Source organism: Gymnodraco acuticeps, unplaced genomic scaffold, assembly GCF_902827175.1.
Source record: "Gymnodraco acuticeps unplaced genomic scaffold, fGymAcu1.1, whole genome shotgun sequence".
NCBI classification, from domain to species: Eukaryota; Metazoa; Chordata; class Actinopteri; order Perciformes; family Bathydraconidae; genus Gymnodraco; species Gymnodraco acuticeps.
In genome coordinates, this window is record NW_022990510.1 from 1,584,661 (window position 1) to 1,656,749 (window position 72,089).

Consider the following 72,089-nt stretch of genomic DNA (forward strand, 5'->3'; position numbering starts at 1 on the left):
TCTGTTTTATGGCAGAAACATTGGAGCATTTAGTCGTGTCCTGTCCCCGATTGGCTGGTCTTAAAAAAATGTTACAGGGGTGGGTGGAAGGGTTCGGGGAGGTTTTCTCCATACCACTTTTTGTCCATGGCCCCAAATACATCCTGAAAAAGAAAGAAACCCTACTATTGATGAATTTCTTGTTTGCTAATGCAAAATGAGCAATCTGGAAAAGTAGGAAGAACCAACTTGCTGGAGTGGGATGGACGGATGCAGTGCTCTGTCTGAGGGGGTTGGTGGCAGCGCGTCTGAGGGTGGAGCATGCATACTATACGCTGATCAATCATCTGCAGGGGTTTCTGGATGTGTGGGCTGTTGGGCAGGTTCTGTGCTCGCTGGGGGAGAATGACTCTAATATTGAAGTTTTAAAGGATAGGTGTAGTTTTTGTTTTTAAAGTGTGTAAAAGAGGATGTTTTTAAATGGGTAAAACGCTTTCAAATGGGATTTTCAAATGATATTTATTTGGTAGTCATGAAAATCTGTTTATTTATTTATTTGATTGTGTAATGTATTAGTTTTGTTCCGACTCTTTTGCAGGGTGGGTGTATGTTTAAAACAAATGCAAATAAAATTTGTTTTAAAAATCAAATCTTCTTCTTCTTCTTCTGTGGTGGAGGTGTGTTTTTGAAGAGGGAAGAGGGATTTTCACTTGTATTTCGTTTGTTTCTGTTTCAATCGTTTCTTTAACTGTATGATCTTCAGTGGGGATATTTGTACTCTTTGCAAGTACGGTTAATACTTTTTCGTGAGTGTTTTTCCGTGCCTCGTGGCGGGGATGGCGTCCTTCGGGGCGCCGCCGGTGTCTCTGAGACACGGAGTGCGTTTGGTGGCTCAGGCCGCAAGCACAGTGGAGCAGGTGCTGCTGGCTGTGGGGGAGCAGGTCGGTCATGTAAACATCTCCTATGCTTCCCGCATGAACAAAGCGGTCGTGGTCTTTTTGAAAGACCAGAAATATGTGACGGAATTTATTGAGAGCGGATTAATGGTAAACGAGGAATATATTCAAGTTTCGCCGTTGGCAACACCGTCCACGCGGATCACTGTGTCTGGCGTTCCTCCATTCATCCCGAATGAGGCGCTGGAACGGGAGCTGAAGCGTTTCGGTAAGTTTGCTAGTACTCTCCGCACTGTTGCTCTGGGGTGTAAGGAGGAAAAGCTAAAACATGTCCAATCTCTGCGGAGACAGGTGTTCATGTTTCTGAATTGTCCCACTCAGACACTAGATGTGTCTTTCCGGGTGAGGCACGAAGAGGGTTTTTATATGGTGTATGCGAGCTCAGGGAACGTAAAGTGTTTTGAGTGCGGAGAGTCGGGTCACAAACGTGTTGCATGTCCACAGAGACGGCACGCCGCTCCGCCGGGTGCGGCTGAGCCCGGGGCGGCTGAGTCCGGGGCCGCCGGGGCCGCTGAGCCCGATGCCGCCGAGCCCGGGGCCGCGGAGCCCGAGGCCGCCGAGCCCGGGGCCGCTGAGCCCGAGGCCGCCGAGCCCGGGGCCGCTGAGCCCGAGGCCGCCGAGCCCGGGGCAGCCGAGCCGGCCGCTGGGTCGGCGGCCGCGGAGGCCGGTGTCGCGGGGGCTGCTGTTGCACCCGCCGGGGCCCCAGGGGCTGCGGAAGAAGTAGGGATGAATATCGTGAGAGATTAAACAGGGATTGTAGAGAGTGTGGTGAGTGTGAGAGGAAAAAATGTGGAAACAGGTAAACGGGTGGGAGATGATCTAGTAGGACAGGTGAGGACCGGGGCTGTGGGACAGGTGGAGGCTGTTGGCACACAGCAGGAGCTGCCGTCTGGTTCTGGGAGGCAAAAGAGCTTCAACAGGCTGCAGACAATAATGAGGTGACAGAGATGGACACAGACGGTGAGGGGGATTCTGACTGTGTTTCAGTTGCAGATAGTCTCTCTCAGAACACAGAGATATATTCTTTAGAAGAGATTAATGTCTTTTTAGATGAGTCCTTTGGCAAGGCAGTGGAAGTGAGAGACTTTTTCCCTGACACTAACAAGTTTCTTCATACAGTGAGCACTCTTCAGAAAGTTGTAGGGTTAGACCTGCTGGATGAAAAGAGACGCTATCGTCTCAGGAAGCATGTAACTACTATGAAAAAAGTTACGAAAGGAAGTAAAAAAGGGGGGAAACTGAAAAGGTCTAAATAGTTTCAAAATGATCATGCAACACTGGGTGTCTCCTCTCTGCTGTGTGTACCTGTCTGTTCTTTTTCTCTGTCTCCTTCCTCTAATGCAGGCTTTAAGGGTTGCTTCTTTAAACATTAACGGGGGTAGAAGTGCACATACAAGAGCTTTAGTGTTGGAGGTCTTTAATCAGAAAAAATTAGATGTGATATTTCTGCAGGAAACGCACAGTGATAGCCTGAATGAGACGGACTGGGGAATGTGGTGGGGGGGTCAGTATGTACTCAGTCATGGCTCAAACCTTAGTGCTGGAGTAGCTGTTTTTTTCTCCCCCTCTCTAAATGTTAAGATTTTATCCAGCACAGAGATAGTGGCAGGTAGAGCCTTGATGGTGAAAGTAGAACTGTTAGAGTTCTTTTTCACTTTTATTAATGTTTATGCACCCAATCAGGGCCCTGCACGTGTATCTGTGTTTCAGTTATTAAAAGACGAGCTAGACACTAGTGTACAGGGGGAGTGTGTTATACTGGGGGGGGACTGGAACGCTTGCACTAATGTCACTTTAGACAGAATAGGACAGGAGCCGCATCCTCAGTCGTCCCTTTTACTGTCACAGGTGATAAGAGAGGCTGACTTAGTGGATGTGTGGAGGATGAAGCACCCCTCTGTTAAACAATACACCTGGATGAGAATGCTAGATGGGGGCGTCAGTGCAGCCAGGCTAGACAGATTTTACATGTCTGCTTCTTCTATTACTCGTGCAGTGAACTGTCACATCCAACCTGTTGGTTTTACAGACCATCAGCTAGTTTCTTTAGATTTGGTTTTATCCAACACAGAGAAACCTAGATCGTTCTGGCAGTTTAATGTTACAATTTTACAAGATTTGACTTTTTGTGAGAATTTTAAATTATTTTGGATCAACTGGAAATCAAAGAAAGAATCTTTTCCCTCCCTGAGTCAGTGGTGGGAGGTAGGAAAGGCTCAGATTAGAGTGTTCTGCCAACAGTATACAGCCTACTCCACTGCAAACATTAGGAGAGCTATAGAGCAGTTAGAGAGGGAGATCAGAGAGTTAGATAGTGTGTCTGCTCGAAATATAGAACAGTCCCTCCTAAAACAACAACAGCTTAACTGTTTTCTTCAGGAGAAGGCCAAGGGAGCTCTGATCAGAGCCCGTTTTACTTCCATGAGAGACATTGATGCACCAACCACCTTTTTCTTCAACCTGGAGAGGTCTGTGGGCCAAAGGAAGCAGATGGTATGTCTGCGTCTCCCCGATGGACAGGTAACCTCTGAACCTGCTGAGATGAGGAGGCATGCAGTGTCCTTCTACACAGACCTGTTCAAAGCCGAAGGTTGTGACGTGGAAGCTGCTGATGAACTTCTTCAGGGTCTTCCACAGCTGAGTCCAGCCGAAAGTGACACCCTGGGCTCTGACATTACGCTGGAGGAATTGACCTCTGCGGTGACACAGATGGCCTCCGGCAAGGCTCCGGGCATAGACGGTTTACCTGCAGACTTTTTATAACATTTCTGGAGTATTCTGGGACATGACTTGCTGGAAGTATTGATGGAGTCCTTTGGGAAAGGGACTCTTCCAGCTTCCTGTAGGCGTGCAGTGATTTCACTGTTGCCTAAGAAAGGAGATCTAACCCTGCTTAAGAACTGGAGACCTGTGGCTCTCTTATGTACAAGTATGTATATGTATAAGATACTGTCAAAGGTCTTAGCAAACAGACTGAAGTGTTTTATTGAACTTCTTATCGGTACTGATCAGACATATTGTATCCCTGGCAGATCAATTGTGGACAATTTGTTTTTGATGAGAGACACTTTTGATGTTTGCAAACTGTATAATATAAATGTTGGTATCATTTCTATTGACCAGGAGAAGGCGTTTGATCGTGTGGATCACACGTTTCTGGCTGCCACATTGCAGGCTTTTGGTGTTGGGGAGCATTTTTTGTCCTGGGTGAAGTGTTTGTACAGTGATCCATGTTGTGTTGTGAAGGAGGGCTGAGCAGACCTGTACCAGTTAAAAGAGGGATCAGGCAGGGCTGCCCTATCTCAGGCCTATTATATAGTATTGCCATCGAGCCGCTTTTGTGCAGACTTAGAAACCGGCTGAGGGGCCTGTGTCTGCCAGAGTCAGCTCAGGCCCCCCCAGTGGTTGTATCAGCTTATGCTGATGATGTCAGTGTTTTTGTCCAGGGTCAGTGAGATATCCAGGAGCTACAGGACAGTTTAGATTTGTATAGGAAGGCTGCTTCAGCCAAAGTTAATTGGGAGAAGAGTGAGGCAGTTTTGGTAGGTCGGTGGAGTCTAGAAAATAGGCCCAGTCTTCCTGGTAACCTTAGCTGGGGAAACAAGGGTTTAAAGGTCCTGGGAGTTTGGTTGGGGTCTGAGGACATGGTGGCACAGAACTGGGAGGGATTGCTGGGAAAGGTGCAAGCAAAATTAGCCAAATGGAAATGGCTGCTACCCCAGCTGTCCTACAGGGGAAGAGTTCTTGTAGCCAACAATCTGGTTGCCTCGTCTCTGTGGCACAGACTCCAGGTGTTAACCCCACCGCCGGGCCTCATGAAACAACTGCAGCGGCTCCTCGTGGATTTCTTCTGGTCGGGTCATCACTGGGTGCCAGCATCGGTCCTGTACCTGCCTGTGGCGGAGGGGGGCCAGGGCCTCGTGGACATTACTGCAAGGACTGCTGCTTTTAGACTGCAGGCAGCTCAGCGGCTGCTGTATGGTGCCTCTCCCTGCTGGCTGGCTATGGCCCGGCTGTTGCTCTGGAGGGCAGGGGGCTTTGGTTTTGATAAACACCTGTTTCTGCTGAAGGCCCCTGCGTACAAGATAACTGGACTTACACCTTTTTACTGCTCAGTCATCAATGCCTGGAAGATTCTGAGTTTTACCAGACCACCTGACCCCCGGCCTGGGATGTGGCTGTTTGAGGAACCACTGTTTGACACTGGTTTTCTTTCTGGAACCCTTTTCTCTTCAGCCACCCTAAAAAATGCGTTCATTGAAGCGGGAGTGGTAAAACTTGGCCATTTGACGGGGGTCTCCACAGAAAAACTGGCTGAGGTGACGGGCATTCGATCAACCCGAGTTCTGGAGAACTTGGTAGATGAGGTGTGGCAGTCGCTGTCGCCATCCCACCGGACTTTTGCTCTGGATGCAGATCTGGCTGACCAGTGGAGAAAGGGACATGATTATGTTTTTCCTGCCTTGAGTGTGGGTCCTGCGGTGGGGGAATGGAGAGAGGAGGATGGTCTCCTGCTATCACTGGGGACTCTAACACCTGCAATGTTCACCTCCTGCAATGGGAAGAAGCTATACCTTAGCTGTGTAAAGGTGTTAAACCTCAGCTCGCTCGCAGGCGTCAGAGAGTCGAGGTGGACGGATGTGTTTGGCTTGGGCTCTTCCCCTCAGGGCAGCTGGCGGATCCTGTATAAATCTCCGGTTGAGAAAAGGATGGCTGACATCCAATGGAGAATTATACACGGTGCAATAGCCACAAACAAATACAGAGCTCATTTTGACCCAGGCACAAGGGGAGGCTGTCCGTTCTGTTTTATGGCAGAAACATTGGAGCATTTAGTCGTGTCCTGTCCCCGATTGGCTGGTCTTAAAAAAATGTTACAGGGGTGGGTGGAAGGGTTCGGGGAGGTTTTCTCCATACCACTTTTTGTCCATGGCCCCAAATACATCCTGAAAAAGAAAGAAACCCTACTATTGATGAATTTCTTGTTTGCTAATGCAAAATGAGCAATCTGGAAAAGTAGGAAGAACCAACTTGCTGGAGTGGGATGGACGGATGCAGTGCTCTGTCTGAGGGGGGTTGGTGGCAGCGCGTCTGAGGGTGGAGCATGCATACTATACGCTGATCAATCATCTGCAGGGGTTTCTGGATGTGTGGGCTGTTGGGCAGGTTCTGTGCTCGCTGGGGGAGAATGACTCTAATATTGAAGTTTTAAAGGATAGGTGTAGTTTTTGTTTTTAAAGTGTGTAAAAGAGGATGTTTTTAAATGGGTAAAACGCTTTCAAATGGGATTTTCAAATGATATTTATTTGGTAGTCATGAAAATCTGTTTATTTATTTATTTGATTGTGTAATGTATTAGTTTTGTTCCGACTCTTTTGCAGGGTGGGTGTATGTTTAAAACAAATGCAAATAAAATTTGTTTTAAAAATCAAATCTTCTTCTTCTTCTTCTGTGGTGGAGGTGTGTTTTTGAAGAGGGAAGAGGGATTTTCACTTGTATTTCGTTTGTTTCTGTTTCAATCGTTTCTTTAACTGTATGATCTTCAGTGGGGATATTTGTACTCTTTGCAAGTACGGTTAATACTTTTTCGTGAGTGTTTTTCCGTGCCTCGTGGCGGGGATGGCGTCCTTCGGGGCGCCGCCGGTGTCTCTGAGACACGGAGTGCGTTTGGTGGCTCAGGCCGCAAGCACAGTGGAGCAGGTGCTGCTGGCTGTGGGGGAGCAGGTCGGTCATGTAAACATCTCCTATGCTTCCCGCATGAACAAAGCGGTCGTGGTCTTTTTGAAAGACCAGAAATATGTGACGGAATTTATTGAGAGCGGATTAATGGTAAACGAGGAATATATTCAAGTTTCGCCGTTGGCAACACCGTCCACGCGGATCACTGTGTCTGGCGTTCCTCCATTCATCCCGAATGAGGCGCTGGAACGGGAGCTGAAGCGTTTCGGTAAGTTTGCTAGTACTCTCCGCACTGTTGCTCTGGGGTGTAAGGAGGAAAAGCTAAAACATGTCCAATCTCTGCGGAGACAGGTGTTCATGTTTCTGAATTGTCCCACTCAGACACTAGATGTGTCTTTCCGGGTGAGGCACGAAGAGGGTTTTTATATGGTGTATGCGAGCTCAGGGAACGTAAAGTGTTTTGAGTGCGGAGAGTCGGGTCACAAACGTGTTGCATGTCCACAGAGACGGCACGCCGCTCCGCCGGGTGCGGCTGAGCCCGGGGCGGCTGAGTCCGGGGCCGCCGGGGCCGCTGAGCCCGATGCCGCCGAGCCCGGGGCCGCGGAGCCCGAGGCCGCCGAGCCCGGGGCCGCTGAGCCCGAGGCCGCCGAGCCCGGGGCCGCTGAGCCCGAGGCCGCCGAGCCCGGGGCAGCCGAGCCGGCCGCTGGGTCGGCGGCCGCGGAGGCCGGTGTCGCGGGGGCTGCTGTTGCACCCGCCGGGGCCCCAGGGGCTGCGGAAGAAGTAGGGATGAATATCGTGAGAGATTAAACAGGGATTGTGGTGAGTGTGAGAGGAAAAAATGTGGAAACAGGTAAACGGGTGGGAGATGATCTAGTAGGACAGGTGAGGACCGGGGCTGTGGGACAGGTGGAGGCTGTTGGCACACAGCAGGAGCTGCCGTCTGGTTCTGGGAGGCAAAAAGAGCTTCAACAGGCTGCAGACAATAATGAGGTGACAGAGATGGACACAGACGGTGAGGGGGATTCTGACTGTGTTTCAGTTGCAGATAGTCTCTCTCAGAACACAGAGATATATTCTTTAGAAGAGATTAATGTCTTTTTAGATGAGTCCTTTGGCAAGGCAGTGGAAGTGAGAGACTTTTTCCCTGACACTAACAAGTTTCTTCATACAGTGAGCACTCTTCAGAAAGTTGTAGGGTTAGACCTGCTGGATGAAAAGAGACGCTATCGTCTCAGGAAGCATGTAACTACTATGAAAAAAGTTACGAAAGGAAGTAAAAAAGGGGGGGAAACTGAAAAGGTCTAAATAGTTTCAAAATGATCATGCAACACTGGGTGTCTCCTCTCTGCTGTGTGTACCTGTCTGTTCTTTTTCTCGGTCTCCTTCCTCTAATGCAGGCTTTAAGGGTTGCTTCTTTAAACATTAACGGGGGTAGAAGTGCACATACAAGAGCTTTAGTGTTGGAGGTCTTTAATCAGAAAAAATTAGATGTGATATTTCTGCAGGAAACGCACAGTGATAGCCTGAATGAGACGGACTGGGGAATGTGGTGGGGGGGGTCAGTATGTACTCAGTCATGGCTCAAACCTTAGTGCTGGAGTAGCTGTTTTTTTCTCCCCCTCTCTAAATGTTAAGATTTTATCCAGCACAGAGATAGTGGCAGGTAGAGCCTTGATGGTGAAAGTAGAACTGTTAGAGTTCTTTTTCACTTTTATTAATGTTTATGCACCCAATCAGGGCCCTGCACGTGTATCTGTGTTTCAGTTATTAAAAGACGAGCTAGACACTAGTGTACAGGGGGAGTGTGTTATACTGGGGGGGGACTGGAACGCTTGCACTAATGTCACTTTAGACAGAATAGGACAGGAGCCGCATCCTCAGTCGTCCCTTTTACTGTCACAGGTGATAAGAGAGGCTGACTTAGTGGATGTGTGGAGGATGAAGCACCCCTCTGTTAAACAATACACCTGGATGAGAATGCTAGATGGGGGCGTCAGTGCAGCCAGGCTAGACAGATTTTACATGTCTGCTTCTTCTATTACTCGTGCAGTGAACTGTCACATCCAACCTGTTGGTTTTACAGACCATCAGCTAGTTTCTTTAGATTTGGTTTTATCCAACACAGAGAAACCTAGATCGTTCTGGCAGTTTAATGTTACAATTTTACAAGATTTGACTTTTTGTGAGAATTTTAAATTATTTTGGATCAACTGGAAATCAAAGAAAGAATCTTTTCCCTCCCTGAGTCAGTGGTGGGAGGTAGGAAAGGCTCAGATTAGAGTGTTCTGCCAACAGTATACAGCCTACTCCACTGCAAACATTAGGAGAGCTATAGAGCAGTTAGAGAGGGAGATCAGAGAGTTAGATAGTGTGTCTGCTCGAAATATAGAACAGTCCCTCCTAAAACAACAACAGCTTAACTGTTTTCTTCAGGAGAAGGCCAAGGGAGCTCTGATCAGAGCCCGTTTTACTTCCATGAGAGACATTGATGCACCAACCACCTTTTTCTTCAACCTGGAGAGGTCTGTGGGCCAAAGGAAGCAGATGGTATGTCTGCGTCTCCCCGATGGACAGGTAACCTCTGAACCTGCTGAGATGAGGAGGCATGCAGTGTCCTTCTACACAGACCTGTTCAAAGCCGAAGGTTGTGACGTGGAAGCTGCTGATGAACTTCTTCAGGGTCTTCCACAGCTGAGTCCAGCCGAAAGTGACACCCTGGGCTCTGACATTACGCTGGAGGAATTGACCTCTGCGGTGACACAGATGGCCTCCGGCAAGGCTCCGGGCATAGACGGTTTACCTGCAGACTTTTTATAACATTTCTGGAGTATTCTGGGACATGACTTGCTGGAAGTATTGATGGAGTCCTTTGGGAAAGGGACTCTTCCAGCTTCCTGTAGGCGTGCAGTGATTTCACTGTTGCCTAAGAAAGGAGATCTAACCCTGCTTAAGAACTGGAGACCTGTGGCTCTCTTATGTACAAGTATGTATATGTATAAGATACTGTCAAAGGTCTTAGCAAACAGACTGAAGTGTTTTATTGAACTTCTTATCGGTACTGATCAGACATATTGTATCCCTGGCAGATCAATTGTGGACAATTTGTTTTTGATGAGAGACACTTTTGATGTTTGCAAACTGTATAATATAAATGTTGGTATCATTTCTATTGACCAGGAGAAGGCGTTTGATCGTGTGGATCACACGTTTCTGGCTGCCACATTGCAGGCTTTTGGTGTTGGGGAGCATTTTTTGTCCTGGGTGAAGTGTTTGTACAGTGATCCATGTTGTGTTGTGAAGGAGGGCTGAGCAGACCTGTACCAGTTAAAAGAGGGATCAGGCAGGGCTGCCCTATCTCAGGCCTATTATATAGTATTGCCATCGAGCCGCTTTTGTGCAGACTTAGAAACCGGCTGAGGGGCCTGTGTCTGCCAGAGTCAGCTCAGGCCCCCCCAGTGGTTGTATCAGCTTATGCTGATGATGTCAGTGTTTTTGTCCAGGGTCAGTGAGATATCCAGGAGCTACAGGACAGTTTAGATTTGTATAGGAAGGCTGCTTCAGCCAAAGTTAATTGGGAGAAGAGTGAGGCAGTTTTGGTAGGTCGGTGGAGTCTAGAAAATAGGCCCAGTCTTCCTGGTAACCTTAGCTGGGGAAACAAGGGTTTAAAGGTCCTGGGAGTTTGGTTGGGGTCTGAGGACATGGTGGCACAGAACTGGGAGGGATTGCTGGGAAAGGTGCAAGCAAAATTAGCCAAATGGAAATGGCTGCTACCCCAGCTGTCCTACAGGGGAAGAGTTCTTGTAGCCAACAATCTGGTTGCCTCGTCTCTGTGGCACAGACTCCAGGTGTTAACCCCACCGCCGGGCCTCATGAAACAACTGCAGCGGCTCCTCGTGGATTTCTTCTGGTCGGGTCGTCACTGGGTGCCAGCATCGGTCCTGTACCTGCCTGTGGCGGAGGGGGGCCAGGGCCTCGTGGACATTACTGCAAGGACTGCTGCTTTTAGACTGCAGGCAGCTCAGCGGCTGCTGTATGGTGCCTCTCCCTGCTGGCTGGCTATGGCCCGGCTGTTGCTCTGGAGGGCAGGGGGCTTTGGTTTTGATAAACACCTGTTTCTGCTGAAGGCCCCTGCGTACAAGATAACTGGACTTACACCTTTTTACTGCTCAGTCATCAATGCCTGGAAGATTCTGAGTTTTACCAGACCACCTGACCCCCGGCCTGGGATGTGGCTGTTTGAGGAACCACTGTTTGACACTGGTTTTCTTTCTGGAACCCTTTTCTCTTCAGCCACCCTAAAAAATGCGTTCATTGAAGCGGGAGTGGTAAAACTTGGCCATTTGACGGGGGTCTCCACAGAAAAACTGGCTGAGGTGACGGGCATTCGATCAACCCGAGTTCTGGAGAACTTGGTAGATGAGGTGTGGCAGTCGCTGTCGCCATCCCACCGGACTTTTGCTCTGGATGCAGATCTGGCTGACCAGTGGAGAAAGGGACATGATTATGTTTTTTCCTGCCTTGAGTGTGGGTCCTGCGGTGGGGGAATGGAGAGAGGAGGATGGTCTCCTGCTATCACTGGGGACTCTAACACCTGCAATGTTCACCTCCTGCAATGGGAAGAAGCTATACCTTAGCTGTGTAAAGGTGTTAAACCTCAGCTCGCTCGCAGGCGTCAGAGAGTCGAGGTGGACGGATGTGTTTGGCTTGGGCTCTTCCCCTCAGGGCAGCTGGCGGATCCTGTATAAATCTCCGGTTGAGAAAAGGATGGCTGACATCCAATGGAGAATTATACACGGTGCAATAGCCACAAACAAATACAGAGCTCATTTTGACCCAGGCACAAGGGGAGGCTGTCCGTTCTGTTTTATGGCAGAAACATTGGAGCATTTAGTCGTGTCCTGTCCCCGATTGGCTGGTCTTAAAAAAATGTTACAGGGGTGGGTGGAAGGGTTCGGGGAGGTTTTCTCCATACCACTTTTTGTCCATGGCCCCAAATACATCCTGAAAAAGAAAGAAACCCTACTATTGATGAATTTCTTGTTTGCTAATGCAAAATGAGCAATCTGGAAAAGTAGGAAGAACCAACTTGCTGGAGTGGGATGGACGGATGCAGTGCTCTGTCTGAGGGGGTTGGTGGCAGCGCGTCTGAGGGTGGAGCATGCATACTATACGCTGATCAATCATCTGCAGGGGTTTCTGGATGTGTGGGCTGTTGGGCAGGTTCTGTGCTCGCTGGGGGAGAATGACTCTAATATTGAAGTTTTAAAGGATAGGTGTAGTTTTTGTTTTTAAAGTGTGTAAAAGAGGATGTTTTTAAATGGGTAAAACGCTTTCAAATGGGATTTTCAAATGATATTTATTTGGGTATGTCATGAAAATCTGTTTATTTATTTATTTGATTGTGTAATGTATTAGTTTTGTTCCGACTCTTTTGCAGGGTGGGTGTATGTTTAAAACAAATGCAAATAAAATTTGTTTTAAAAATCAAAATCTTCTTCTTCTTCTTTCTGTGGTGGAGGTGTGTTTTGAAGAGGGAAGAGGGATTTTTACTTGTATTTCGTTTGTTTCTGTTTCAATCGTTTCTTTAACTGTATGATCTTCAGTGGGGATTTTTGTACTCTTTGCAAGTACGGTTAATACTTTTTCGTGAGTGTTTTTCCGTGCCTCGTGGCGGGGATGGCGTCCTTCGGGGCGCCGCCGGTGTCCTCTGAGACACGGAGTGCGTTTGGTGGCTCAGGCCGCAAGCACAGTGGGAGCAGGTGCTGCTGGCTGTGGGGGAGCAGGTCGGTCATGTAAACATCTCCTATGCTTCCCCACAGTAAACACTGAAAAGTGTTTCTCTCCGTCTGTCAGTCCTAAAAGAAACAGTTTTCCATTTTTGTGGAATTTTTAGGAATCCTCTCGTTTCCCTTGGAGCTCCAAAATAATATGTTAGTCCAAAAACATGCATGGTTAGTTATTGTTTTAGAATCATGCAGTTACACTGATCACATGCTGGCATTCATTCACACTCACACTGTCAGGTTTGGTCAGGTACACCCCAGAGTCAGTCATTGACAGTGCTTTTGCCACACTTTCAGTCAGGGTCAAAGGTCATTTGGTCTCGGTCTTTTGGCCATGTCATGCTCTGCAGAGTCTTTTCAGAGGTAATTCAGCAGAGGCGCGTACCCTTTATCTACAAAAATATGTCATATGCGGAGCGCCATTCCTTATTCATTCACGATTACAAATATAATTTTCAAGATGGTTCTAACTTTTCATTGGGACATCTGCTTCCCATATTTCCTGAAACCTAGTACAACATTCACTTCATTATAGTACTACTACTACTGCAGTTTATTTACACCTAATTTGTATTAAAAATGTCTAATAGATCTATTTCAGAAACTTGTGTACATAACTATTATCTTGAATCAAAACATTATTAGGATCTGTGTAGCTCTGCTATGTATTTCATAACTCATTAATCTTCAATTCTGGTCCACTTAAAGAACAATGTAAAACCCTTCAACACTGTGTGGAACCTTGGGTGTCCGAACATGTAACAATTACTCCCTCCTTTATCAAGGACTTAGAACAGAAGTAATTTCATCAATGGTTTGTAGTTGAATTTAGGAATGTTCACTTATGGCAGGTATGTTTTTACTTTAAATAACATCTCAACATTTTTACACATGTTTTACTCCCAATTATATTGCTTTTTCAATATTACATTAGCAATCTCTCTTTGCCCAGTGTCTTTTTAAAACTCTACATATTAGACTAAAAACAACAGTTATTTCCACTTAAAGCCCTCCTATGGTAATAACTATGCTACAATGGTGAAATCAATACTGTCATGATTCTTGTGTTGTGTCACGTTTTTAGTTTTGTGTGTCTGGTAGTGGGTGTTTTGCTTTTCTCCTTGTCATGTTTTCCTCCCTGTGTATTGTCTGGTCTTTTCCCCTGTGTTTTCATGTATGTCGTTAGTTTCCCTGGTGTGTCTAATTTCCTGATTGTTTTCACCTGTCACCCCTTCTGTGTCTCCTGTGCTCATCAGTGTCAGCCCCGCCCCTGATTGTTCCCACCTGTGTCTTGTTACCCTGTGTTTAAATTCCCCTGTCTCCCAGTGTTCAGTGTCAGTTCGTTTTTGTCTTTTGCCATGGAAGGTCTTGTGTCTTGCCACAGTCAGGTCTATGCTCTCTTCGTGCTATTGTAAAGTGTTGTTCCTCACCACGTGAGCGATTTTCATTTTGTTCTTATTTTTTTGTCATCTCAGCTAGAGATTCGAAAGTGACAATTTTTTGCTCATCTTGCTTTTTGTTTTGGAAAATAAAGTATCTTACCAATACTTTACCTCTGTCTCCCAGGTCGTGCAATTGGGTCCTACCTCCTAAGTGCCTGAGTTCTTAACAGAACGAACATTTGGACCCAGCCGACCCAAGAACACTTCACGCCACTCTGTCAGCACACGGCGTGAACGTTTTTCAACACGAGGAACAGCTGGGTATGGCCACCCAGAGAATACAAGAGCAGAGACGACGCCAGGCAGAGATTCAGGAAGACATCTCTACACAGCTGCAACAGCTGGCTGAAAAGATTAATCGTTTGATCCCTCACCTGCGGACTGCTCCAGTGCCGGCCCCAGCAGCCATGGTTCCGGCTTCACTACCGGCCCCAGTAGCCATGGTCCCGACTCCAGTTTTGGCTCCAGTACTGGCTCTTCGGCCGATGCCAGCTTCCTGTGCCCTGTCGGCTTACTGACCATCTCGAGTCTCCTCTCGAGTCCCCTGTCAAGGTCTTTTTCAAATTCCCTCTCCAGTCATCTCTCCAGTTCCCTCTCAAGTCTCCTCAAGTCACCTCTCAAGTTCCCTCTCAAATTCCCTCTCCAGTCATCTCTCCAGTTCCCTCTCAAGTCTCCTCTCAAGTTCCCTCTCAAGTCCCCTGTCAAGTTCCCTCTCCAGTCCCCTGTCAAGTCTCCTCTCAAGTCACCTCTCAAGTTCCCTCTCAAGTCCCCTGTCAAGTTCCCTCTCCAGTCCCCTGTCAAGTTCCCTCTCCAGTCCCCTCTCAAGTCACCTCTCGAGTCCCCTTTCAAGTCACCTCTCGATTCCCCTCTCGAGTCTCCTCTTGAGTTCCCTCTCAAGCCACCTCTCAGTTTCCCCCTCAAGTCCCCGCTCAAGTTCCCTCTCGAGTCCCCTGTCAAGGTCCTTTTCAAGTTCCCTCTTCAGTCCCCTGTCAAGGTCCTTTTCAAGTTCCCTCTCCAGTCCCCTCTCGAGTCTCCTCTCAAGTCCCCTCTCGAGTCTCCTCTCGAGTCCCCTGTCAAGGTCTTTTTCAAATTCCCTCTCCAGTCATCTCTCCAGTTCCCTCTCAAGTCTCCTCAAGTCACCTCTCAAGTTCCCTCTCAAATTCCCTCTCCAGTCATCTCTCCAGTTCCCTCTCAAGTCTCCTCTCAAGTCACCTCTCAAGTTCCCTCTCAAGTCCCCTGTCAAGTTCCCTCTCGAGTCCCCTGTCAAGTCTCCTCTCAAGTCACCTCTCAAGTTCCCTCTCAAGTCCCCTGTCAAGTTCCCTCTCCAGTCCCCTGTCAAGTTCCCTCTCCAGTCCCCTCTCAAGTCACCTCTCAAGTCTCCTCTCAAGTCACCTCTCAAGTCACCTCTCAAGTCTCCTCTTGAGTTCCCTCTCAAGCCACCTCTCAGTTTCCCCCTCAAGTCCCCGCTCAAGTTCCCTCTCGAGTCCCCTGTCAAGGTCCTTTTCAAGTTCCCTCTTCAGTCCCCTGTCAAGGTCCTTTTCAAGTTCCCTCTCCAGTCCCCTCTCGAGTCTCCTCTCAAGTCCCCTCTCGAGTTCCCTCTCAAGCCACCTCTCAGTTTCCCCCTCGAGTCCCCGCTCAAGTTCCCTCTCGAGTCCCCCCCTCGAGTCCCCGCTCAAGTTCCCTCTCGAGTCCCCTCTCAAGTCACCTCTCGAGTTCTCTCTCGAGTCCCCGCTCAAGTTCCCTCTCGAGTCACCTCTCGAGTCTCCTCTCGAGTTCCATCTCGAGTTCCTACCCTATGTCCTGTGCCGTTGGAGGCCCCAACGACTACTGTTCTGCCGGGGGTCCTGCCAACCCGATGTCCTGTGCCGTTGGAGGCCCCGACGACTACTGTTCTGCCGGGGGTCCTGCCAATTATATGTTCTGTGCCGTTGGAGATCCCGCCGACTACTCTTCTGCTGGGGGTCCTGCCAACCCTATGTCCTGTGCCATTGGAGGTCCAGCCGACACCTGTTTCGTCGGGGGTCCTGCCAACACTGTGTCCTGTCCTGTTTCGTGGCCCATCAACACCAGCCCTTGCTCCGTCGTGGGTCCCACTGACACCAGCCCAGGTTCCGTCCAGGGTCTCGTCTACGCCTGAACCGCCAGGGGTTCGACCAGCTCCTGCCCGTCCTTGTGCCCGGCCTCCTGAGTTCCCAGCGGCTTTCGCCCTAGAGCCCGGTCTCCTGAGTTCCCCAGCCGAGGACTTCACCATGAACTCTGCCTTGCCCCCGGACCGTCCGCCCGAGGACTCAACCATGAACTCTGCCTTGCCCCCGGGCCGTCCGCTCGAGAACTCCATCATGGGCTCTGCCTTGCTCCTGGGTCGTCCGCCCGAGACACCCATCATGGACTCTGCCTTGCCCCTGGGTCGTCCGCCCGAGACACCCATCATGGACTGTGCTTTGCCTCTGGGTTGTCGTCCCGGACCCGTCCTCCGGACCCCCTTCACCCACCCTTTTTGGATTTTTTTTTTTTGTACGTCTGGAATCCGTCCCTTGAGGCGGGGGGGTTCTGTCACGATTCTTGTGTTGTGTCACGTTTTTAGTTTTGTGTGTCTGGTAGTGGGTGTTTTGCTTTTCTCCTTGTCATGTTTTCCTCCCTGTGTATTGTCTGGTCTTTTCCCCTGTGTTTTCATGTCTGTCGTTAGTTTCCCTGGTGTGTCTAATTTACTGATTGTTTTCACCTCTCACCCCTTCGTGTCTCCTGTGCTCATCAGTGTCAGCCCCGCCCCTGATTGTTCCCACCTGTGTCTTGTTACCTTTTGTTTAAATTCCCCTGTCTCCCAGTGTTCAGTGTCAGTTCGTTTTTGTCTTTTGCCATGGAAGGTCTTGTCTGTTGCCACAGTCAGGTCTATGCTCTCTTCGTGCTATTGTAAAGTTTTGTTCCTCACCACGTGAGCGATTTTCATTTTATTATTTTTTTGTCATCTCAGCTAGAGATTCGAAAGTGACAATTTTTTGCCCATCTTGCTTTTTGTTTTGGAACTTACCAATACTTTACCTCTGTCTCCCGGGTCGTGCAATTGGGTCCTACCTCCTAAGGGCCTGAGTTCTTAAAAAATACTTTAGATTGGAACACTATATTTGGTTTGGTACTAGCTCTCCCTTTAACATTATCCATACAAATAAAGATATGTCTGATCTTATAGAGCAGGGGTATTCAACTAAAATTCAACGAGGTCCAGTTAGAGAAAATCTCCCCATGCAAAGGTCCGGAACTTCAAAATGTCTAAGTTATGAATTAGTGTGATATATATTGAAGTAGCTGTAGCTTTATCAACGTCTGCATCAAATAAAGAAAGTACAATTCAAAAACAACAATTTATTGTCAATTAACATTGAACTATACAGATATACAGTAAATACTGTGGATATGTGTAATGTTCCTCTCGGGCTAAATTTCAAAATAAAATAGAGAAAATAAATAAAATAGCTTTTGAAAATATGTGCATCTTAAAAGTGCTTAATTTTAGATAAATAAAATAAAGTGTAGCAGCAGCTTGAGTTTCCCTTTTTCTTTGTTAACCGTTTCACATCATGACTTAACAGTTTCAGCCGATTATAGAACAATATCAGTCTTTACACATCATAACAATTGAACAGTTTTAAAGTTTCTCTTTCTTTCCCTCTTATATTGCAGTCCCTCATTCAGTGCGAGAGTTGAGCTGGAGCTTGTCCTGCCAGGAGTTTAGATCTGGGCTGAAATGGAGTCAGGGCCATTCTCACACATGCAGGTGCTCATTGGTTAGCCTTGGTTAGCCTGCCCTGGAACCATATTTCGTTTTAATGTTGATCCTGGTGGACTGATCATATTGGGCTCTGAGACTGCTTATTTGACCTCAGTTCTGACTTGAGAGGGAATGTTTAGTCAAACACTTTGTGTTTTGTCTCATAGTGGCGTTTTGGCACTTTTAATGAGCGCCACGGTCTCTGAACAAATGCTCCCAGTGGGCAGGAGGAACATGAATGATTCCACTCAGGGTTAAAAGCTCTGTTCTCACTGTCCACTTTCCTCTTCTTGGAGAGCGCCATGTGTAATTATTTGTCTCTCCCTGTCTGCCGCTAACACGCCTGTTCACTCTCCTCTCCGCTTCTCTCCCTGTATCGCAAATTATTCTCTTCACTCACTTTCGTCTCCGCTTCTCTCTGCCGCTCTCTCATCTCTTCTTCTGTGTTTCTCTCCCTGTATCGCTCTCTCGTCTCTTCTTCTGTGTTTCTCTCCCTGTATCGCTCTCTCATCTCTTCTTCTGTGTTTCTCTCCCTGTATCGCTCTCTCGTCTCTTCTTCTGTGTTTCTCTCCCTGTATCGCTCACTCGTCTCTTCTTCTGTGTTTCTCTCCCTGTAACGCTCTCTCGTCTCTTCTTCTGTGTTTCTCTCCCTGTATCGCTCACTCGTCTCTTCTTCTGTTTCTCTCCCTGTATCGCTCTCTCATCTCTTCTTCTGTGTTTCTCTCCCTGTATCGCTCTCTCGTCTCTTCTTCTGTGTTTCTCTCCCTGTATCGCTCTCTCGTCTCTTCTTCTGTGTTTCTCTCCCTGTATCGCTCTCTCATCTCTTCTTCTGTGTTTCTCTCCCTGTATCGCTCTCTCGTCTCTTCTTCTGTGTTTCTCTCCCTGTATCGCTCTCTCATCTCTTCTTCTGTGTTTCTCTCCCTGTATCGCTCACTCGTCTCTTCTTCTGTTTCTCTCCCTGTATCGCTCTCTCATCTCTTTTTCTTTGTTTCTCTCCCTGTATCGCTCTCTCGTCTCTTCTTCTGTGTTTCTCTCCCTATATCGCTCACTCGTCTCATCTTCTGTGTTTCTCTCCCTGTATCGCTCTCTCGTCTCTTATTCTGTGTTTCTCTCCCTGTATTGCTCTCTCATCTCTTCTTCTGTGTTTCTCTCCCTGTATCGCTCACTCGTCTCTTCTTCTGTGTTTATCTCCCTGTATCGCTCTCTCGTCTCTTCTTCTGTGTTTCTCTCCCTGTATCGCTCACTCGTCTCTTCTTCTGTTTCTCTCCCTGTATCGCTCTCTCATCTCTTCTTCTGTGTTTCTCTCCCTGTATCGCTCTCTCATCTCTTCTTCTGTGTTTCTCTCCCTGTATCGCTCTCTCATCTCTTCTTCTGTGTTTCTCTCCCTGTATCGCTCACTCGTCTCTTCTTCTGTTTCTCTCCCTGTATCGCTCACACTTCTCTTCTTCTGTGTTTCTCTCCCTGTATCGCTCTCTCGTCTCTTCTTCTGTGTTTCTCTCCCTGTATCGCTCTCTCATCTCTTCTTCTGTGTTTCTCTCCCTGTATCGCTCACTCGTCTCTTCTTCTGTTTCTCTCCCTGTATCGCTCTCTCGTCTCTTCTTCTGTGTTTCTCTCCCTGTATCGCTCTCTCATCTCTTCTTCTGTGTTTCTCTCCCTGTATCGCTCACTCGTCTCATCTTCTGTGTTTCTCTCCCTGTATCGCTCTCTCTTCTCTTCTTCTGTGTTTCTCTCCCTGTATCGCTCACACCTCTCTTCTTCTGTGTTTCTCTCCCTGTATCGCTCTCTCGTCTCTTCTTCTGTGTTTCTCTCCCTGTATCGCTCTCTCATCTCTTCTTCTGTGTTTCTCTCCCTGTATCGCTCACTCGTCTCTTCTTCTGTTTCTCTCCCTGTATCGCTCTCTCCTCTCTTCTTCTGTGTTTCTCTCCCTGTATCGCTCACTCGTCTCTTCTTCTGTGTTTCTCTCCCCGTATCGCTCTCTCGTCTCTTCTTCTGTGTTTCTCTCCCTGTATCGCTCTCTCGTCTCTTCTTCTGTGTTTCTCTCCCTGTATCGCTCACTCGTCTCTTCTTCTGTGTTTCTCTCCCTGTATCGCTCACTCGTCTCTTCTTCTGTGTTTCTCTCCCTGTATCGCTCACTCGTCTCTTTCGCCCCCTGTCGGCAGCGGTTAAAAAAGAATCGCCCGTCAAAATTGAAATCCCCTATTAATGTATTGATTATAGTAGGGGTGCACCGAATGGGAAATTCTTGGCCGAAACCGATACCGAAAATAGGAAATAGTTGGCCGAAAACCGAATGCCGAAAGGCCGAATATGATTAATAGAAATATATATATATATAATGTATACATTTTTTACCAATGTTGTTCAGCTACCTGATTATGGAAATAGACATGATTATGGCAAAACTTAACTTAAATAATAATCACTATTATGGGTCCATAAAACATTTATTCAGCACTTTTGAATGCATACAGTACATTTATATATGTCATGTATTATTGCTAAAAAACATTATATCGCAGTCTTAGTGTCGCCAACTCGTTTCTAATATGCAAAGACAACAAATGCGTCTATGATGTATTTTCGATCAGACGAGATCTCTCTCCCCCGTCTGTGTGCGAGGGTGCGGGGCAGTTTACACACACGCAGCTGCTACATGCAGCGGAGCACACTGCGGAGATGGCGGAGAGAACGCGCTCCGAGGTGTGGTTAAACTTTACCCGTCTCGATGTGGAGAATACTTGTTACCATAAGTGCAATAAGAGTTTAGCATGTAAGCACGAGCAATTTGTCTAAACATTTAGCAAAAGTGCACCGCATGCAGACGGAGGAATGTACCGGGTTCGACCGTCTTTCTAGCAGCTCTGTAGCTCCATCACGAGTAACGTTTCCACGTCAGGTGTTATGTATGCTAGCAGCAACACACGGAGTTAACTACATGATACAAACATGGGTTAATGGTTAGAGGAAACTGAGTTATTTAGTTTGTTAAAATTTCAGCTATTCTGTTTACAGTCTGTCATCAGATTATTTAATACGATTTGTTAAAGGCTCAGGGCAATCTCGATGACAAAGGTCAATGTTCCCCCCCCTGTGAGCTAGCCGCGAGCATGGTCGCCGCGTCTTTATTACGTCATCACAACAACACGTTAGGTTACCAACGTAGCCTGTTCTGACATTCGGTGATATTTTTTCGGTGCAAAAACCCTTTCGGCCGAAAGCCGAAAGGGCCTTTTTAACCATTTTCGGCCGATAATTTTCGGTGGCCGAATATTCGGTGCATCCCTAGATTATAGGTCCGGGTCCGTATAGGTCGGCGTCTGGGTCCGGATCCAGACCGCGGTCCGCCTGTTGCCGACCCCTGGTATAGAGTATTAAAACTATCCCTTTAAACTGTAGATCAATATTGTAACAAATTAAATCACTACCAAATTCATTCATGAATAAGAATCTCTTAAAGAATCATTTCTTAACATGATGAAAAGATTGAAGAATATGTTCGACTCTGTACGGTGGCCGGCAGGTGCAAACGCAGAACAACGGCCCAAAACGCACACATTAGCAGGAAACAGCTGCAAATCTTGAAATGAAAAACAAACAAATCCTGAAAACAAATACAACCAAAAAACGCTGCATTTACAGAAATGATGCAAACTAAATACAACACACAAACCCCGAAAACAAACGCAACAAAAAAACGCTGCAAATACCAAAACGATATGCAAATCCCAAAACACATCCAAAAAAAAAACATTCCGGAAGTGCTCCAGGCCTCTAGGGGGTGCGCTACTTGGAACAGATTGATGTCTGACCAGACATAGAGAGAACGACCAAAGAGGCTTCTCAATACTCAAATTTCCCCTCCTCGACTCCCCTCCTCGGTTCCCCTCCTCGAGACTTAGACCCGCCCACAGGAGATGCGAGCGGAGGACCGAGGAGGGGAACCGAGGAGAGAGGAGGGGAAGCAGCAGACGTTTAAAGAAATGAGAACTGCATCAGCTGTCGAGTGTTTTGTCATAGCACTGTATTTTATAATCTCTGTTAGATCAGCTGAACATTGTTCCCCCACATATTTACTTTGAATTCATTGAGAGTGCGGTATACCGTATAATGAGACAATAACAGGCACAGATGCGGACACACACACACAAATATATTTATATAAATATATACAATTTAAAGTATGAGAGCTCAGCACTCTCATAATAACGTAACACAATCAGAGACTGGATATATCCCACCCCCCCTCTCTTTGGTCGCTGAAATGGGGAATTGAAATTACGGGCCAAAAGTTGTATTTACAAGTATTAACTTGTAATAATAATAAGCCACTTACAATTTTCCGTGAGATCAGGGAGCAGATATAAGATGGAAGTTTCCCTAACATACAAAGCCATGTTAGGGAAACTTCCATCTTATATCTGCTCCCTGATCTCACGGAGAATTGTAAGTGTCTACTGCCTGAGATCGCATGCTGTGGTTTTATTAAATGTGCCAACTGCTAGGACTGTCTTAGGGAAGACAGCTTTTAGATGCGCAGCTCCTCTGTCTTGGAATAGTCTGCAAATTAAATGGAAACTGAACAATCTGGTGCCACTAAATGTTTTTAAAGCTCGGTTGGATGCTACTCAATCGGAAGCTATAGGTACCTGTTTATGTGGATCATTATGTAAATGATGCTGTATGATGTCCTTTTGTTGTTCTATTTATGTTTTTATGTTTCTTTTCGCCGACATCTCTTCACCTGCACTAGTGGCCGTATCAAAGCCGTGATTGGTCAGATGTCGATTCATTGCAACGGTGTCGGGTTACAGACGTGCTCCCCTTGTCACCTCTGACTCTCACTCCTGCGTGATTGGCCTGTAGGGAGGGGCGGCCCTGTGTATAGACCTGTAATAGTCAACTGCGTGAGGAGTTGGAAAGGTAGTTCAGTAAATAATATCTTTAAAAACTACAAAAAAAACCTTTCTATCAGCTGTGCACCGTTATCGTGTAAATATAGATGTAATATATTTATGATCCACGTCACATATTCAGTTTTGGCGGCATTTTTTACAGTTTGTCAAAAGGTCTTCTGATCAGGGCTCTATAAATAAATATCTACGGCAGATATGTAATATTTAATGCAGTCGAACCGTGTATTACAATGCCGTTATGTGATGACTTCCAAAGAGAAAAGCAAGAACACTCGGAATAAAGTATTTTATTTAAAAAAAATGTTTTTCCGATTTCATATCATATAAAAACCATATCCCAACCATATCAAAACATCTGAAAGAAGAAAGGTGTCTCTCAGAATCGAAAGAGAAAAACCTATGGGAAAAACACAAAAGCATTGTACACAATTTAAACCAATACATGTCGTATAATTAACAAGGATAAACTGATGTGTTTTAGTTAAATCATTTGATCATTGGTTTTATTATGAAAACGTCGAGACCGGAAATACTGTTTTCAACCCGTAACTTTACATGGAGGCTGCCGCATACCTCAAATCATCTTCGTAATATCTATCAAACTATAGATCCTACATATTGACTGGACGTGGATTCTAAAAGTACAATATACACTTCTCGCTAGAAATCTAATCAAAAAGCATTTTAATGGCCAAACTATCCTACAATTTAGGATTTTACAGAGAGGGTTATTTGTGAATAAACGACCATCTGTAACGTTAGCATTCAACGGGTGCACTAGAGGTAAAACTTTAAACTGTAATTATAGGACATATTAAGCGCTTGAACAAACAACATATTTAGTCGTAATAAGGGCCTGAACAATCGGCCCATTTGGTCGTATGAGTTGGAGGACTTGTTGGCAGCCCACATCATGCCACTGTTCTTGTACTGCTTTGCATTTCATCTCCTCCTTTACAGTCTCTTCGCTGTTTTTATGGAGGGCGGATTCTGCTCTCATGTCCCACACTTTGCTCTTGTGCCAAATCTCGTGGCTCAGCTTGGAACTTCATGCCCTGTCTGAGGGACTGATGAGAGTATATCTCTGTAAGTCAGCATGCTGTTTGGTTCTGGCTGCCACAGGTGGAGATAGTTCTGGATGCAGTTCTGGATGCAGTCTTGTTGCTGGTTCAGCTCTGGATCTCTGTCTGTTCGATGGAGAAGGAGGAGTCTCCTGCTAGAGGAGGTTAGGTCCCCCCCCACTTAAATAATATCCACATGGATAGGAAACTAAATACATTTGCCCACATCTTGTGTCCATATATTTCTGTTGTGGTGGTCATGCCACAACCGTGCACGTGCATGCATACGCGAGTCATGGTAAGATATCTGGATTAAGAGGTTGCTTTTTCTTTGCGCAGCATGAAAGAAAGGCCAAATGAATGGGCTGTGATGTTAGTATTTTTAAGCAGAGGTCAATCATTTGTACGGCCCTCGGAGGATGATGAAAAAATTGAAATGGCCCTTGAGAGGAAAAAGGTTCCCCACCCCTGATTTAAGTGTCACATGATAAAAATGACGGCTCACAGAGTCCAAAAGGTACTGTAAATGCTGTATCAGTTGACAAATGGATTGCACCAATCCTAGTAAATGGGACAATTGTGCCATTTCAGATTGACACTGGGGCTAAAGCTAATTTAATTAATGTGAATGAACTCAAGGCACTTAGAGAGAAACCTAGAAGTATCTCAGAAAAGAACAAACCACTGAAGGCATACAACGGGCAGCCAATTGAGACAAAAGGGCAATGCCAACTCAAGTTGACAGTGAAAGGCAAACAGTACAGCCTGTTGTTTGTCATTGTGCCTAATGGGCATGAATCACTCCTGGGAGACAAAGCTTCAGAGAACCTAGGACTGGTTAAGAGGATCTATCAAATCAACAGTGGGGACAGAGTAATGGACAAACAATGCAGAAATACAAACCACACACAGTTTGCTGAAACAGTTGACATTGTAAAGGAATGTTCTGGTGACTTAAGAGTCTGCCTTGATCCAAAGGATCTGAATGAGAATATCAAAAGAGAACACTACCGTGGAAGTGAATGGACTATGTCATGGGAATGACACCACTTTACCAGTGTTGCAAAATAATGGAAAAGGGTATGCTAACTCACAGCTAGTTAGCAGCTACAAGGATTCCAAGGAACAGGAGGGCTGTGTACTGGGTAATAAATCTACAAGTGGTAGTCCTCCCTGGAACTCTCTGGGTGCAAAGCCGAAGAGTAAATCATTTCCATGGGATTTGGGAGGACGGATAACAGACAGAGCCCAGCGCTCTGAAATCTGTGATCGACCGGCTGGCCTGCATTGTTATCACCCAGGAAGAGCGCCTCTTCAACCCCTATTCATACTAGGAAACAGCCGTGGACAGCTGCTAAAGGGAGAACTACAAACAATCCTCCTAAACCACCAAGTGTGCCAATCCAGAACAGATACGCTCCACTAACCGAGAACCGGAGATCTCTTTCTGATGACCTGGATAACCTGTCCTCTTCACACAGCAGGGTAAGGACCAATAGCTACTCCAAAAGTAAAAGGCTAGAGGGAAAGCTAACGACTGGGCCTGAAACTCTGATTGTGGGTGACTCTGCTGTAAGAGATGTAAAAGGTCTGTGTAGTAAGAACAACACCAAAGTACTCTGTTTTCCCAAGGATGTGGTCTCGACTTTGCTGAGAAGATCCTGCATATTGGGGCTGAACATCCGACTGTGAAGAATGTGGTACTACATATTGGAACAAATGATGTTGTGAAACAACAGTCAGAAGTGCTGAAAGAAGACTTTAAATGTCTGTTGGAAACGGTCAGCTCTCTAAATGCAGAGGGGTTCATCAGTGGCCCTCTACCGCCAGTCAGAAGAGGAGTGGAGAGATTCAGCAGATTGTTTGCACTGAACACGTGGCTTTCAACTGTCTGTACTGACCATTCTGTCCATTTTATTGATAATTTTAACTTTTTCTGGGATCGCAGACATCTTTTCAAGGCAAATGGAGTTTGCCTGAACAAGTCAGGAGTGAAATTGTTTATCTCTAACATATTCAACTGCCTGCGTCATCAATCTGTTCCCTCTGCCAAGGACAAGCGGCAAGAGGAATCAAAACAGGAGAAAGACACAACACATCGCTCAGAAAACCCTGAAGAAGTATCACTGCACCCGCCTGAGGAATGTTCTGATTATGGGAGACCTATGACACACATGGAGGAGTCTCCACTGCCCGTCACCCCCCCTGTCAACGCCTTTGAGGATACTCTTCATTCATCCCCCAGCTCTCTCTACTCTCCGCTCACCCTTTCACCCTCGCCCACTCCCCTGGAGTTCGATGACCGCATGAAGGCGACACGCAGGGTTGGCAGCATGTCCTTTACCCCCGCCCCTCAACGACGCCCACCAAAATCACCGAAGCAGAGATGCGCACCATCTCCCCCGGCTTCATCACCATGCCTACCACAATCATCCAAACCAAAACAATACAAGGAAGATGGAAGCAGATTTCCAAACCCCCCTTTCTACAGTGTAGCCCTCACCCTGCCCTCCTATGATGAGAGGAGCAGGGTGGTGGGTCCTCCCTCCCCTTCAAAGCCTGATAGGGATGTGTGTGTACAAAACGCTGCAAACTGATATCTGCTGGGTCCAGGCTCAAGGGCGTATGGCACTCTTTCCAGGACATGCCGGGGCCCTGCCTGCCTGTAGCTTTGCCGATATCTGTGTTGATAGGTAATAGATTAAGAGCGGTGAATCATCTTAGATACAGGAAGCGCTCAACTGTTTGTGTGAGTTTATAAAAAAAAAAAAACTATTGACAAATATTTGTATTGGTATTTCGTTTTTTCAGCATAAGACATTGTACAAGTATACTGTATATCCCATAAAGGAAAAACAAAATAATACAAGAAAATACAAGAAAGAAAGAAAAAATAATAAAAAGAACGACATATATACACACATATATATATATATATATATATATATATATATATATATACAGGGCTGCACATAACTGGTGTGCAGGTGCGCATGCGCACCTCTGCCAAAAAAAGAGCACCGGGTCATTTGAAAAAAGGCGCATTTGCGTACCAACATTGAGAGAGAGAGAGGAGAGAGGGAGAAGAGAAAAGAGAGAAGAGAGGAGAGAGAGAAAGATATTTGCGAGTTGCATATGAACTCAGCACTGGCGTTATAGATGTTCGCCTAGGGCGCCAGATCTGGGGAGGCGCTGCGCTGGCAGCTCTGGGAGGGAAAAAAACATTTTTGACCGTTGGGGCTCATCCTAATTTTCGGCCTTGATGTAACAATATTCATAATTAAGTAAATGTAACACCCTTTTCACCCCGGTTACACGTTTCATTTGCCCTGTACGATGGGCGCTGTAAGTGATGAAAATGGGGGATGTTGGCTTATCTGGCACCCACAGCTCACAGCCAAAATGCGAGTGAGCGTGGGAGGGTGCACCGGTACCAGCGCTGTTGTTATTAGAATCTGGTGCTAGCTGCTCTAACGGAAGAAGAAGATGTTTCTACAATAATGTGGAGGAGAGCTCTCTCCAGTCAGACTGAGAGGCTGATAACTACAGCTCAGTGAGGTAAAGGACTCTGAGTGTTTAGATAATTCACTTTAGTCTAAGTCAGCGGTCTAAGTTATCTCAGTGGGTCTCAAACGGTTTGGTCACAATTTATGTAAACACATATTTCCAAGGCACTCCTTTATAATTATTGGGATAAACAGGTTTGAAATCATTCCAATGTATACTATAGGACAGCAACCAAAAATATCCTTTAAAACTGGAGAGATACAAAAAAATGCATTAAATAAATGTTAAGGTAAAATAAGATATGAACAACAACAATAAAATAAGTTCCATTCATTTGTTATTGGCTATGGTAGGTTATTGGTTATGTTCACATACTTATTTGATTACATCCACTTGTCAATCAGGAGGGTAGTGATGACAGCTTGTAGGATTACTGGTCGTGCTAATGTTGTCTTGTGTTCACCTCTGCATGTGTGTTCTGTGTTCACCTCTGTGTGTTCAGTGCCGTGTGTCTGGCAAATAAAGTCAAGACCCCCTCAAAAGTTACGGTTTATTTCATTTTAAGGATGAACACCAAGCAACATCTCCAGGTGCTCCTTTGAGAACCAGGGCAAAAAAGTTATGTGCACCCCTGTATGTATATATATATATACATACACGTAAGTGGACATGTGGTAAATATTGTAATTTAAACATTGCCAGTTACAAGGCCGGTAGACAAGTAGCCATATCACATCCAACCATTATAGAGGACACGGTCAATTAGGAGGCACATTTATTTCCAGAAACTCCAAGAATTCCCCCCATATTTGATGGAACACTTCAGGCTTTCCCTTTATGGCAAATGTCAATTTTTCTAAGGCTAAACAATGAGAGAGATTTTTTAACCAGTGATTGATCGAGGGGTTTTCTGGGTTTTTCCAAAAGACAGCTATTGTGTGTTTAGCTTGGAGAAGAGAAAAGACTACCAGTCTTTTCTTAGTGATATTAAGTCTGGGAGTTAGAGGGAAAACCCCAAGAATACAGAATTTTGGGCATTCTGGTAATGTGGCGGAAATTATTTTTGATAATGTGCCCAGAACATCTTTCCAAAATTATTTAATATTTGGGCAGTCCCATAAGCAGTGGAACAATGTTCCCTTATCATTATCACACTTTACACATTGATCTGGAATATTTGCATCATAATGGTGTAGTAGGGATGGAGTTATATAGGTACGCATAATCCATTTGTACTGTAGGAGTCTAAACCTTGTGTTAATAGTTTGAACCTGGGCTTTGTGGCATATCTGCCCCCATTCCTCAATTGTTACCTCTGCATTCAAATCAGTAGACCAAGCAAGTCTTTTATTCTCTGAGAACTCTCCTGATTCAGTTTTGCAAAGGTCATAGATCAAAGACACCTGTCCATGACCAGAGGAGTGATGTACTATAATTGTTTCCAGCTTTGACAGAGGTGGACATAATAGTGAGTGATCTTGTGCCTTAGATATATAACTCCTTAGCTGCAGATACTTAAAGAAATGTGTTGAGGGAATATGATGTTTATTTCTTAGCATCTCAAAGGTCATCAGTTTGTTGTCATCATATAGATCACTGATCTTATTGATGCCTCTGTTGGCCCACATTTTAAACCCTGAGTCATATGTTCCTGGTATAAATCTTCTATTACCCCATACAGGAGTAAAAGAGGATATCTGTGACTTTAAACCTAAGTGGCTTTGTACTTTGAACCAGACATCAATTGTGTTCCTGACAAAAGGGTTTTTTGTATTCTTTTTAAGCTGTTTTGGAGAGTCAGAGAACAAATACAAATTCAGTGGTAGTGGAGTTGTTGTATAACGTTCAATTTCAACCCATGGTATGGGGGTTACGTCTAAGAACCAACACATTGCTGCTCTTATTTGGGCTGCCCAGTAATACCAGGACAGATTGGGTACCTGGAGTCCTCCTCTCTCATAAGGTAGATATAAAAGGGATAGCCGTAACCTCTCTGATTGAAACTCTGATTGTTCCAGATAAAATTTGTAAAGATTTTCTTCATTTTGGGAAAAAATGAGGATGGTGGGTGCAATGGCAGGGATTAAAATAGATACAGAAATGTAGGTAGGACATTCATCTTGATAATATTGATGCGTCCGATTAGGGATAGAGGGAGTGATGTCCATCTGTTAATATAATCTATCACAGAAGCTATTATGGGGTCATAGTTTGTTGGAACAAGGTCTTCTATTTCAGGTGTAATCTGTATTCCTAAATATTTAAAGCTTTCCTGGGAATTTTGGAAATCTGTTTGAAGAGGTGGATTAAGTCTTTCAGATTCTTTAAGTAGAAGAATGTTAGATTTCGAACTATTCACCTTATACCCTGAGAACGTACCAAAATCCTTTATCAGTTTATTGAGCGCTGGCAATGACACTGACACATTTTTTATAAATAGAACGATATCATCAGCGTAAAGGGCCAGGCGATTTTCAATGCCCCCAACTGTTATTCCTGTGATATGAGAATGAGTTCTAACCGCAATAGCCAGGGGCTCAATTGCCAGTACAAATAGTAATGGAGATAGAGGGCACCCCTGACGTGTACCTCTTGATAGTGCAAATGGTGCAGACACTATGTTATTGGTTAATACTTCTGCATTTGGGATGCTATACAACATTTGTATCCACCTACAAAAACCCTCCCCGAACCCAAATCGGGATAATATTTCGAATAGATACGGCCATTCCACCCTGTCAAAAGACTTTTCAGCATCCAGGGACATAATGGCTGTATCTGGAGCCCCCCTTTCTGTATGTAAAATATTGATCAACCTCCTAATATTGTGGAAGGCCTGTCTGCCCTTGACAAAGCCATTCTGATCCAGGCCCACCAGTGTAGGCAGGTGATTTTGAAGTCTTAAAGCCAGTGCTTTAGCGGTCAATTTTGTATCTGAATTAAGCAATGATATAGGCCTATAAGAGCCACACCTGGAGGGGTCTTTACCTGGTTTTAGGATAACTGTTATTAATGCACCCTGTAAGGTTGGGGGAAGACAACCCTTTTCGAATATCTCCTCGACCATATTCAGGAGCGGTGGCAGCAGTTTGTTTTTAAAGGCTTTATAGATGTCTATGGGGATCCCATCAGGACCAGCTGCCTTTCCACCCTTCATGTTAGTCATAGCCTCAGACAATTCTAATAGTTGTATTGGTTTATCTAAATTAGCTTTTCGTTCCTCAGACAAACATGGAAAGTGTATCTCGTCCAAAAAAAGAGTCTTTGGGTCGCCAGGGGGCTCAGACTTGTATAGGTGATTATAAAATGTTTTAAATGATTCATTCATTTCTTTAGGATCTGATGTAATATTTCCAGCATTGTTTTGAATCTCGTTTATCGCTCTTTCGCCATGTAATGCCTTAATTCGCCAGGCTAGTAATTTGCCTGCTTTCTCCCCTTGGTCGTAAAATGACTGTTTGAGTCTGTTGATACTTGCCAAGGCTTTATTGGACGATAGTTTATTGTAGTTGGCTCTTTGTAATGTCAATTTGCATTGTAGATCAGATGTGTCGTTAAGGGCTATGTCCCTTTCAAGTTGTTTTATTTCTTTTTCTAAATCAGACATTTGACGACGGAATTTGTTCGATTTAGAGCTTGGGTAGCTAATTATCTGACCTCTAATGTACGCCTTAAATGCCTCCCACCTGACAGAGGGAGAGGTCTGCGTAGTGTTTATTTGAAAGTACATATCTATGTGAGAATCCAGGAAGCTTACAAAACTTGGGTCATGCAGCCACTTTGTATCAAAACGCCATCTCGGTGGACCCTTAAATGGCTTTACTGCAATGTAGTTGCTGGATATTGGCAGGAACTGGAACACGCTGTCGTATACGCCGATCCAGAGCATCCCAAACATATTCAATGGGTGACATGTCCGGTGAGTATGCTGGCCATGCAAGAACTGGGATGTTTTCAGCCTCCAGGAATTGTGTACAGATCCTTGCAACATGGGGCCGTGCATTATCATGCTGCAACATGAGGTGATGGTCGTGGATGAATGGCACAACAATGGGCCTCAGGATCTCGTCACGGTATCTCTGTGCATTCACAATGCCATCAATAAAATGCACCTGTGTTCGTCGTCCATAACATACGCCTGCCCATATCATAACCCCACCACCACCATGGGCCACTCGATTCACAACATTGACATCAGAAAACCGCTCACCCACACGACGCCACACACGCTGTCTGCCATCTGCCCTGAACAGTGAAAACCGGGATTCATTCGTGAAGAGAACACCTCTCCAACGTGCCAGACGCCATCGAATGTGAGCATTTGCCCACTCAAGTCGGTTACGACGACGAACCGGAGTCAGGTCGAGACCCCGATGAGGACGACGAGCATGCAGATGAGCTTCCCTGAGACGGTTTCTGACAGTTTGTGCAGAAATTCTTTGGTTATGCAAACCGATTGTTGCAGCAGCTGTCCGAGTGGCTAGTCTCAGACGATCTTGGAGGTGAACATGCTGGATGTGGAGGTCCTGGGCTGGTGTGGTTACACGTGGTCTGCGGTTGTGAGGCCGGTTGGATGTACTGCCAAATTCTCTGAAACGCCTTTGGAGACGGCTTATGGTAGAGAAATGAACATTCAATTCACGGGCAACAGCTCTGGTGGACATTCCTGCTGTCAGCATGCTTTGCACGCTCCCTAAAAACTTGCGACATCTGTGGCATTGTGCCGTGTGATAAAACTGAACATTTCAGAGTGGCCTTTTATTGTGGCCAGCCTAAGGCACACCTGTGCAATAATCATGCTGTCTAATCAGCATCTTGATATGCCACACCTGTGAGGTGGGATGGATTATCTCGGCAAAGGAGAAGTGCTCACTATCACAGATTTTTTCAGATTTGTGAACAATATTTGAGAGAAATGGTTATTTTGTGTATATAGAAAATGTTTTAGATCTTTGAGTTCATCTCATGAAAAATGGGAGCAAAAACAAAAGTGTTGCATTTATATTTTTGTTCAGTGTACTTGTCTTTCAAATTTGAAGGAGGGTGAGCAAGCATCTTGAGGAACATTCATCCCTCCAAAAAATATAGTTTATTTAATAATAACACTGAATATGTGAATCATAACAGTGATTGACAGCTGAGAGGAATAATATGATTGTTAATGGTATAATATTCATTCAGACAAACATCGATGAGACAGTTAATTCATGTACTTATTGCAGCAGTCTGCATAGATTTGGTACCCCTGCTGGTCTAAGAGTGAAACAAAATCATTCAGTTATATCTCTCACAGGCTCCGCCCTCTACTGGACTCTATGGGTACTACCTTACCCTGCGAGCATTCTCCCACTGAGACTTCTATAGACGTAGCCGGCCTTGGTCGGGCCTACCTGAATGCGCGTGGATCACACCGTATAAAAGGAGGCCTCGCCTCCTGACTATCATCCTTTTCTCTTCAGCAGCGGAAGTGATTCCACGAGAGACTGAGACATTTGAAAGAAGAAGAAGAAGAAAGTGAAAGTTAATGAATTAATGCTTTGACAAGTCTGCAGACAGACGGCAGGCTGGGGCCGAGAGGAACAAGATGGCAGCCTGAGCTGAGAGCTCCGCACAACCTCAGTGATTAATTTGAGTTTTTTACCTCCACTCTATTATTGACTATAGTTAAGAGTTGACATCTAAGGAAAGACTCCTGCTACAAAAAGAAAGAAAAAGAAAGAAGGATGCCAAGAAAAAACCCACTAGGCAACCAAGGCCTACCAGAACCGGAGGATGAGTCTCAAGAGGATGATAGAAATCCTTCGTTTGCTGAGATAATGTCCGAGTTAAAATCTCAACGTTCTGAGATAATTACTCGTCTCGATGGAATTGATAATCGTTTGGAGATTGTGACTAGTCAAGTCTCAACAATGAAAGGGCCTGGTTTGTTGTAGCTAGTGCTTCACTAGCTACAACAAACCAGGCCCTTGAGAATCAACTTCAGCGTATGGACGAAGCTGAACAAAGAATGTGGACATTAGAAGACACCTTACAAGCTACAGCACGGGACCTTCACAGAGCCGACAAGTTGATAAAGACGCTGGCATCTAAGACGGATGATCTCGAAAATAGAGGGAGACGTAAAAACCTTGTTTTACTAGGGCTCCCAGAGAAGTCAGAAGGCAGCCAATTACTACTTCAATATATTCAACAAAAACTATATTCCTGGCTCAAACTCTCCCTCGATCAGAATCTAGAGTTGGAGCGGGTTCACCGCTCTCTACGACCATATCCTGAACCAGGGAAGCCTCCAAGACCAATTATGATCCGCTTTCTACGAGTCAGAGATAAAGAAATGATACTGCAGTCTGCGAAGAAAATGTCAATCCACGAGGGTAATGCTAAACTCACCATTCGCACAAGGAGTTCGACCTGGTGATCAAATGATTCCTCGAAAAAGGCATGTTCAGAGGGTTTGCTTATCCTCATCGGCTCCGTATTCTTCACAAAGAGAAGATTGTGTTTTTTGAAGATCCCAAAGAAGCCGACACCTTTGTCAAGCAGCTGCAGTAAGTCGCTATTTTCTAACCTACCGGAGTGGAGGTAAGATGTACATTATTTTTTCTTTTTTCTCCTCTTCTCTTAATTAACTGTCATTGGGATTGGGGAAACGTGTGGAAATCGTTTTTCGCAAGGACACATTAAGAGGATTTTCCAGGATCTAACTGGTTCATTTGTATTTTGTTATATTTACCAGTGTCTTTGCTTCCGGCAACAAAGAATGACGTAACGGACCACACTAACAAAGAAGGTAGTGGAGGGGGTCTGACAAAACAGTAACATACCATTCTGTTTAAAATACAACCTTCCTCCTCCACTTTTATTTTTGACAGTTAAGATATCACCATGTTCACTCCTCCTCCGATCGTTCTTTTTTGATTTGTCTTGTTTTTTTATGGCAATATATTGTTTGACATGTAAATGACAATTTTCCATCTTAGCGCAGCTGACGTCCAGGGCGTTAGAGGAGGCATTTGCTCCGCTAGAGGCTCCGTGATAGCGGCGTTGCACACTGTTGGTTAGTGCCGTTGTCTGCTCTCTTTAAATCTGCTGCGTAGTTCCCCTGCCTTATCAATTCTCACAGCGGGATATGGCCGGGAATGTCCTCGGATATCAATAGCTGGGTCCAGGAGTGTGAACGTTGCCAAGTGGCAAAAGACTCAGGACATGTACCCCATAGCTTTATGGGCCACTTGCTTGCCTCACGACCCAATTAAATCTTGGCAATAGATTTCACCTTGTTGGAACCCTCTCGGAACAGGCTTGAGAACGTCCTTGTCATGACTGACGTGTTCAGCAAATTCACAGTAGCTGTCCCCACTCGGGACCAACGGGCCTCTACTGTGGCCCAAGTTCTGATTTACGAATGGTTTTATAAGTTTGGCATCCCAAGCCGTCTTCATTCGGACCAAGGAAGGAGCTTCGAGAATTCTTTGATCCAGCAACTTTGCTCTCTGTACGGTGTTGCAAAATCCCGTACTACCCCATACCATCCTCCATAATCTCCTTCGCACCTTACCAACATCTCGCAAACATGATTGGGCATCCTGTTTGCCTCAGGTGCTGTTCTGTTACAACACTACGCCTCATCAGGGCACTGGTGAATCACCGTTCTATCTGATGTTTGGACAGGAACCTCAACTTCCTGTAGACTTTCTCCTGGGTCGAGTGCAGGAGCCGGTACCTGGTGGGGTACAGGATTGGGTGGTCGAACACCAAGCCAGACTCAAAATTGCTTTTGAGGGTGCTCGTGAGCGGTTGTTGGCCGCTGCTGGCCACCGGAAAGAGCGGCATGACCAGCGAGTCCGGGAGGCACATCTCCCAGTTGGCCAAGTGGTTTACCTGAGGGACCATGGGGTTAGAGGGCGACATAAAATCCAGGATCTCTGGAGCTCTGTGGTCCACCAGGTTGTGAAGGCGCCATCTGGTGAAGGAACAGTCGATACTGTTGCCCCAGTGAACGACCCACAACGAGTCCGAAATGTCCACCGGGACATGTTGAAGGCTGTGGTTCGTCCTGAAACTGACGCTTCTCCACCCCGGCCTCCATCTCCACCTGTCTTGACCGCTTTGATAGATGACCCCTCTACAGACAGCGACCTATGGCTTGTGGTTCCTGACAATCACTCTTTTCTACCTGTAGTGGCTCCAGGTGCCACTTGTCCCTCCGTTACAACCGCTTTGCAGGTCAGGCCTATTCAGGAAATGCCTTACCCTGCAGGTTGCTTCTTGCCAGGTCTTTCAGTATCGCCAACCGACCAGCCCAGTACTAGCCATCAGGCTTTGCGTCGAACTATCCGTCCTACGGCTGGCCACCACTCAAACGTGTACCATCTTCCTCGATCTACTGGTCCCCAGGACAATGCACCCGGTATCCAATTCCCAGTTCGCTGTTTTTAGGCCTTGGCGTTAGCTTTAGCCTTCCCGTATCCATCGTCGGGTCGACGATGCAAAAGTGGAGGGTAGATGTGACCGGAGCCAGCGCACCGACTATTTAAGCTGAGGTGCCAAACTGGGTCCCTCCCATTTCCGCTTCTCTTGTGGTGGCTGCAGCTTGGCGTAGTAACGCAAATTGTTTGGCGTGGCGGCATTCATGTCCTACTCTCTACCAGACAGGTAAAGCACTGTGCAGTCATTTATTCATGGTCACAAGATGCACACGGCTGACACTTTCCCATCTTAGCGCAGCTGACGTCCAGGGCGTTAGAGGAGGCATTTGCTCCGTGATAGCGGCGTTGCACTCTGTTGGTGAGTGCCGTTGTCTGCTCTCTTTAAATCTGCTGCGTAGTTCCCCTGCCTTATCAATTATTTATGTCACAGCGGGATTTAGCCGTGGGATTTGCGGGTCTCATTCCCTCCCTTGTCGGCTCTGTGGCTGCGCCTGGCTGCACGGGGTGGTACGTATGAGCCCCTCCCCCATATTATAAATTAAACCGTCACTTTCATACAGATTTTATAGTAATTCCAATCCCCTTTCCAGGGGTGTTCTAACTATTCTTGCTCCCCACCTTTGGCCATCATTCCCGTCCCGTGCTGCTGTTTTGGCTCTCTGTGAGTTTTGGGCTCTCTGTGAGCTTCGCTCCTCGCTGTGGACAGGCCCAGACTGCTTGCTCTGGCCTGTTGCTGGAGCCGTTCTTGGCGTCAGGGAATGGTCCTAATACACGACTATAAGGACATTTATTATTTAATTTGTGTATTCCTTGCTGTCCTTTACATTTACTTTAATTTGATTTAATTTGTTTATTCCTTGCAGTCCTTTTAAATTTGCTTTAATTTGTTTATTCAATTGTTTACATTCATTCAGATTTGGTGTATTTTGTTGTTTTCTTTTGTTTATCCTTTTGTCAGAATTATAACCTTTTATCCTGTGCCGGACAGATGCTGTGAGCCTGAGGCGGCAGACGGTGGTGGTGGCAGTGGTTTTCTTCACATATCCGTTTTGAGTGGTGTGCAGTGTCACGGGTGATTTATTTTGGACCCCTTACTCCCCTTTTTGTTAACTGCCGCCGTGGTAAGCCAAGCCCTGTCCGTTTCCCCAAAGTGGGTATTTTATTCAAATGTATTGTGTGTGGTGTTTTTAGATATTTTGTATGTTATAAATACAACTGTATTCTGACCCTTAAAACTGTCTCTGCCTGTAGTGTAAAACGAACCTGATTGTCCTTAGCAGTATTAGACCTAGTCTTTATAATTTCCTGGGGGGCGAAACTCCCCCAGGAGGCGTTGTCCGCAACCGACTTTAAACACCTACCCTCAGCACTCCGCCACAAATGCATCTAACGTTCCGCTGTTCATTATAATAAAAAAACAGAGCATTAAACAAACCATCATGCTCTTACTTTGAAATCATGCGGAAATGTCGTCATCAGCGGGCCATCACGTGGTTTCCGAAAATAACCGAGTGACACGAGTAGATTTTAGAAGAGACCGGCGGAAAATATGTCTCAAAATTCCGTGTGTGTAAAAAGACGATCCACGAGCAGAAATGTGAGATCCACGAGCAGAGATTTGAGATCCGCAAGCGCATTTTTGGTCAACAAATACAAAATGGATTCACAAATGCCTGATCGAAAGTTGTAAATGTTAAAGAGATATTCACAGATCTTTTTTTTATTTGGGAAAATATTTAGCGTATTTGCTGATCCGTTTTACATTTGCAAATGTATTTGTGAGTTTGCAAATCTTTTAAATGCATTTGTGGATGGTGTTTTAGATTTGCAAATCACATATTTACACACAAATTATTTTTATGTTCACACAAATAATTATGAGACATATATATGCCCATAGATGTCCCTGGGATATCACGCCGCGTGGCACTTTCCAAATAGGATCGTCTTGATCTCCTGGGAGCCCCCGTGTTTACGGAAGGGCTCTATGGATCGATCTCCTTGCTCACAGCAGTAGTCAGTAGTCGCAGCGTGGCTGCTTCTTGCCCATCCCCAGAGGAAGAAACACTGTCCTACACTCCCCGCCCCTGCTGTAAACCCCAGTATAGGGAGCCAGCAGGTGGGCGTGTGCACGTGAGTGGAATAAACCGTGTGCTGTCAAAGCACTGTGCGGGTTATTGCCGGCGTGCTGTTGTCAGAAAACACACCTGGTATAATAGCTCCGATTAATGCATTTCACCGCAATGGGAAATACAGCGTTAATACGTGGGCGCGCGGCCCTCATGAGAGTCGCCGCGGTGCGTTCAGGGACCCCCGCAGGAGAACGGTGGTTTACGTTTGTAAACTCTAGTTCTGGAGTGAGGTGTGTGTGTGGGAAAAATGCATTCAGTAAAGACTATTGTATTTATCCCAGAGTAAGAGTCATTTCTCTCCATAGCCGCGGGAAGTAGGGGTGCTGGGGGTGCTGCAGCACCCCCTGTTGGCGAGTGGTGTACATTTGAAAAACTGAGTGACCACCTAAATAAAAATGATTAAACTACATAAAATAGTTATGATTTTACTTAAAATAAAATTAGCTGTATACAGTAGCATATAATAGTCATAGTATATATTTGTATATATCAGGTGGCTTGAATTTATTTTCCAAATAAGTAAAATCCGAGTCATCTAGGTCGTAGGTCTTGGGAGAGTGACGTAATTGACGCGACACACACACTGCAGAGTGACAACTTTCTAGAATGGCGCAAAAAAGGATTTTGGATTTTTTTTCTCCAACAAACAACCCAATAAAAAGAGTGGACCACCAGCTACTCCTCAGCCCACCACCTCTACAACTAGAGTAATATATATAAATTATCCATTATCTCATTACATTTGCGCATATTTTAACACATTTCAGGAACCGAAATCTGAACTTTGGATAAAGCCAGGTTCAAAATTCTCGTTTCATTTTGTAGTCATATTAGCATCTAAGGCTTTCACCGAAGGGATTTTGGATATCTCTCTTTATCACTCCATAAATCAGAAAATATTGTCAACAGCCCTAAAATATCAATTGTCGCCATGTTTCTAGGTATAACATCTTATATAATTCAGGCTATGAATGATATATGAACAAACTCTTCTGTAAAAGCCTTCATAATATTGATAGGAATATAACTGGAAGGTTTGGTGTATCTACGTGCAGCGTGCTACTGAAGTGGAAATTTCGGACTCAGAGTAGGAGAAAAAACTCATTTTGAGAAAACGAACTTTAAAGATTGCAGTGAGGCGCTAGCTAAACCCTCCTGTTCTCTGGATGACAGCTTGCGCATCGACGCACTCCGTGAAGGTATTTCATGTTCGGGTCATTTTTTTTTGTATAACCTTGCTTCGTGCAAGTGACAATTGTTGTCGTCTTCTCGGTGAACGTTTTTTTCGCCGTTCTTTTGCCATTTTGAGATTTCAATTTCTAGCTGAAAGCTAACCAGGAAGTGTTTTAGCACACCACGTGACGCATCTGAACGAATCACGTTGTCAGAAATTGACACCAGCCAATGAGATTTCGTTTCTTAGTTTAAGACCCCTTTGTGCTTTCACGATTGGTTGCTGATACAAAGGAAATGACCATATTTGGATCCGATGAGATCATTGTGCAGGAGAGACACAGCTTTCCAACGATACCTCTGTTGACATGGTGCACACAGCGGTCGCGGTACTTTATGTTACGTTAGAATGCTAACTTTTGGTGAATTTAGGAGAAATATACAGATGCAAATAGACAAACTATAGTAAAATGAACACTTAAATGTGTATTTTGTACGTTGTCTTTCCAAAAGCCTGAAAGAACATGTTATGGAATCAAAATAGCACAACATCTCAAAATTGACCAGTGCATGAAAAACGATGCCTGCCATGTCTCGCCTTTAACAAACAATTTATGCGGCTCGTATCGCTGACAGCTGGGCCCGGCCCGGCACCGCCTTTTAAAAAAAAATGTAAACGGCTCCATCCCCACTTTTGGCAGCACCCCCTGAGCAAAATGACTTCCCGCGGCTATGTTTCTCTCCACAATTCCACTTTTCCCCATAATATCCGTTTCAAAGAGACGGCATTGTGACGGCGCGCGCGGCCCCCCCTCCCCCGAGGGCGGGCCACGGTGCGTTCAAAGACCTCAGTAGAGAGGTGAGACGAAGGGAGAGGTGCCTGCACGGAGATCCCGTGCCCGTGGCGCCCTCCACCTCTTCGGCCCACCCCGTGGAACCGGCGTGCCGGCACTCACGGGTACGGGCTTTCCGTCTTTACGGATCTGACTGGTGGGGGGAGAAATTCTCTCGGCCCGGGACGAGGGGGCGAATCCCGCCTCCTCCCTGTATAATGCACAGATCACTGAGTCATTCTACAGAAACGCAAACTTTTGGAATAGCAACATGTCTTAAAATGTAGTTAATTTTCCTACATTTAAATGTAAACAATATTGGTTAACCCTTTGACTTTATGAATCCACATAAATGAGAGCTTAATGATTAAAAAAAAAAAATGTACTTTGACTTAAAGCAGTGGTCCCCAAACTAAGGCCCGCGGGCCGGGTACGGCCCGCCTCCACATTTGGCCCGGCCCCCTGAACAATACCAGAGACGCATTATGATTTTTTTAATTTTTTTTTTTTTTAAATTGAAATTATTTTTTTTTCAGTCTGGCCACGCGAATCCTAGACTAGCCCCTGTCAAAATGTTGTGACCTGCTCTATCTAAATCAGTCGCATTGACCCGAAGACACCTTTTGAGTTGTATACACTGTTGGAAAGAGGATATTCCTAGCTTTCTAATGATATCAGGATTGTTTTTGTACTTCAAATATTAAGCGAAATATGTCACATTATATAATGACTGTCACAGAGTCATCATTTTGAGAAATGCCTTCAAAGTTGTCTCTTCTCTGTAATCCATCGATCTGATTGATTATTAGCGGAGCAAATGATCAAAATAGTACCGAGGGAAGATATTTTTGTTTGGATGGGGAAGCTCGCGAGTGTGTGTGTATACGTGTGTGTGTGTGTGTGTGTGTGTGTGTGTGTGTGTGCTTGTGTAATTTTGCGTTTGTGTGTATTGTGTTTGTTTCCTGGGGAAAACAATCACGAGAAACACCGGCTGTTGTTATGCCTGCTGTGACGTCAAGTTACTCCGTTCACCGCTTGTAATTATGCTGAAGCTTCAAAGTTGTATTTATCATCTGAATTTGCCGAAACAAGTTTAATATTCTGAAAGCCAAGACTTTGTTTAATTGAAATCAGATGAAAACAAACTGTAACGGACCCTGCAGTGTTATCTATGATTACTATACTCTTACATTCATAATTTCAGCGGAGTGAGGGGGGGGGGCGGCGCTGCGGAAGAGCAGATTGCGAGTGAGAAATAAATAATTTGGAAATAAAAGTTTCATATTCTGAAAGCCAAGACTTTGTTTGTTTAAAATCAAACAAAACACCCGAACCCCGAAAAAATAGTTTTTTTTACGTAAATCCACGTTTATTTTGAGAGATTCTGCTCTGACAACTAAGCTAAACTTTTACCTGTTAAGATTGTGCACGGCACAACAGAAAGTTACAGTAATTTTCAATGGACTTTTTTTCTGTGAAGAACCCAGAGAGGGTTATTTGGTTATTATTTATTTTATAAATAGTGTTATTTATTTCATTAATAGTGTTATTATTTATTTCCTGACTTTTTTTCTGTGAAGATCCCGGAAAGGGTTATTAATATTTGGTTATGTGTGGCTTTCTAGAAAACAATAAATGTTTACGTTTAGACACCCATGCGATCGTCACACTTTTTCTGTTACAAACTGACCTGGCCCCCATCAGAGAAGGGAAAAGTTATGTGGCCCTCACAGGAAAAAGTTTGGGGACCCCTGACTTAAAGAATGCTTGTGCCATCTTTTTGTCACTGGTGTTACCTCATACCTTTAACAATATTAAAGGCTTTTTAGAAATGTTTTTTTCACAATCTATTCTGCACATATAGTCAGAGGCACAGTAGGATAATGATAATGCAAAAAATTAGGAGATTATGTATTTATTTATTTTAATCAGGTTTGTGAAAAGTGTGATTGTGTGACGTTTGCTTATTAACACCATCATATTTTTTCTATAATAATAACAATATTTGAAGGACAATAATACAAATGTAATGATAGTATCCTTAACATCCTAACTCTTGAATGAAGCAAAGATCAATTGATATAAAATCATTTACAAGTCAAATGTGACACTTTTGATTTCATATGACTGAAAAAAAACACAGTAACACCAGTGACACAATAAAACACCAGTGACACAAAGAACACTAAAGATTGTTTTATTCAATATGAATTACTTATTTGAGATAGAAAATGGTGTATTTAGTACAAAACCAAAGATTATCACTGACATTAAGTCAAATAACTTTAACAACAGTTAAAAACACATTTGAACTACTCAGGAAACTACTCAGGAAACCACTCAAATGTCCATTAAAGTACATTCTCAAGCTAATGTGCCATTGGCTGCTACTACTACTATGTTGCTGGACTAAGGGGGGAAACTTAACTTGGAACTGTCCTCTTTATGTCTGTAACCACAGCTGCTTAGTTGTTATCCATCTGCCCCATGATGAACTCCCAGAGTTCCTGTTCAATCTGAACTGATCGCTTGTTTACTGCCAACGGCTCTGGGATTAGGCACATGATCTGATCATCCCCATACCAGTTCACATCTTCTCTGGGGCTTGGCCAGAAGAATCTATTGATGCCGTTCCGGTGCATGCACTTTACTTTAACATTGTGCTCCTCCACCTCCAGGATTATGCCTGGGTAGGGCTGGTCATCATATCGCACAACACACCACTGCCCACTGTGGTGGTGTTTGATGACATCTGGTCTGACATCCAGAGCTTTCTCTGCGTGTTCCGTTGCCACTAGGGGAACCTCCTGTAGACTGTGGCATGAGCAATCAAACACCCCCTCAGCAGCCTGGCAGAAGCAGCTAATGTCCCTGTATTTCAGGATACATGGGGAGATGCTAAGGACCTGATGCATCTTCATGGTGCCTTTAACTGTGAAGAGAGGCACTTGGTGTAGACTTTCATCCTTCTTCTCAACTTCCTCCTCACTCACATATAAGAGCTTCACCTTGCTCGATTCCTTCAGCTGCTGATAGAATCTCTTTGCATCAGGTATGTCCTTACCCTGGCGAACCAAGGTGTCAGCTGTTCTCTTCAGTGCACCCCCCACCCCATCTGGTGCACCCTTCCCATGACTTGACTCGAAGAAGTTCCATGTGATCTTTGAGAACCCCACCTGGTGTGGTGCAGTGGAAATCATGTAGAAGTTCTTTCGGTTTTTGTACTGGGTGGCAGGGCCATCACTGAAGAGGTGAAGGTGCTGCACACCAGGGTGATGATCTGTAAGCATTTCCAGGATGGGGTCAAGATGAGCCCATACAGCTGGTGGGTCATGCCTTCTGCTGGGGGAGATAGTGCAGAAGGGCATGGTTGGCAGGTCCTTCAGATATAGGACTCTGGTGTGGAGGGTCACCTGTTGATGCGATCCCCCAAAGTGGACTGACTGGATCTCGTTTGAATATTTACCTGTGTAATTCTCACTAAAATCAATATGGATGAGGCAGTCCTTGGCGGTCAGATTCTCTCTGAGATTTCTGTAGGCGTTGTATTGCCATCGGATATTGAATATATGTCTCCGAAACTTGAAGAGCCTGTCCTGGAATTGTGCCACAAGTTCATCCTCTTGTATTGGGACATCTTTCTTCACAGTGATTGTGCTCATCCTCGTCTCTTCGCCTGGTTTGGAGTAGTCCACCTTCTCCTGGCACCACTGTGTCAGAGTTACCACCGTATTTGGTGATTTGGTGAGAGGATAGGTAGTTTGTTTGCAATCCACACATTCACCATAGGCACATAACTTGGAGGTGTTGCAAACAGTGCTGTCTGACATTTCCACAGGGTTTTTGGAGTTTGAGATGCCAAGTCTGTACAGTTTATCAGCCATGAACTGTAAGTTCTCATGGGTTTTACACTGGCATGTCTCCCTGTCTTTCTCATTGGGTGTAACCACCCAAAATGGTCTCTGTCGGCAGAAGAAAGCATAAGAAATATGTTGGAGCTCTGCTACAAATTTCTTATGGAGGTTAAGCAGGGAATAACATAGTAGCCTCCTCTGTTTCTTAACCTTCCTGAGGGTTAATGTGTTCTGTCTCACAGTCTCCTTCTGTGTTTTGGCCACTTGGACTTGTTTTGGTGTTCTCAAGGTTCGAGACGCACAGCCAATGCTCTTCTTGCAGTATGTCCTGCATCTGTATTTTGTTATCATCTTTTCTGACAGTAGCTGTGCAAGATTCTGTTTGGATTTGGTTTCCTTCAATGCCTTATATTTCTGTTTCAGTGCTCCCAAAAGAGCAAAGTGGAACTTCAGGGCTTTTCTGACTGGAGGGTTGACTTGCTGACCTTGTAGGATTTCCCGTGTTTTTGCTCCTGGGCTGTTCAAATTAGCACACTGTAGACGTGTGTTACGTTTCTTCAACTTTTCACATTTTCGTTTGCAGACAATGAGCTCATCTTTCAGTTTCTGAATTTCCCTTTGCTTTCTTTGAGCATCTTTCCTACGTACTCTCCTCCCTTCTTGTAGTTGTCTGTAAAACAGAAATTATTAGCTTAAAAAGGTTTCATTTCATTGGTTTCATTTAGGCTCTTGACTATTTTATTTACACCATCATTTTACCATAGTTTTCACTCATTTCACCCTCAAGTTTGTGTGTGTGTGTGTGTGTGTGTGTGTGTGTGTGTGTGTGTGTATACTTGGTTTTCCTACAATATCAGGACCACATGTCCTGGTAATGCTGGAAAACCTGAAAGATGCTACAATATCAGGACGTCCCCATTTTGTACAGGGGTCATTTTCAGGGGTAAGTCCTGATATTTCACTAATACAAAGCTGTGTGGGGGGGTGTGTGTCCTTGTAAAGATATTATATGTTGGGATAAAATCACTGTTGTGGGGACTATGGGAAGGTGTGCATGATGTCCTTTCCCTGTAATGTACAGTAGTTACCAATCCTTGTAGGCTATGGTCTGTGACATATTTTACTATTGATCACTGGATTCGTAACATCTCAAGTTCCGTATCTACCTTGAAATGCTGGGTGATCTATCTAGAGATGATGGGTGGGTCAATGCTCCTGCTCTGCGCCTTTTCCTGCATCTTGCCTGGCGGACCTGCCATGCCTTGCGTTCACTTCTCTTCTCCCTTGCACTTTTGTCACTTCTTTTTTTTGTCTGAATATCTTTGACATAGCCCCGTTTCCTTTGCTCTAGGTATGCTGCTCTGCACTCCGGATCTGCATCCTTGCGCTGTCTGTAGATTATCTGCTTTTCAGCTGCAGTTAATTTAGCCATACCTGACAAAAGGAACAATAACAATGACAATAGGAAGTTGTGATCATGAAATGGGTACTAATGAGTTATACTTTATGCATAACAACTTCTTTAAAAGCTTTTACTAAAGCTTATTTACACAAGATAGTCACTGGTGTTACTGGTCGTCACTGGTGTTACCATGAGGAGCAGTAACACCAGTGACAGTAACACCAGTGACCATTTTCATGAAATGTATATTTTACAAAATGGCAGCTACAGTACCTCAAACCACATGTTGCTAATCATGCTAAACTCACTAAAATATGTAATTTAATCAATTTGTATTATATATTTTTTACATTTCTCTTCTTAAAAAATAGGTCATACCAGTGACTCTAACTAAATGTCTTGTATGAAATTATGAGATAAATGAGAACATTTCCAACATTTGAAAAAAGACAGCAGACTGACAACGTACCTTTCTTCACAGTTCTTCAGGAAGTAGGACGTAGGAAGTGATGTCACAAGTCTTTGGATTTTTTCAGAATAGGGATTTTTGTTAAGCGGTAACACCAGTGACATGACACCAGGGGACAGCTATTCCCATTATATTATTTATAATATTTAGTTGCCATTTTATTTTTTTATGTTATATTTGCAAACTCTAAATATGCCCCTACCAGTGCTTCTCAAAGTGTGGTCCGCGGACCACTGGTGGTCTGTGAGCGCCCCCTAGTGGTCTGTGAGTATATTGGTAACATTTCACATTTGAAATAAATACATTTATTTCAGTTTTCCGCACTCTCGCGGGAATATCTCCGCAGTGGAGCAAGGTTAAATTTCACTTTCGATTGCATGACATAGCCCAGCGCAACACCTTCATCACACATGTTGCCACTTGTTTGTACCATTTTCAGGCGATTTGTAATCTGTTCTAGAAAAACGGTGTGTTTTTTTATATTTGTGGAGTCAGGTGGTCCGCGAGTGTTTTTTTATTGGTTAAGTGGTCCTTGGTATGAAAAAGTTTGAGAAACACTGCCCTAAACCTCAATACATGACATTGGGGACAAGCACTTTTCTTGTACTTGGAATTTCATATAATTGATTAAAAACAAATATTGCCCAATTCTTGGCTCAAATAGGTTTAATTGTTCAAAGAACATTTTACATTATTCAAATATATAAATTAAATGTGACTAAGTATGTTTAAAGTGTATGCTTTCTGCAAAGGCTGGGGACAGAAAAGTGTGCGTTTCTGTAGAATGACTCCACTACGTTTTTTAATAAGAATGAGGTTCATCTGTATCCAAATCTGAGTGTCTTTTGTTTCCATAAATGCTACACTTACACACAATGTTAACCGTACAAATTCTCCATTCGCTGTCCCAGCTGTAGCTCCTGTAAAGGAGGTGGCTAGTGGGCATGCGCAGATGAGAGGGATGAACCGCAGGGAGTGCTATCTAAACAGTAGCGTGGCGTGGGGAAAAAAATAGGGGAAGCCAATAATACGTCCTTTCTTTTGGGTCGGGGGTGTGGTGGTCAATGTGATAACGTAACCAGATGAGTGATTACAGCACCCGGTATCATTTTACACACATTTGTATCAGATGCAGGATTTACACACGCCTGTTATCTAGCCGACAGGTCCGCACGCACTCTCCAGCCCAAACTCTAATAAGCATTCATTCACAAACTAAATCAGGAGACCTTTAACGTTTTACGTCCGATTCACTCCTTTTTTCCTCGCTGTACACAGCTCCAGTTTGGGCATTGGCCTGTCAGCAGATTGTATTTGTTGTTGCTGCTGTCGCGGAAGTTTAGTACAATTATTTTTGATGAAATACTCCAAATCTCCACCCTCCATAATTGCACTTGCTTCAGTTACTTGCTACTTTCTAACGGCGGTGAGAGTGATGCAGTGACACTATCTATCTTCTATCGATTAGATTTATGATTCGAAAATTATAAAAGTAGGGTAGACATGTGGATATTATCCGACTGAACAAAACGTGCATTTATCTGACAGGTTTGTTTCCCACTAACCTTATTTCGAGCTATTTTCCTAAATCCTATGGAGAAATCTCATTGCCCTTTTGTCGAGGGAAACCGAGCGCAGCTTACTTCCGGGTTTTAGGATGCGTCACTGCAACACTATGCGATTTGATTGGATTGTGAGGCAAGGGAAGCCAGCCGCCTCTGGCTTCCCTTGGCATGGCCCTGACCAATCACAGGTTGGCAGTGGCATCACGTGAGCCTCATCTGATTGTCAATCCCTCCATTTTTTTTCACCAAGGGAAGCCAGATTCGGCTGGCCTCCTCTCGCAACAGTGAGTGCAATCTAGTGTTTCACCATAACATCTAGAGGGGCGCTGTTTGTTTCACTCTTTGTAAAATAATCAATGAGAATGGGGGAGAGACGGGCCGGCAGCAACACACAGCAAAGGAGAATTATCTAAACAAAACAAAGTGTTTTTATTTATTTATTTAAATTATAACTACAATCCGAAAAAACAGGGGAAGCCTGGCTTCCCTTGGCCTCCGGGAGAAAACGCCACTGTATCTAAAGGAGAGCATTATGCGGGTACAGGGACATTGTGGCCGGCGTATTACTGTCAGAGAACACACTAAGCCTAGAGCAAAGACTCCAATGCAGTTTACCGTAGTGGTAAAGGCTGCATTATGGTGGAGCGCGCGCTCACACAAGAGCGCGCGGCGGTGCGTTCAGGGTCCTCAGTAAATAATCGGCCCTTTTCTGTGTCAACCCTCCATGGGCAAATCTTCCCTTCGCGGGGAGTTTTGCGGCGGAACGGGTCACCAGAGAGTATCACAGCTTCATAGCTGCTGCCCCACAGCTGAGGGCCGGTCCATTAACACAATGTTCTGGGGAATGGAAACTCAGCTGTGTGTTAACAAGGTGGAGGGACAGGAGGACGCTGAAACGGGGCTATTCACTCCAGTTTTGCAGCGTCCCACTGTACCACATGTCTATACACTGTACCAATGTATCACATGGACCACTGTCTTGTGTGTGTCCCACACACCCACCTCTTTTTATGGGCATCCAAGAGGTAAATCTGTCCTCCCAGACATAGATCTGTTTCCTCTCAGCAGAGATTCAGGCTCTGATGCAGAAACAGGCTGTGTCTGTTGTGTATCCCTCAGCACAGAGAAAATTAGTACCTGGTTCTCAGGAAGACAGGGGAATTCAGACCTATTCTACAGTAGATCTCCGCGGCCTGAATCGCCACATTTCCGGCAGGAAATTCCGCATGTTAACTATGAAACAGTTGCTGGGGCTTGTGCAGCCAGGCGATTGGTTCACCACCATCGACCTGAAAGACGCGTACTTTCATATAGAAATTGCTCCAGAGCACAGGAAGTATCTGCGTTTTGCCTTCCAGGGGATAGCCTACGAGTTCAACAGGCTGCCGTTGGGCTATTCCCTATCCCCACGCACGTTCAGTAAATGTGTGGCCACAGCGCTACAACCGCTGCGCGCCCACGGCATGAGAGTTTTCTTTTACTAGACGACCTCATAGTCATGGCTGGGTCCCGGGAACAGGCAATGTTTTGCACAGCACAATTGATCACACACCTAACCAAATTAGGCTTTGCGATCAATTGGAAAAAGAGCACCCCCATACCTCACCAACAGGCGTTGTAGTTGGGAGTGGTGCTCGATGCAGGCGCGCTACGCGCCACCCTGTCAGGGAGCAGAAGTGCGTCCCTTCTCCGGGCGGTTCACAGGCTGCGACAGGGGGCGACAGTGACAGCTTTAACTGTCATGCAGACTTTGAGTCTCATGGCGGCTGCTCACATTGTGGTTCCGCTGGGGTTACTGCATATGCGCCGCCTGCAGAGGTGGTTCTCCAGCCTGTGTTTGGATCCCAAGAGGCACAAACGGCGGCTGGTGACCATCCTCCCCTCAGTGGAGGGCAACCTCCGGTTTTGGGGGTCCCCGGATCACCTCCGGAAGGGGTCTCCACTGGGACGGATGACTTCCTACATCACAGTGTTCACGGACGCATCCAGAACAGGATGGGGAGGGACCTGCCTGAAGAGGGCTATAGGTGGGCGCTGGGCTCTAACAGAGTTTCGACACAGCAACCTCCTAGAGCTACGGGCGGTAGTGTTAGTCCTCCAGCATTTCATGCCCCTAATTCAAGGGAGACATGTAATGGTCAGGAGCGACAACAGCACCACAGTGGCTTATATCAACAGGCAGGGCGGAGTCCGCTCCGCCGCCTTGTTGACCACAGCGGAGAGACTGTGGTTATGGGCTTCAGAGGTGGTGTTATCTCTGAGAGCCCTCCATATCCCGGGACTGGAGAACAGGGGGGCCGACCTCATGTTGAGGGGCGGCCCCCTGCCAGGCGAATGGACGCTTCACCAAGAGGTGGTGAAGCAGATCTGGGCCCAGTTCGGGAGAGCGGAAGTGGATCTGTTCGCCAGCCGGCGCAACAACCACTGTACCCTGTGGTTCTCCATGGCCCTGGGCGACGACCCGCCCTTGGGGGTTGACGCGTTTGCACACGAGCCATGGCCAAGGAAGCTGCTATACGCCTTTCCACCGCTGCGTCTCATTCTCCCTCTCCTGGGGAGAGTGAGGCGAGAACGTCTGTCAGTCATCCTAGTGGCTCCGGACTGCGTTGGGGCGCCGTGGTACTCAGAGATGACACAGATGAAGGTGGGCCAGCCCTGGGCGGTTCCCCAGTTCTGGGGGGCGATGTCTCAAGAGGCAAGTGCCTCTCCAGGCTTAGCTCCAGAGAGGGACAGGCTGAGACTGGGTGGATTGTCTGACAGTGTTATTCAGTCTATCCAGGCAGCTAGAGCTGGATCCACCACAGCCTGTTACAGGCCAAGGTGGCTATGATTCCAGCGATGGTGTGAGGAGAGGAGAATAGAGCCCCTATCGTGTGAGTTGGGCTCTATTTTATCCTTCTTACAGTTACTGGTGGACAGAGGGCTTGCGCATTCCACAGTGAAAGTGTATGCAGCAGCCATCTCGTCCTGCCATGAGGGATTTGGCGGCAGGTCAGCCTTTAGTCAACCGCTGATGTCGCGGTTTTTACAGGGGGTCAGGAGGCTGGCTCTGCGAGTGCATTGCACATGCCTACGGACAGGCAGGGAGAGCCTGCCCCACAGGGATTCGTGCGCACTCCACACGGGCTGTAGCTGTGTCAACAGCCTTATTCAACGGTGTGAGTGTGGAGGATGTATGCACAGCGGCGTCTTGGTCGACGCCAGGCCCCTTCATAAGGTTTTATCTCTTGGACATTTCGGGCTCTTTCTCCTCGTCTGTGCTTGCGGGGGCAACACAGGACTGGTAGGGGGGGGGTTGTGGGTCAGTTGGCATCTGACCCCCTCCCCAGACGTAATGCGCCTTCGCTGTTCTCGGGCCCTCTGAGGGTCCCGGGATGGGCGAGGGGCGCGCTGGGCCCTTACAGCCCTCCACACTTTAGTCCACACACTCTGCAAGGGGTGAGTGTGGGGCAGGGGCTCTGGCGCTCTCCCTGTTATCCTTAGGGATTCAGGGAGGCAGGCGTGTAGTAAACCCATTCAGGGCCGAGGGGGCTCTCCCCATCCGTCTATGGGCAGGGGGGGGTCCCCCAGCACTGTTTTTTGAGCACACTTTCTGCGAGGTAAGCACAGCAGGGTGTGCTCTGTACGTATTGTAACCCTTGTTATATTAGCACAGGCGGAGCCCTCTACTCAGGGCACTGTCTGTCCTATTCCGCTCGCTGAAGAGAGGTGTAGGATGATAGTCAGGAGGCGAGGCCTCCTTTTATACGGTGTGATGCGCGTGCATTCAGGTAGGCCTGCCCAAGGCCGGCTACGTCTATAGAAGTCTCAGTGGGAGAATGCTCGCAGGGTAAGGTAGTACCCATAGAGTCCAGTAGAGGGCTCTGCCTGTGCTAATATAACAAGGGTTACAATACGTAACCCAACGTTATTGTTCAGTTACAATCATTCAATGATGTCTGCCACCTTATATATTTATATTTAAGGCTTTACTGATGTGCCACAATAATGTCACCTATTATTATTGAGTTAAAATATTAATATTGTGGCTTTCCAAGTTAGCATATGACTGCGATTAAATCAGCATATACTTCTGCCAGGGGATGCCACCCCTGAAATTCTCCTGCCACCCTCTTGCCACCCCATGAATATTTTTCTAGATCCGCCCCTGGAGGCGACAGTAGACAATATGCCTCTACGTGTTGCTGGTTGGTCTTTCAAAGTGTTGTTAAATCTGAAGCTATCTTCCTCTATGCTCCATGTTATCCCTAATGCTCGCTCCATTGGCATATAATTGAAGGTCATGTCCTTTGTCTTGGTGTCTATTGCACATTCTGATGATGGTAAGCTCTGTAGGACAGCCAGGCTGTTTGACCCAAATTTGTGTAGACGGAGACCACCCTTTGTACATATCTCTCTTGCCTCGTGTGCCAACTGTATTGCCTTTTCAACGGTGTCTGCACTTGTGACTCCGTCGTCCACATAAAAGTCTCTTGCAACAAACTGGGATCCTATTGGATGTGAGTGACTGTTTTCCTTGGCTAGATATTTCAGCCCATAGTTAGCACAGCCAGGGGATGACACTAGTAATTTCGTTGACTAAAACTATGACGAAATATGTTCGTCAACAACCTTTTTTTCCATGACTAAAACGAGACGATGACGAGACGGCACCGACGGCAGTAAACAATAACTGTAACGAAATCAACATGCAATATCGTTGACGAATAGTGACGAGACGAAACTGTAGTTTACTAAATAAAAACTATGCCAAAATCTCTCTTTACTTTCGTTGACGAAAAATGAAGAGACGAAATATTATCAAAGATAACGTTACATTTCTGATAGTCAGTTTTTCTCCCAGCAGTTCCATTTCCGGTGCTGCGGCTGGGCAGCAGCTGTGTGTCTGTGCTGCGCGCGGCGGTACATTTGAATTACACCGGGGAGCGGCACACTGTGAACTGTCAGGAAGACTCGGGTCTAACTCATGGTCTAACTAACCTTATTTAACAGAAAATAAAATGGCAACAACAGGGCTGAGCAGTGGTCGCGTTAACCGAATACCCAAAGGTGGGAAACTCTTTACCTTCCATGAGAGCGATTGTTACCTGGCGATTCCAACGTGCTGCTAGCCAATCAGTAATTTTCTGTATTAGCTTTTGGTTTTCTTCGCAGTCATTTAGAATTTATTGACCCTTCACATGGGGCATGCTTTGCATTCAGGCTTGTAGGAAGTCAGAGAATGTTCTTAACCCTTCAGCGTCTTTGGGTTGTATTTTCTGACATTTTGACAGCTTCTCCCTGAGAGCTCTTTGGATCACAAATGGCTGCCCAAAGCGTTGATTGAGCTTATTCCACGCATCTATCGAGCAGGGATGCTAGTACTTACTTGTGAACCATATCTCAACGACTCACAAAGTCAGGTTTTCAAAAGAGAAAATAAAGGAGAGAAAGACAAGAGAGAGGGACTAGAGGGCAACAGTAGAGGTTTCTCAATACTCAAATTTCCCCTCCTCGACTCCTATCCTCGAGACTTGGTGCCGCCCACAGGAGATGCGAGCGGAGGACTGAGGAGGGGAACCGAGGAGAAAGAAGGGGAAGCAGCAGGCGGTTAGAGAAATGAGAACTCCTCTCCTCTGAAAAGAGACGTCCATTAATGATGACAGGAGGCACAGCAGCCCTCTGTCTGATGGACAGATGTGTTCATGACCACTTATATATTTACTTTTAATTCATTCACAGTGCGGTATAATGAGAAAATAACAGGCTACAGATGCAGACATATACACACACACACATACATATGTATAATTTCAGAATCAAACAAGTATGAGAGCACTCTCATAATAACGTAACACAATCTCTCTCTGGTCGCTGAAATGGGGAATTGAAATTACGGGCCAAAAGTTGAACAAGTATTAAAAGTAAGCATAGGACACCAAACCAACTGAGACCTGTCTGTCCGCCGCATCTACGCACTGTACAACACACACACCTACAGCTCCTAAAGCATAATCAGGCTACAGCCGTTGTGTATTTTATTATGTGAAGCACTAAATGGTTTTAGAAAAATATCGACTCTTTGTTTGTAGATATCTACTAAACTAAAGCAAATAAAGAGAGTAGGCCTGTTATACTGAGTGATATATATTATACACACTGCTCTGCTTTCTGCACGGACCTCACAGCTGTTCTCTCTGGAAACATCGCGTCGCGATGAAAGCAGTTACTAAAATAATATCCAGGGGATGCATGCAGAGCTGTCATTGGCTGAGATAAGTCCGGCCGTGCGTCACGCCTCCACCGTTCCCGGAAATGCATCCGCGGAGGAGCCGTGGAGGAACCATCAGTGTCTCCTCGGTTAGAGCTCTTCCAGAGAGCCTCCTCGATGCTCGATCCTCGGTCCTCGATGTGCATTTAGAGAAATGAGATGTCATTCAAAATGGCGCGCTGAAATCCATTTCCGGGTCACTACCAGAGGAGTCGAGGAGGGGAAATTAGAGTACTGAGAAGCCTTCCTTAACTTCCATGTGTTCAACCCAAACTGTAGCCGATGTGCACTCTTTCAACCGGTGCACTCGCATCTTGAACGTTTATGCCCGTGCACCGATGCGAATCGGGAAATCTTAACATCCCTAGTCTCCATGCTTTAATGTTCAAAAAGCTCTTTATTTTTCTCATACTATCTGTGCTGCAGCACCACTTTTCACCCTCTGTCTGAAACCATAGTGATGTCACTATGTTACAGAAGTAAGTGGAGTCCAATGGAGGCATTTCAGGCAGAGGGGGGAACACAGGGATTTTAGCCTTTGCAGACCATTTACATGCACACAAACCTATAGAACACACTGCAGGGAAGGGAAAACCCGAAAAATCAGAATAGGGTTCCTTCCAAACTGAACCCACATATCTGCATAACTAGAGCTTTTCCAAAGTCCCCTTCAGACTGTATGTATCATTAAACAACAGCTTGATGTTTTGATATTTTTGTGATTACAAAATAATGATCTTAACACTAAAGTGTAACAGCTGGAAAAGGTCCACTCAAGGGTATTATTTATGAGATAAAAACCCTATTTCAACCATGTTCCCTTATCTAAACAGAAGAAGAATATATGTAAAGGGAAATTAAATTGTGAATCTTATTTTTATAAAACATAGTTTAGGTGATTGCAATGAAAAGCCTGAACAGAGATTAAACAAACTTTCACATGAGACACAGTCTGAAAATTGGACATAGATATGTCTACTTTTGGGAGACAGAGATTAACTCAGTTTGTGGTGTTCAAAGTTTTAAATTAACTTTTTTTCTTTACAGAAAGCGTGTGCGGGGTCCTCAGGATGGTAGATGGGTGTGTATGCGGGTGTGAGGACAGCAGCAGCACACACTCATGGAGTTGGAGGGCTCTGAACAGCCAGCCTCAGTGGACGTGGACCAGTGCCTGACTCTGGACTGCGTGGCCTTCCTCTGCCTGCTGCTGGTGGCCATGATCATCCGCTGTGCCAAGGTCATCATGGACCCCTACAGCGCCATCCCCACCTCCACCTGGGTGGAGCAGCACCTGGAGGACTGACACACTCAAACATACCTGCTCCTGTGATCCTCCAGGAAAGGAAGGTTCATAAAGAGTTCTGTTATGAGCCAGTGCTTGTTTACGAAACCCAATAACTCCACACAAATTTGATTCAAGAAACACAAAAACAAACAGGCAACAGGGGAAATTAAAAAAGACGAAGGAAGCCAATAAGAACATGTTTTTCCTGGTACTGATCTTATTTTATACAAATGCACAATCTAAAATGTTTCTTTTTTACATTACATTGCATTTAGCTGACGCTTTTATCCAAAGCGACTTACAATAAGTGCGTTCGACCAACAAAATACAACTTGAAGAAAACAGAATCATATAAGTACATCAGGCTTCATAGAGCAAAAACATTTCAAGTGCTACTCAACTGGCTTTAGATAAGCCAGTCCTTTATTAGTATAAAAGTGCTTCGTTAATAGTTCTATCGCTCGAAGTGGAGTCGAAAGAGATGAGTTTTCAGTTTGCGCCCTAAGATGTGCAAGCTATCTGCCGTCCTGATGTCAATGGGGAGCTCATTCCACCATCCTGGAGCCAGGACAGCAAACCCACGTGTTTTCGCCGATGGGAACTTGGGTCCCCCTCGCAGCGAGGGCGCAGCGAGTCGTTTGGCTGATGCAGAGCGTAGTGCACGCGCTGGGGTGTACGGTTTAACCATGTCCTGGATGTACGAAGGGCCAGATCCATTCGCAGCATGGTAAGCAAGTACCAGTGTCTTGAAGTGGATTATAGCAGTTACCGGAAGCCAGTGAAGGGAGCGGAGGTGCGGAGTAGTGTGGGAAAATTTAGGAAGGTTGAAGACCAGACGAGCCACTGCATTCTTCATAACAAACCAAGAAGAGCCATGTTCAACAGAGTCTACATACTTAAGGAAGGGGTAATTCATAGCACCACAAAGATTTCTGCTGCAGTAATGGTATACAATAACCTATTTGGTAAAAGACATATTTTGACTCGAGTAGAGAAATAGCTAGAAACCAGGCATGAACAATACACTTTAACATCCTGTAAGTTTTGGAGGGCCAGAAAGGAGAAAGAGAGTGGGAAGCTGTCACTGATGGAGAAACATTACTATAACTACAGAGTAAAGCACATCAACTTGACTTTTTGTATCTACCTAGAAGATACTCAGGTGGCCCAGAGCCTGCCTAACATTCCTGTCTGAATAACAAACGCAATCATTACTGGCAAGCTTTAATCAGTACATAATTTGGCCTAATTTAGCGTGGTTAAAACCTGACATTTAATATAGAACACATACAAAAGTTCAGGTAAACCAAAATCATCCTACAGAGGAATACAAAAGCGCTTTGAAGAGATGGCCTGTGTGATCAAGCGCCCAATATACTGTAAAAAATGTACAATAGAGTGGTGCAGGAATGAGTCCCAGAACCCAGAATGACTTTTTACCTCTTCCGGTTCCCTTGTCTCGAAGTCAATGTTTTATTGAACGTGTTTATGGTTAGAAGCCTGAAATAAGGTTTGTGGTTAACACAAGCAAGAGATTTTCAAGTTTTGTTCAACCACATAAAATACGGCAGAAATACTCCACTCTTAAATGTCGAAAATGTATATTTGTCATTAAAACGGCGGTTGCTAACAAGTCACTAAATGAGACAAGTAAACGGCATCTCACTGATTTTAGCTGCCTTTAGCTTAGCGGTGGTGATGCCCAGCCATGTGACCTTGATGTAGTTTGTTTATAGCCTAGCATTAACTATTTACTTCTGCTGATTGTATTTCCTCTTCAATAATCTCAAAAGGGTTTTAATCTGTGGAGATTATCCTGATGAACAGAACCTGCAAGTATCATAAATGTGTGTTGGCCACAGCTTATTTTCTGCAATACACTGAATCCAATGGGGAAATCCGATAGCTTTTTGTTGAGGAAACCCTTGGAATACTAACGTCCGGGTTGGCCTATAAAAATATATCATCACTGCACCACTCCATTAAAAAAAAGCATTTGCTATGTTATATTGGAAACTGCTTTTTGCTGTTAGCATGGAGTGATAAGTGTCTTCTACAATTTACAAGGAAAAGACGAAAGAACAATACATCTCTCTCAGCTTTCAAAACCAGGTATTGGTGATCCCCATTAGACATGACGCGTTTAATGAGGTACTTCATTGACTTTATTTGTCAAAATCAATTTGCTAATCATAGCGATTAGTCAGCCTTACTCAAAGTCCGATGTTAAATCTGAAATAGCCACTGTTCCACTAGCCCGTGTAACCTAATACCATCTCTGAATGCTTATCTGTTTTTTATGAAAAAGGGAAATGTTCCTGGTGTTTATGATCTATATTTTGTAATCTTTGCTCATCTGCTGGTAATATTTAATCAATATTCTAGGGTAATGGGAAATTGTATTTTTACTCCTCTGTTACAGCACCTTAAAGTTCTGTTCTAAATTAGCTCTACAATGTTTACAGTGACTCTGAAACAGTGTTGGCACGTCAGGAGTAAGCCTCTATCTCTGGAGATGTCCTCAGGAGACTGGTGGCGAAGTCGATAGGGACTTGGCTTGGCAATTGAAAAGTCACCAGTTCATGTCCCGGCAAGACCAAGTGCTACCGAGGTGTCCCTGAGCAAGGCACCGTTCCATACACAGCTCCCCGGGCACCGTTCAAAAATGGCAGCCCACTGCTCCTAACACAGAATGGGTCAAATGCAGAGAAACAATTTCCCCAAGAGGGATTAATAAAGTATATCAAAATCAAATATCAAATTGTTACTGTATGTTACTGGTGAAGTTGGGCTTGTGGTTGTTTAACATTGTTTACCAAGGAGGGTGTTTTTTGGAATCCTGTTCTAGTGTTTAAAAGTCATTGAGCCACTGCTGCTGTTTATTCAAGTGTAATTGCAAAATCACTGCAGTGTCCCTTTAAATCATATAAAGTAAGTAAATACATTGTAGGGGGCCTTTGGCTATTGGTTTTATGAGGAACAGGCAGATGTTTTATGTTTTATAGATCAAATGTTATATTAAATTAGATTGAATTAGAATAGATTATTTAAGACTTTATTGGCATCACACATAGTACTGTGAAATGCAGTTTGATGTTATGACTTTTAAACACTAGAACAGGATTCCAAAAAACTGAGTATAGCTAATGAGCATTGACTCTCAATGTACTGCTATTCAGCCATTTAAAACATGTTTTTATTTTTGTTAAGATACAACTTAATATGAATAAGGCTCTGTAGCTCCTGACCAGAAGGAGATAGACTTCAGAACGGTGTCAGAAGCAGCACAATTCTTCTGCTGGACCAGACCCTTTTTTACAATATGTGTCATGATGTGTTCAATAATGTTGTTTTTACCGCCTCCTTTGTGTGGTTACACGTGTTACACAAAGACTCACCACACAGTCTGCGAGTAAACACACAGGTCCTTTCCCCTGGAAGCATTTGCTGATTTTCTTTCAAATGGACGTGTTGATCAGACAGAGGCAGAGGGACTAACAGAAAATGTAAATAGTAATCTGTCAGGAGAATCACCTGGCTTTTACCAGGAGCGGGAGATGGCGCTCTTATTGGTTAATTCATGTTACGCCCAAAACATGTCTTGATTAATTAGGGGAGGAAATACAACCCTTTTGACCCCTGCTCCTTATTTTGCACACAAATTATGCACCGCTCTGAATGCACTTGCTACATGCACTTTAGCACGTTTGAATACAGCCCTCTGTTCAGAGATGTATCTGCTTCGGGTAGTCAAGGTATAGAGCCTGTGATCAGTTTTGACGGTTTGCAAAGTAATGTTACGATCACTTTGGTTAAATAAGTCAAATAGACCATGCTACACTATACAAATACTCTCTTACAAAAGCCCTGCATTTAAACATGTTAATGTTACTTTAGTAAAAGTATGCTAGTATAATTAGGAAAGTGTTGTTAAATCAATCAATGTTTATTTATATAGCCCAATATCACAAATGTTACATTTGTCTCAGTGGACTTTACAGTTTGTACAAAATATCAGTATGACAATACGACACCCTCTGTCCTTAGACCCTGACATCGTACAAGGAAAAACTTCCGAAGAAAACCCACAGTTTAAAGGGAAAAATGGGAGAAACCTCAGGGAGAGCAACAGAGGAGGGATCCCTCTCCCAGGACGGACAGACGTGCAATAGATGCCGTGTGTAAATTGAAAAGATAATACATTTGCAACATAGGTAGTCCAAATGTTTGGAAATGCATGTGTGTATAATAGGAAGATGAATCCACGAGGATATCCATCCAGGACCTATGATCCAGGACCACAGCCACGACTCAAGATCCAGGACAGAGGAGTGCAGGATCATCCATGACTCCGGATCCCGGCGTATACAGACACCAAAAAGAAAGACATTTGGGGAAGCTGGGTTAATCGGAACATGAGAGTACACAGGTATAGACAGAGAGAAGGAAGAAGTAAGATGTCCCCCGACAAACTAAGCCTATATCAGCAAAACTAGGGGCTGAATCTAATCAGCCCTAACTATAAGCTTTATCAAAAAGGAAGGTCTTAAGCGCACTCTTAAAAACGGATAGGGTGTCTGCCGCCCGAACACAAACTGGAAGCTGATTTCACAAATGTGGAGCTTGATAAGAAAAGGCTCTGGCTCCCATTGTACTTTTAGAGACTCTAGGAACAACCAACAACCCTGCATTCTTGGAACGCAATGCCCTAGTAGGACAGTAGGGTATAATGAGTTCTTTAAGGTAAGATGGCGCCTGCCCATTAAGGGCTTTGTAGGCGAGAAGAAGAATTTTAAATTCTATCCTGTGTTCTATAGGGAGCCAGTGTAAGGCAGCCAGAACAGGAGTAATGTGGTCCCTTTTCCTAACTCTGGTTAGTACACGAGCTGCAGCATTTTGAATCAGCTGAAGCGACTTGACTGACTTCTTGGTACACCCTGATAATAAGAGTTACAATAATCCAGCCTTGAAGTAACAAATGCATGGACTAGTTTCTCTGCATCGTTTTGAGGCAAGATATGCCTGATTTTTGCAATGTTACGTAGATGGAAGTAGGCGGTCCTTGAAATTGATTTTATGTGGGCGTTAAAGGATAAATCCTGATCAAATATAACACCAAGATTCCTTACAGTCTCACTGGAGGCCAAATTAATGCCATCCATGGTTAATATATCCTTAGATAATTTGTTTCGTAGATTCTTCGGGCCAAGTACAATAACTTCAGTTTTGGTCGTGTTTAACATCAAAAAGTTTAAGGTCATCCACGTTTTTAAGTCCTTAAGGCAGTCTTGAATTTTATTTAGATGATTAATTTCATCAGGCTTGATTGATAAATATAGTTGAGTATCATCCGCATAACAATGAAAATGTACAGAATGATTCCTTATAATATTGCCTAACGGAAGCATATATAATGTGAACAAAATAGGTCCAAGCACTGAGCCCTGTGGCACTCCATGGCTAACTTTTGGTTTGCGTGGAAGATTCATTATTGACACGTACAAACTGAGAGCGTTCAGATAGATAGGACCTAAACCAGTCTAAAGCAGTTCCCTGTATGCCAACTAAGTGCTCTAGTCTTTGCAATAGGATGTCATGGTCGATAGTATCAAATGCAGCACTGAGATCGAGCAAAACAAGAATAGAGACACGTCCCTTGTCAGAGGCTATTAGAATGTCATTTGTGACTTTAACCAGAGCTGTCTCTGTGCTATGATGTGTTCTAAAGCCAGACTGAAAATCCTCAAATAAATCATTGTTTTTTAAGTAATCACACAGCTGTTTTGCGACCGCTTTCTCAAGAATTTTTGAGAGGAACGGAAGATTGGAAATAGGTCTATAATTGGCTAAAACCTCTGGATCGAGGTTGTGCTTTTTAAGAAGCGGTTTTATCACTGCTACTTTGAATGATTGTGGAACATAGCCTGATAATAAAGACATATTCATAATATTTAAAGTATTTCAAGTAGACACAAGTTATACTAGTATATTATATAATTTGTTTTATTGTTATTACCGATGCAAGAGTTGACTTAACTGTGTGTAGTTGGAGCTCATTTTGAACAATGAGCTAACTAATGATTACTTTCATAATGGTTTAATGTGATGACTATTTAATACATTAATAGATGAAGGTCTGGTTTGTTCAAACTCTCAAAATAGTAGGACATGCTGTCATAATTACCCAGAGTCTGAAGTGACACCTTTACAACGTTAAAGCTAAAGCTAAATATAGTGATGTAAAAACTAAAATATTCAAGATAGTGTAGTGGAAAAGAGATAATGTTTTTGTTTTTTTTAAATGTTACTAAAACAAAATCTCTTGTTTTGGACTGACAGTAATGATTCAAGAAATAGTAGATACATACACACACATCAATCTGTGTGCATTTGTTGTGGATGGAACACAACAAATGGTGCTCTTACCTGTGATGCCTCCTCCAAACATTATAACCAGACTGTATCATTCAAACTATAAGTAAAAGTTCTAGCTACTTGACTTTAGACAAAGAAGTCAAAAGACAAAATCAACACCATTTATTGAAAGACCAATCTTTATTTTACGGTGCCTCTCCTTTTGTTAGTATTATTAAACCCTGTCAATCTAAAAAACTGAGCAACTCAACAGTTAACTTTATATTTCTTATTGTCCAAAGCATCTATTACACTATTTGTTCCCCTCTCATATTCACAGTATGGATGATTAGAGACTTTGGGGGAAACCTCAGCTTTATGAACGTCCTGTCTGTTGCTTTGGCTAGAGAGGGCTGAGAGTCTTTCCCTGCGAGGAGGACCAGGCCTGAGGGAGGAGGACCAGGCCTGATGGAGGAGGACCAGGCCTGAGGGAGGAGGATCAGGCCTGATGGAGGAGGACCTGCACCAGCTCCACCTACAGAACTTAGCCCATGCTGGGCATAGCTGTTACCACCTGCACAGGCCTAGCCTGTCAATTAACAGATTAACATTTAGTGTAACTTATGTATATGATTTCATTTTTCCATCCATCCATCCATCCATCCATCTTCTCCCGCTTATCCGTGGTCGGGTCGCGGGGGTAGCAGTTCCAGCAGAGAGCCCCAAACTTTCCTTTCCCTGGCCACATCAACCAGCTCTGACTGTGGGATCCCAAGGTGCTCCCAGGCCAGCGAAGAGATATAATCCCTCCACCTGGTCCTAGGTCTACCCCTTGGTCTCTTCCCAGCTGGACGTGTCTAGAACACCTCCCTAGGGAGGCGCCCAGGTGGCATCCTAACTAGGTGCCCGAACCACCTCAACTGGCTCCTTTCGACGCGAAGGAGGAGCGGTTCAACTCCGAGTCCCTCCCGGATGACCGAACTTCTCACCTTATCCCTAAGGGAGACACCAGCCATCCTGCGGAGAAAACCCATCTCGACCGCTTGTATCCGCGATCTCGTTCTTTTGGTCATGACCCATCCTTCATGACCATAGGTGAGGGTAGGAACGAAAATGGCCCGGTAGACAGAGAGCTTTGCCTTCTGGCTCAGCTCCCTTTTCGTCACAACGGTGCGGTAAAGCGACTGCAGTACCGCTCCCGCTGCTCCGATTCTCCGGGCCAACTCACACTCCATTGTTCCCTCACTCGAGAACAAGACCCCGAGATACTTGAACTCCTTCACTTGGGGTAAGGACTCATTCCCTACTTGGAGTGGACAGTCCATCGGTTTCCTGCTGAGAACCATGGCCTCAGATTTGGAGGTGCTTATCCTCATCCCAGCTGCTTCACACTCGGTTGCGAACCGATCCAGTGAGTGCTGAAGGTCGCAGACCGATGAAGCCATTAGAACCACATCATCTGCAAAAAGCAGTGGTGAAATCCTTAGTCCACCGAACTGCAGACCCCCTCCCCCACGACTACGCCTCGAAATCCGATCCATGTATATTACAAACAGTATTGGTGACAAAGCGCAGCCCTGGCGGAGGCCAACCCTCACCGGAAATGGGTCCGACTTACTGCCGAGGACCCGGACACAGCTCTCGCTATGGGAGTACAGAGATTGGATGGCCCTGAGTAGAGACCCCCTCACCCCATACTCCCACAGCACCTCCCACAGTAACTCCCTGGGAACTCGGTCATACCAAGTCTACAAAACACATGTAGACCGGATAAGCGTACTCCCAGGCCCCCTCCAGAATCCTTACGACAGTAAAAAGCTGATCCATCGTTCCACGACCAGGACGGAATCCGCATTGTTCCTCCTCAATCTGAGGTTCGACAATCGGCCTGACCCTCCTTTCGAGTACCTTAGAGTAAACTTTCCCGGGGAGGCTGAGTAGTGTGATGCCTCTGTAATTGGCACACACCCTCTGATCCCCCTTTTTGAAATGGGGAACCACCACCCCGGTCTGCCACTCCTTTGGTACTGTTTCCGACTTCCACGCAACGTTGATAAGACTTGTCAACCATGACAGTCCCTCAACACCCAGAGCCTTCAGCATTTCTGGGCGGATCTCATCCACCCCCGGGGCTTTGCCACTGTGGAGTTGTTTGACGACCTCAGTGACCTCCCCCCGGGAGATTGGTGTTGATCCCCCGTCATACTCCAGCTCTGCCTCTAACATAGAGGGCGGAGTTGTCGGGTTCAGGAGTTCCTCAAAGTGTTCCTTCCAACGCCCTAACACTCCATCAGTTGAGGTCAATAACATCCCATCCTTACTGTACACAGCTTGGATGGTTCCTTGTTTCCCCCTCCTGAGGTGTCGGAATGTTTTCCAGAACAACTTTGGTGCCGCCTGAAAGTCCTTTTCCATGTCTTCTCCGAACTTCTCCCACACCCGCTGCTTTGCCTCGGCCATGGCTGAGGCTGCTGCCCTTCGGGCCCGTCGGTACCTTGCAGCTGCCTCGGGAGTCCCCCGGGATAACAAATCCCTGAAGGCCTCCTTCTTCAGTCGGACGGCTTCCCTGACCACCGGTGTCCACCAGGAGGTTCGAGGGTTACCGCCCCTTGAGTCCCCTAAGACCTTGAGACCAAAGCTCCCTGCCGCGGCTTCGGCAATAGAGGCTTTGAACACCGACCACTCTGGTTCAATGTCCCCAACCTCCACAGGAATGCCCGAAAAGCTCCGCCGGAGGTGTGAGTTGAAGGCCTCCTGAACTTGGGCCTCCTCCAGACGTTCCCAGTTCACCCGAACTACACGTTTGGGCTTACCAGGTCTATCCAGAGGCTTCCCCCTCCACTCGACCCAACTCACCACCAGATGGTGATCAGTTGACAACTCCGCCCCTCTCTTTACCCGAGTGTCCAAAACATACGGCCTCAGGTCCGATGATACGATAACGAAATCGATCATGGACCTTCTGCCTAGGGTGCTCTGGTACCACGTACACTTATGAGCATCCCTATGTTCGAACATGGTGTTTGTTATGGCCAATCCATGACTAGCGCAGAAGTCCAGTAACAAACCACCACTCCGGTTCAGATCAGGGGGGCCGTTCCTCCCAATCACGCCCCTCCAAGTGTCTCCATCATTGCCCACATGTGCGTTGAAGTCTCCCAGCAAGATTAAAGAGTCCCCTTCAGGAGCCCCATACAGGACTGTTTCCAGGGTCTCCAAGAAGGCCGTATACTCTGAACTGCTGTTTGGTGCATAAGCACATACAACAGTCAGAGTTTTCCCCCCCATAACCCACAGGCGTAGGGAGGCGACCCTCTCGTCCACTGGGGTAAAATCCAACAACGAAGCACCCAACCGGGGATTTGTGAGTATCCCCACACCCGCCCGGCGCCTCACACCTTGAGCAACTCCGGAGAAGAATAGAGTCCAACCCCTATCCAGAAGTAAGGTTCCAGAGCCGACGCTGTGCGTAGAGGTGAGCCCAACCAGATCCAACTGGTAACGCTCCACCTCCCGCACAAGCTCCGGCTCCTTCCCCCCCAGAGAGGTGACGTTCCACGTCCCCAAAGCCAGCTTCTGTCACCCGGGTCTGGTCCGTCGAGACCCTCTGCTTTCACTACCACCCTTCTGGCAGCGCACCCGACCCCATAGCTGTTTCCCGTAGGTGGTGGGCCCGCGGGACGGAGAAGCGGAGGTGTTGCCCACGTTGCCTTTTCGGGCTGTGCCCGGCCGGGCTCCGTGGCAAGCCCGGCCACCAGACGCTCGCTGACGAGTCCTCCTTCTGGGCCTGGCTCCAGAAGGGGACCCCGGGCTTCCTCCGGGCCGGGTATCCTCACTTCTTTGTTCTTCTTTCATAAGGTATTTTGAACCAATCTTAGTCTGACCCCTTGCCTGAGACCAATTTGCCATGGGAGACCCTACCAGGAACACAAAGTTCCAGACAACACAGCCCCCAGGTTCATCAGGGCACACAAACCTCTCTACTACGGTAAGGTGCTGGTTCTTCATTTTAATTTAAAAAAAATGGTTCATGCTTGATAACTTTTAGTTCACATTTCAATAAATTGTATTTGTATTTGCACTCCTTTTGTCCGTTATTCTTACTGAAAATGTTAGATTACACATTCACATCTGACTGAAGATTGGCCCCATTTATTTGTGACGTTGCAAACTCTGCGGTACAAGGCACAAGTGTTGTGAAGCTCATAAAGTGAGGCAAATGCATTTGATCAGCTGACTGACCAAACTTTATAGGCCTGACAATAATCACAAAACACAAAACAACACGAAAATGAAGTTCCTGTTAGACTACAAAACTAGTCAGTGTGCAGGTCTTTATGTTACAATATAAGTGTCTCTTAGTGAATGTCCTGTACTGCTCTTAAATCTCATCACATCAGCTTCTCCTTTCCCTCTTGGATGTTCTTCTGGACCCTCAGAGAAAGAGAAAATGGTGAAGCAGTCCTGTCTCTCAGGCATGTCCTTTCCTAACAGAAATATCATAAAACATATTATTGCAGAGCAAGTGTGCTATTTAAGAAAGAGGTGTGTTTGTTTGTTTGTTCAGGGGCTATAAATAAAATTGTATTTGAATGTGTTTTTTAATTCAACAGTGTACTACAAAGATAATCAGATTATGAATAAACCGTTCTAAATTCATCAACATTGAAATAAATGTATTATTAAAATAATATTGAACTGTTATCAAAACTTAGTGCAACTGTAGAAGCTTGCTCTGTTCGGTTGTCTCACTGAAAGAATCACTTTTAACATGTTTTTTACAGTCAATATGCAGAGACAAAGGGTCGCAGTTCTCACTATGTTCAATAATATTTGCCTTAAATACATTGAAATGTGAAAGTTGAACAAAAAAGTGATGTTGCTTGGTAAAATCCTCTCCTCATTGGCACAAAATCCACCCTAGCCAAACCTGACAGTTTCTTCATTACTATAGACAACTCTTCAGTCTCCTCCTCCCCTCAGGTTAAGAGTCTGGGTGTCATCCTCGACGGCACACTTTCATTCAAATCTCACATCAGTCACATCACTCGGTCTGCCTATTTCCATCTACGCAACATCAACCTTCTCCGCCCGTCCCTTAACCCTAAGACCACCGCCATTCTTGTTCACACCCTGGTCACTTCCCGCATCGACTACTGCAACTCCCTTCTCTTTGGTCTCCCTCTGAAATCCATCCACAGACTTCAACTGGTTCAGAACTCTGCCGCCCGCATCGTCACCAGAACCCCCTCCATTAACCACATCACTCCTGTTCTTCAGCAACTTCACTGGCTCCCCGTCAAATCCCGTATCGTTTTTAAGATTCTGCTCCTCGCCTTTAAGGCCATCCATACCCTCACTCCTCTGTACCTCTCCGACCTCCTGCACAACACACCCATCCGCACACTCAGGTCTTCTGCTTCCCTCAGCCTCACTGCACCCCCCTTCCGTTTAACCACCATGGGATCTAGAGCCTTCAGCCGCTCTGCACCCCGCCTCTGGAACTCTCTCCCACCTGACATCCGCAACACTGACTCTCTCCCCATTTTCAAATCACACCTCAAAACATATCTCTTCACACTCGCATATCCACCCTGATCATTATCCATCACACATCCTCTGTTTTTATTGATTTGGTTATTTGATTGATTTATATACTGCATTGTCTTGTTTATGTCTCTTATGCTGGTGTTATGTATTGTGTATCTTGTTTTTTATGTGTTTGTACGGCGACCTTGAGAGCTTTGAAAGGCGCCTATATAAAATAAATGAATTATTATTATTATTATTAAAATGTAAATGTGCCTTTTGCTAAAAAAGTACACTCCACATCACTGATGTGTAGGTGATCTAGTATTTAGTCATGTTTAATGGCATGTGTATCAGTGTATTGAAGTCATTACTTTATGCATTATTTGTAAAGTATAGGTGTACCTTGGAATCCGTGCTGAAGTTCTCTGCTGTTAGGAGTCCCCAGGCCTCATTTATAACGCCGTGCGTAGGATTCACGTGGGAAGGTTGCTTACGTAGTATAAATAAAAAAAATAGGTACAGAAATGATTTTGGTTCTTTTGGGGAGGTCGAGATAAATCATATTGTTTGGTGGATGCAGTTTGAACCAGAGTAGCAGCATGGAAGTCGGATCGTCACCAAAATAAATAAATAAATGGGCCGAAAAAGGTTAATGACAAAAAAAATACACATAAGCCTCATCCCAATACCCCTCCTCGACTCCTCTCTTCCCCTCCTCCGGGACTTGACCCGGAAATCGATCAAGACACGCCATTTTTAAGGACGTCCCAATAGCTGAAATGCACACGGAGGATTTGAGGAGGGGTGAGGGAGGAGGGTGCGGGAGGAGACGAAAGGGAGGATACACGCGAGCAGACTACGCGGAAGTGTTTTCACTAGTCGATAAAAGCCCCGCCCCCACCTTCACAGCTGGTCGATTTCAACAGAGGAAAACCGGCAACTGGAAGATGAGTGGAAAAGCGTCACATAAATGTATAAGTGCTCACAGCTCCGTGGGAATTATTATGTGCAATTCATTTCTAAAAGGCTTTCACATTACTATAATTCAGTGGCAAACCGTGTCTATCACAACTGGACCTTCTGTAGACACACACACCCCCCGCTACCCCCCCCCCCCTCCGCGGCATTATAATGTCCGTCTTTTCACTGAATTGTCGTCTTGAAAAGGGTACTCACAATAAATCCGCAACAACTTCATCTTCACCTGTTGCACTTGTCATAAACAATAAAACGGCATGAATTGCTTCGTCGCATTCATCTAGATCCTCTGTCTCGAGCCAGTTAACTAGCGGGCCTTCTAGAATACCCTGGAACCGAGGGAAACTCTGAAAGAATACGCCCATTGGCTACAAATCAATATATGATTGGTTGATCAAACTGTCAGTCCAAACGTACGCTCTCATTCAGTGCAACGGCCAGGGCATTCTATCAAGGATGTAGAATACCTTGGTTGAAGGATATTCTACCCAGAGACCCAGAACAAGATCTGATTGGTTGCTTTCTTTTCTAACACAAAACCACTGAAATGCGAAAAGGACAAACAAATCAACGTAACACTGTAATATTACAGATCAACAACACAGATACGATTCTCATTTATTCATTTTATATACATTTTATTACATTTTATTTATATAATTAAATCGATTTTTTGTTTGTTTTATCTGAGTGTTCCAGGGTATTCTCTGAATACCTTGAAGGCCCTGACGGTTCGCCACTGCTATAATTATATTTTAATTTAAATTTAGGCTACATTTTACACCAAAACGGAACACAAAAGCAGGACCAACCATCATACATTGAATTCCTTGACTAACAAGAGAAAGATTCATTCATTTAAATAAATATTTAACAACAAATGGGCCGGTTCTAAGGGGTTATTCAGTTAAGCCTGATGAGAGGGGATACAGCTGTGCACATGTCATCATTAACAGACGTCGTTTAAAAGTGACGTTTGAGTGAACGAGGACATCCCAATTAGGCGCATTCACACCGCAGTACTTTTCCCACAAAGGTTCATGAGAACTCTTTAGTTCTCATGAACTAAGTACAGATCGCGTTCACACCGGAATAAGTCCCTGGGGAGGATTAGGCAAATGAAGCCGCTGACGTCACTTCTTCTTCTTCTGCTTTGGGTTTACTGGCAGGCCCCAAACCACTTCACGGCGTATACTGCCACCCAAAGTCCCCTGCCGGAAGTCCCCGGAGTTGGGGACTGGCTTCAGTAGAAGCTGCTGGGACTCCCAGCAGCTTCTACTGAAGCCTTCCGAGTAAATCGCCAGAACGCCGACACCTCCTCATCTCCACCGCTCCCATGTTTTATTTTGTGTTGCCATACGTTAGTCTCTCTGTGTTTCTGGGCTGGGCTAATGCTAATGCTAATAATGCTAATGCGAGGATAATAAAATGGCGGCTTCACAACACTTTTTGGGAGTTTTACGGGGCGTGGTTTGCAATCCGCCCAGCCAATCAGACATAGGAACCTTTTTCTCCCACGAAAGTCCCTGCTCTCTAGCAGGGACTGAAAAGGGGGTGAAAAGGTTCTCATGAACTAATTTTAGTTCCGGCTCTTTTTGGTGTGAACGCAACATTTCGGAACTATATTGGAACTAAAGTGGGAAAAGTACTGCGGTGTGAACGCGCCTATAAATACCTGAGGACTCCTCTGTCCTCGTCGTCACCTCCTCGTGTCTCTCGCTCGCATCTTACGGAGGCGGAGCTAAGATGCAAGGAAGGGACGCGAGTGAGGGAAAGGAGGAGTCGAGGAGGGGTATTGGGATGAGGCTATAGCCTTCCTCAGGCAGTGTGTTTGTACCGGGGACCCCCTTGATGAGAAACTGTAAGAAATGATCGGGGAATCCCTCCGGAGTGGAGTCATGAGACTGGATCTGAATTATTTTTGTGTATTTGGTGGTTTGTGTCCCAGCTGTCGATCAGCTGTGCGCAGCATCTCCACTGCAGCCTGTGCATCTCAACCCCCCCCCCCTCCCCGCAGCAACTCTATATCCACCAGTTAAAGGAAATACAACTAATGTGTTGTGTTATATTAGCTGTACAATTGACCACATATAGTGTTATTAGTTTCCATACCTCCTGTGTTTTACGAGCGACTTATCAAGTCTTGGCAAACGGCATAAAACACGATTAAACGTGATAGTATATAAAACCATGCTCGTATCTACAACCTATAGAAATGCAAAAGGGCGTCAGTTTAGACGTAATTCTGTCCTCCTGCTTACCGCATCATTTATGAGAAAACATTTCATAACATTAACACAACATATTCGAGGTGGTTTTAAATAACATATCCGTATTTATTTATTTCTCCAAGTTATGTTTTTGTGTGCACTGAGGAGTCTCAAACAGGCGTTTGTTTAATGATTTTAAGATTGGCTTTAATCAATGTTTGAAAATGAATTCTTCATAAATGATAAATGAGAGGTAACATTTTATTTATGGTATTATTTCCACATATGTCTCTCCATTCTTCCTTCTGCCAACGGTGTCGCAGTTTCTCGTCTCTCCCGTTGTTGTGCTTAGTGCGTACGCATGGGTTAGAGTTTGCGTGGAGGACCGCACGTTTTCCCGTCAAGTTAGTATTTTATAAATCGCAAACATTGCGTAGAAACTGGCGTACGCTATTTTTTGAGCGTATATCCCTTTATAAATGAGGCCCCTGATCTGTCTCTCCTCCTCTGGTCCAGCCTGTCTGGATCACCTTAAGGAGACTTTGAACAAACAGATGTAAAGTTACATGCGTGGCTTACAGACTTCTTTACATGCAAACAACTTTTTATCTTCTTTTAAAAACAGGTCATAATCTTATTGTTATACTTAAGAAATTGCTGGATATCACAGTCCTCAGTTTGATTGAGTATTATTGTGTAGGTCCTTTTTATTTTACTGTTACTTTGGATGAGTTTTTCACGAGTCAGTCCAATTAATTTGTTTTCATATGCCATATTCATATGCATCACACACGTAAGGGTAAGACACAACCCTATTCAACAAATGCAATGCAATGGATAAGCTTAATTCTGACTGAAGTTACAGATAACGTCATACTGTATCTAATATTTAAACAAATCATTCCCTACTAGTCACTAAAGCATTGACTACGCTGTTCATCGTCCTTAAATGCAGGCATTAAGTTACATGTTCCGTTCTACAGCCACGATAAGGCTGTTTCTCAAGTGTGAGGATAATACAATTAAAAGAGGCATTGGTAATTGTCACATATGCATACAATGCATACAGAATTAAGGCTGTTACGATAGTGTTGCGACATGCTTTACGGCATGCGAAGGACTGCTTTACTTCAGAGTAAGCCCGCGAGTTGTGTTGCTGCCTACTGTAATGTCTTGACTTACTGTTTAATAAACCTGAGTCGTGAAAGATACTCGACCCTCGATCATTCTACATGGTGTCAGAAGTGACCGGTGAGTCACAGGAAATAAACAAGACAAAGTAGAGGAATATAGACGGCGGAATGGCCAAGTTTAATCCCCCAGCGAACTTTTCGTTTGATAAGCCGACTGAATGGCCAGAATGGAGGCAGACTCGCTACAAAACTCAACAAAGATGACGGGAGAGTGCAGGTGAGCTGCTTGATTTATGCCATGGGCAACGAGGCAGAAAACATTTTCAAGTCGTTCACTTTTGCTGAAGAAGCAGAGGGCGATGACTTTGCCGTTGTGGTGGGAAAGTTCAACGAGTACTTTTTCCCGAGGAGGAACGTTATCCACGAGAGGGCATGTTTCCACCAGCGGGTCCAGCGGCCAGGGGAGAAGGCAGAGGGTTTCATCCCAGCCCTGTATGATCTATCTGAACACTGTGAGTTTGGCGTAAGCCGAGATGAGAATATCCGCGACCGAATCGTTGTTGGGATACGAGACAGAGAGCTCTCGCGCAGACTGCAGCTGACGGCGGACCTAACACTAGCACGATACGGACCGTCAGGCAGTCAGAGGAGGTCGCAGCCTGTGAGTCTGCAGGAAGACACAGTGGGATCAGTACAGGAGGTGAGATTCAAAGAAAAAAAATAACAAATGGAAACCTCAACAACATCAAGGCAAGTCAAAAGACAAAAAATGGGGGGGAAGTGAAAGGAAATGTGAGAAATGTGGGAAATCACAGCATAGCAAGGAAGAAGGGCGTCCTGCAGCTAAAGCTACATGCCACAAGTGCAATAAAATAGGACATTGGGCCAGAATGTGCCGAAACAGCACTAGAATGAGGTCACAGGGACTGTACAGGCTGAGCAGACCCATTATGTCTTAGGCTCAGTGTGCAGTGCAGATAAGAAAGAGCAGTGGACAGTACAGCTCCAGGTGGATTCTACTCCAATGGAATTTAAAATTGACACAGGAGCTGATGTCAGCGTCTTATGTGAGGATGCATTTCACACACTCACTCCACCCAAAACACTGAAACCAGCTGACATCCCATTAGACAGCCCAGGAGGTGAACTGTTGTGTCTGGGACGCTTTAATATTTAAATATGTAGTCCGTGGCCAGAGTGTCAGTAACCTACTCAGCCGGGATTTGTCAGTGGAGATGAACCTTGCGAGACGTGTTGATGAAGTGAAATTCACTACCAGTGAACACCTTCAAGCCTATGGTGAGCACGGCACACTAAAAACTGAACCTGTTCAAATCTAATTAAAGGATGGGGCTCAACCATATGCAGTACATACAGCACGTCGTGTGCCCTTCCCAATGTTAC

General features: G+C 45.2%; 1 protein-coding gene across 2 annotated transcripts; it reads left to right on the forward strand.

Annotated features, from left to right (window-relative positions):
- The first annotated feature begins 6,066 nt into the window (after nucleotides 1-6,066).
- LOC117553151 (cortexin domain-containing 1-like) lies at nucleotides 6,067-54,790 on the forward strand. Of its 2 annotated transcripts, none has more exons than XM_034226970.1 (2): nucleotides 6,067-6,882; nucleotides 54,241-54,790. In XM_034226970.1, the coding sequence occupies exon 2, from the start codon at nucleotides 54,314-54,316 to the stop codon at nucleotides 54,494-54,496; it is 183 nt and encodes a 60-aa protein (XP_034082861.1). In that variant the 5' UTR covers nucleotides 6,067-6,882; nucleotides 54,241-54,313; the 3' UTR covers nucleotides 54,497-54,790. The 2 variants fall into 2 exon arrangements, with proteins under 2 accessions (XP_034082861.1, XP_034082860.1); XM_034226969.1 differs by lacking the exon at nucleotides 54,241-54,790 and adding an exon at nucleotides 7,119-7,176.
- The last annotated feature ends 17,299 nt before the right edge of the window (nucleotides 54,791-72,089 follow it).

Bases quoted from the DNA above. Each gene is read 5' to 3' on its own strand.
- LOC117553151 (XM_034226969.1), top strand. From the start codon at position 6,555: ATGGCGTCCTTCGGGGCGCCGCCGGTGTCTCTGAGACACGGAGTGCGT. The intron at 6,883-7,118 runs GTAAGTTTGCTA...GCATGTCCACAG, and splicing joins ACGGGAGCTGAAGCGTTTCG to AGACGGCACGCCGCTCCGCC.